The 71,343-nt window shown below is 44.7% G+C and overlaps 3 protein-coding genes across 3 annotated transcripts in view; all 3 read left to right on the forward strand.

Moving 5' to 3' along the window:
* The first annotated feature begins 22,682 nt into the window (after positions 1 to 22,682).
* On the forward strand, positions 22,683 to 34,366 carry TMEM108 (transmembrane protein 108). Its single transcript, XM_009958259.2, has 3 exons — positions 22,683 to 23,892; positions 32,724 to 32,878; positions 34,244 to 34,366. The coding sequence occupies exons 1-3, from the start codon at positions 22,683 to 22,685 to the stop codon at positions 34,364 to 34,366; spliced, it is 1,488 nt and encodes a 495-aa protein (XP_009956561.2).
* Positions 34,367 to 38,150: 3,784 nt separating this feature from the next.
* BFSP2 (beaded filament structural protein 2) lies at positions 38,151 to 57,640 on the forward strand. The gene is made up of 7 exons (XM_086468535.1): positions 38,151 to 38,606; positions 46,873 to 46,955; positions 48,881 to 49,037; positions 51,433 to 51,594; positions 55,930 to 56,061; positions 56,529 to 56,769; positions 57,555 to 57,640. Exons 1-7 carry the CDS (start codon positions 38,151 to 38,153, stop codon positions 57,638 to 57,640), a joined length of 1,317 nt encoding a protein of 438 aa, XP_086324661.1.
* A 7,238-nt stretch (positions 57,641 to 64,878) lies between these two features.
* CDV3 (CDV3 homolog) overlaps positions 64,879 to 71,343 on the forward strand; it is a 7,401-nt gene continuing 936 nt past the window's right edge. The window contains exons 1-4 of the mRNA XM_086467840.1: positions 64,879 to 65,100; positions 67,186 to 67,265; positions 69,448 to 69,584; positions 70,646 to 70,808. Of these exons, the coding sequence (XP_086323966.1) occupies positions 64,879 to 65,100; positions 67,186 to 67,265; positions 69,448 to 69,584; positions 70,646 to 70,808 (602 nt within the window). The remainder of the gene's footprint in view (positions 65,101 to 67,185; positions 67,266 to 69,447; positions 69,585 to 70,645; positions 70,809 to 71,343) is intronic.

The following is a 71,343-nucleotide window of genomic DNA, read 5'->3' on the forward strand; positions in this document are numbered from 1 at the left end:
GTTGTACCTGTATTTGAGGGCAGATGCAGAAAGATGCTGGCTGTGTACTTCTTTCTTCACCAAATATTTTAATCAAAATATATTTAATCAACTGGAGGATGACTGTGCAAAGCAACACTGAAATCTGGCACCAAATGTTTTGAACTATTGTAACAAGGTAATATCTTATTCTGGTGTATATATACTATACTGTTCATGTTTGTTTCTATATCTAGATAGATGTAAAACAGTATACATAGTAGGTAGGTAGCTATCTAGACAGTCAGATATGTTACTATATCCTTAAAAAGCCATCTCGTTGAAGCATTCCATAGTAAGTCCCTTTAATTAAGCCCCTGCCCCATTCATTGCAGGGTCAGAGTGGGGCATAAGCGGGCTGAATCAGCTGTGTTCTTCCCCACTTCGGGTGGGAGGAGGTCAGGACACCGTGGGGACACAATGGGCTCCACCCCTGTGCTCCCAGGAGCTGCAGGCAGCCCTTATGCAGCTTCACAAGAGGGTTCCTTTGGCAGCTCCTGGAAAGGCAGGGGCGGGCAGGACATGTCAAGGCTTGGGTGGCTTTCCTTGTGTTTCCTGATGTTCCTTTGCATGCAGCCTCTGAGATTGCTTTTGAAGAAAAACAGAAACGTCCACATGATGTCCAAGCCTAGCTCTTCACAGTCACTTGTCTATTAATGCAACAGCGCGTGCTTGAGGCTTGGTGTTTGTAGTTTCTGGACTTACTAACTACATGTGCAGGAAGTGGATCCATGAAACAAATTAACCCTGAGTGATCCATCAGTACTCCCTATGGTGAGGACATCATTCCTGTACTCTTATTTTTGTAGGATGGACAGCAAGAGCAAACTCCAGGATTGTTGAGTCCTGGCCAGGACATAGAGGTAATCCATATGCATGTCCCAGGCAGTTGAGCCTATACAAAATCACCTGCCCATTGGAAAGGCAGGGAGAAACACAGGGTCACCTGCCCACTAAACATAATTTGTTTTGTATGCAGTACAATAAAATCCTGTGTATTCTCTGCTGGGATATATCCCACACCCCTGCAGGCTGCATGTTTCTTCTGCTCCTCCCTAAAATCTATTTGATCTTCTTTTTCCACTTTAAAAATGTCCTTTTTTTAATTTTTTAAAAAAAAAAAAAAAAAAAAAAAGAGAGCTTCTTCATCCCCTGTACCTTAAGTCTCTGGGCAAGATTGTATCTGCTTTTTTTTTTTTTTAATTGTTGCTACTATTGCATTATATCAATTATTTTTAGGGTTTAAAATTTTTTATAGTCAAATTCCTCTGTTTTCCTGAATGCTGAGTTGCAGATGCTTTGTAAACACCATTATTCTATTATTTTTAAATAAGAATGCTGTGTGTTCACTGAAAGTCTGAGTGGTAAACCTCCTATTAATTTGTCTCTCCACCTCTCAGCGTTCCCGTGTCAGCCACATTAGCTAAATGGGAATTGCATGCATGCACCTTGGGGAGCAAAGCCCCATAAATATGCATACCCTGTAACTCATTTCTAAAGAGGAACAGCTTCACTATTACACTTGATTTGTCAAAACAGCCAGAAGATAATGGGTCCAAATCTGCCCTCAACTCTGCTTCTGTAACCCCTGTGACTTCAGTGCATCGCAGGTGCCTCATGGAAAGGCAGATCCTGCTCCCTCCCCCTTGTGTCTTGTTATGTCCTGATCATCGTCAGAGCATCAGGGTGAGACCGAGAATCCTGGTGGCACAGGAGGGCTGTGCAAGCTTTTTGACTTAGAAGCATGAAGCAAAAATGGCAGAGCAGGCACCTAGGGCCTTGAGAAACTGCTGTCTTCTGCCCACAGCACTTGCCTTTGGTCACCATAAAAAACATGTTTCACCATCTCAGCATCCCCTCTTTCTGGTGTTCTAGATATGGGCATTTCTGTCTCAATATTTCTATATTTGCCAGGAGAGCTTATCAGGAGCAAAACAAGTAATTCATGGCTCACTAGAGCAGTGAGTGGTTGCAGCTTTTGACAGTGTGACAACTGAGTAATAACATGTTTTCACATGGTGGCCCCACGTGATGTCCTCAGTGTCTGCATGCTATACTAGAGATTCCCTGTCCCAGGGAATGACATGTGAAATGGGGTAGTTACATGGTGTTTCATAACTACTGCCTTTGGCTAAGGATGTGCATGCAGTTAGGCTGGTCAGGTTTTCAAGCGCAAATAATTTTTAGCGAAAAAGCCACAACTAGAACTAAAACAGCTTTTCTTGTCAGTCTATGTATCTTACATGCAACAAAGCAAGCTGGTTTTTAAGCACCAAACTCAAATTGCTCCTTGAGCCCTCTATTATGAGTATTTGGAGTTGGGGCTTTTGATTCCAGTGGTCCAAACTTTTAAAAATCTACTTTGCTGTTATCAAAGCTGCAGAAGAAAATCATGGGTGCAAATGTTTGCTGGAGAATGGATGGGTGACTACAACGTCCCTGCAATGCCTAATGCAGTGAAGGCCCCTCCTCCGATCGACAAGTCTCATTGTGAAAGCCATAAATATATCAGATGATGATAAAACCCCTGGACGGGCTTTGTGAGCAGCAGCATGGAGTCCTGCTCGTGCAGTTCTGGCTGCAGTCTGGGCTGTGAGGCTGAACTTGAAAGATGGGTCTGCCAAAGCAGGCGGAGAGCAAGGATCTGGGTGAAGTCTTGCAGACATTCCCAGTAGTCATTGTGGCATGATTCCTGTCTGCCAGACACAAGAAACAGATTAAAATTACGCTAAACAGCCTATGATTAGCTGATGCTAAGAGCAAAAATGTCTGTTCTAGGAAAGAAGAAAGCCACAGTCCCACTCAGGAGCATGTGGTCTCTTACAAAGCTGATTTATGATGGAGGCGTGGGAATTGCTAAATACTCCTGTGGAAACAAGCCACTGTTATGGCTTCAGATCAATTTCTGTTTCCAGGCTTACTCCCATTTTCCGCTTGTTCTTAATTTTCTCAAGGAAGTTCCTCAGGGGGTGGCAATGTACTTTTCAGGCTTGGCCTCAACCTAAAGGTGAATATTTCAAGAGCTCTCAGCAAAATCAGCCTGGCTGTTTTTATGATATGTGGGCGTGAAGAGAAACCAGCTATTCCTATTTGTTCCGGTTGCAGCTTCTCTGCCCTCATAACTCAAGAACAGCTGACGCTAGGAAATTTGAACTCGGTTTGTTTTATAGACCTCAGTGATGAAGGAGAAAACAGTTCATGTCTGAAGAAAATCAATTCAATATTTCTAGAGTTGGGAGCAATTAAAGTCGAAGGCCAAATTTTGCTTTGAAATACAGCAGCGCAGCCCCACTGAAATGCCAGTCCGAGGGCAGAACTCATCTTGGCACATTTTGTACATATTCATGAAGAAATTTGTTTTTCCTAGAATGTTAAACAGAGGTCGAAAGGAGGAATGTCAGATTTATTCTGCACGAAAGGCCCAGTTCTGATGCCAATCCATGGGCTGAAGTATAAATAAATAGTGTGCGTTCAGCGTGGAGTAAATATCTCAGGCATGTCAATGGGAGGTTTATGCAATGATCAGAAATAGGATTTGGCCGTGTGTAGCAATTAACCTTTGCAGATAACATTGTTTATTCTGGACATATTTCTTGTAACCAGTGTCACTCGGTAAGAAAATATGCCTACCCTGCAATTTTCCACTTGTATTTTTCTCTGTTCCCCTTTTTCCTTCCTCTGTCTTTCTCCCTACTCCCTGTTTTAGGGCATCTTCTTTGTCCTTCCTTCTTCCTTTCCTTCCTTACAGCAATGCTCTAAGCCAGCTGTCTGCAGAGATCTCCAATATATTCCCCATTCCATGGAGTGGTAGTTAAAGAGTTAATGCTGACATTTAAATGTCAGTTTGGGGCTTCGACTTGACATGTTGGTGACAGTAGAGAGAGAAAAACTTTCATTTTTTAGAAACTCAGAACACAAATATAGATCACATCTCATCAAAATATTGTGGGATCGGTCACATAAATCCATTGAGTGGGTTTGAACCAGCCTTTGACTTGGGTTTTTCATTGGGTGAATTTTGTTGTTTCTGTCAAGCTGAGCCCTTGTGTGAAGTTCCACATAAATTCCATATAACGTTCCACCAAATCTGCACCTTCATCTTCAAATAAGCTGCTTGACTCAAGAAAAATCACTGTAAGCTGTAAATGGTTAAAGGGAACAGACATGTTAAAACCCTTAAACCCATAGTGTATTTACAGAAAGTGGATTTTTTCAGCCCCTGCCCATTATCGGATTGTCAGGTGCTGTATCAGGCAAGCTGCAGATGAACAGCAGTTATGAAATTGAATCTTCCTACTCCTAAACCGTCACAAGAAGCCTCACAAATGGCCCAGCCATCCCCTAACCTCTTGATGGAATTCTCTGCTTGGTCCAACAGTTATGTGCCTCAGCAAGGCCCTCCAGGTCTAGCTGAGGTTGATGTGTCGACCAGGGCTCTCATCCACTCTGTTCAAGATGGTTTTACCACTTGTGAATTGGAGTCAGAGCAGTCAGTCCTTACACCTGAGCTGAGCTTCAGTCATCATGACACATATTTGGAGTTAAACAAATGCAATTGTGGCTTCACTTGGCATGAGAAGGCATCCTTTTAAATAGATTTTATCTTCATAAGCTGTATGCCGTGCATACATGGTAGAAGATTTTGCCATATGTCAAGATGATGCCTCCATATGAGGTGATTTTGCCTGGGGTCTGTAACAGAGACTAACAAGGAGCCTCACAAGTCTGGATGGAGATCACGCTTTGTGGACACTTGAGACCACCTCAGCATGGGCAGCCTGTGTCAGTATTTTCTTCTAACTTCCAGCAAATGAAAGACCTTGATGTATTTACTGGAGGAGGAGCCTAGACTTAAGCTATAGAAGATTGCGTTTTTTCCTAATCTGTTTATCGCTAAAAAGATGAACAAAAAAACCCCACATTAAATAGATATGTATATGTTAATGAGAAATAATACTGATATGCCCAGACTTATTTCCCTGCAACTGCTGCTATAGCCTGCCTGTGCCTGTGGGTACACAGAAGGGACGGCTTGTCAGTTCAGAGATTTCATCTTTGGACAAGAAGACTTTTCAGCACATCATACACACATCACAGAAAGACATGTAAATGCACACCATCAGGCGTCTGCTAGGAATGGATTTGCATAACTGCCATCAGCAACTCTTATTCTGTGGAGGGTAAGTTTGATCATATTCATGCCTGTGAATGAATGAATGGGTGATTCATTTTTTTAAAACAGAGATTACAATTGGTTATTTTGTCCTACCATCTAAAAATACTATTTCATTTCTCCCTTCCCTTTCTGCCCTCCCTTTCCTCCTCCCCCTTGCAATCAGTGTGTTTGTTTAAGGCTAGTAGCTCAACAGTGCTGTCTCAGGAGGGAGGTGTAGGGAGAAGCACACATTGACATGATCCTGTTAGTGAACTGTGCCACCGTGACGAGGCTGGAGGTTTGGAGGGGTTGCTCTGCACTGCTGGCTTTAAGTGTGTTGTAAAAACATCATGAAATGACGGTGTATGCTTGGCCTTGCAGCTTTCCAGGTACAGAGCCAGACCCAGAATGGCTTCAAGTTGGCAGTACTTTTTGGGGTTTCAGTAAGGCCAAACAACTCACATGAGCTGAGGGTCTGGTCCATTGCTCTGAAGTGCCTACAAGATGGTCAAGCATGTGTGTCCCTGTGCCAGGAATTGAAAACGAAGGGCTAGGTGGGGCCCGCTCACCCCTCAAGTCCTGCTTCAAGAAAAGCCAAATGAACCTCATCCATCCATCCATCCATCCATCCATCCATCCATCCATCCATCCATCCATCCATCATGTGGCTGCAGAGCTGTGATCCACTGGCTCTTTACCTCCACCTTTCGTGGAAAAGTTAACGCCCTCTAGAGTTAAAAAGCAAGTAGGAAAATTCTGGTGCTATGTGCATCTGATGCCTGGCCCCAGAGCCCTCTTTTTCTCACTAGACTGTTGTTCTGGAGACACAAAGGGAGCCAGATTTAAAATGTTTCCCTTTCAAGCAGTAATGAAGTACAGCAGCCCTCTGCAAAGTGACTCAGCCTGCCCTTGGGCACATCTCTTTTGCTGCCAGTCAAGAAACCAAGGGGTGCAGCTGGAAAGCTCTGAGCTTTCCAGCTGCACCCTTTCCCTTTCATTCCCATCCTTGTCCCACACTCACATCAAGGTCTATGACAGGCAGTGAGATAGAGCTGTTAAGATAACTCAGTGCTACGCAGACAGTCCTCTTATATCAGAGGGCTCTTGTTGAGGGAGGTCATGCTCTCCCTGTACCTCCAAAGCCATTCTATAGGTGACTGGGCAGTAAAGAATCAGTGAAAATCTCTTGCTCAGATTAAAGCTTAGTGTCAGTTATTTTGCTTTCCAATAATTCCACATAAAGTTTCATAACATTTAATTTTTAAAAATAATTATTTATTTTGTTCTCAGGGATGATTTTTAAAATAACTCTTTAAGAATTGTCGTCATCGTATTCACTTTTTGATCATGCTCTGCCAAGAGTGGCTGCTCCAGTGGTGTTTGTGTCCAGCTGCTCCCGAGACCCTGGTGAGCGAGCAGAGATGAGCACTTCCTCTGCCTTGGTTCAGGGCTGAGCCTTACATTGCTCCTTCTCCTGTCTTCTGGAAATACCACATCTGGACTGACTCCAAACCTGAAAAGTTTTAGCCCAGTTAAATAATCATTGTGACAGTTATGTGTCTCTTAAAACCACAGGCTTATTAGGAACCATGATTTAGGTTGCTGTCTTCCCTTTTGCCATCTTTTCAGTCCTTTCTAAGCTATTCCACATAGGTTTTTAACAAGTGCCAAAGATTTTACATATAAAAAGAGAGAAAGTTTGGAAACAGCACTGGATAAGTTAGGTAATATGATGTAATTTCAAGGAATAAGTCTGGATATTTTTTCCACCTACATGGTGTGTGCCACGTAGCTTGGAAGATCAGTTACTGCCTAGGACATATGCATGGTAGCTAGATGATTTTTCAAGAGACATGCTGAAAAAATGAAGTAGCCAAGCCTGAGCCCAGTGCAAAGAGTTATACAGCCTTTGACATCAGTTAGTTACTAAACCCAAAGATTAATCTGACTGTAGAAATTAAAAATGTGTCAGAAAAAAAAAAAAAAAAAAAAAACAAACAAAAACCACTGTAAAGCACCCAAGGCACTGCTGATAAATATGAAACATTTGTGCCTTGCTAAATGTATTTTTTCATAATTACTAGTATATGGATTTGTATTGTTCAAAGCCCTAACAGTGAATCTCCTGTGATGGATGTGCAATAAAACAGGACTAATTGGAAGCATTAATTTAGACAGAGGCAGAAGTTGACACGGAGCTCTGAGTAAGGGATGCTTCATATTGCCGTAGCAAGTACAAAGTGTTTGCCTGTAATTTGCATGCTCGCATCACACCGCCTTTACAAACAAATTGTTACAAACTGTTGCTGTGTCATTTTTTCCTCTTTTTTGTTTTATTTCTCTCCTGATAAATATCTCAGACCCAAGGTCATCTTAAGGAAATATTTGTAATGCAATAGAAACGTCGCTGTAGGTGCTGCTCTGTTTCTGGCAATATAATTGACAGTGAATGAGCATGCAGGAGCAGCTCCCATCAGGGACACTTTTGAATAAATATACACTAAATAAGCATGGCGGAATGGGAGAATAATGTGTCTGCATAAAGAGCTGCATGCTGTACATCCCCTCAAAAATCTTCTCTGTTTTAGGCCTGTAACAGCAGAGGTACATGTTGATTTTGCTGCTCCCTCTGCTTTATCTCCCTGCTCCCGCCCTGGTCCTGGTTCAGTAAAGGGTTGATCATGTGTGGCGGTTCTGGCACATGGATGGTGCCACTGACATCAGGTGGAAGTGGATTTTGCTCCAGGGCCTTGCTGAGGCAGTGCCCAAAACAGGAAGTCAGATTCTGACTGCATCAAAATACAACTTTAAGTGGGTTTCTTAGGCATTTCAGCCACTGTCCTTGGTGCATAGCAAATAACTTTGTTTTAGCTAATCTGTACAAGTTACTGTTTGTGAATAATCTTGGGCCAAGCAGCTGTTTTCCACATCTTTGGTATGCAAGTGCTTGAGTTTTATTTAAATCTCCTTTTTTGACTGAAACACTAATTTCCAACAAATCAGGTAAAGGGGGGAATTAAGCACCCAAGCAGCGGTTGTGCTGAGCTGTCATGATAGCATCAGGTGGCCCACCCAGCATCCAGATTTGAGGAGAACAAAAGATAAGCCTCTCTGCTCCTTTGACTACTCCTTCCAGTTCTTAATTGCCATAAATCTTCAGATTATTTCTGACTTCTCATTTGGTCATCGGTCTTCAGCTCCCAACCATGTTTTATTTCTGCTTGTTCCTTTAGTGTTTCCTGAGTTCTCCTCTCAGAGTCATTTGTGTGCTGAATAATCTTACTAATTGCAGAGGAGTTGTCCTGGATTTACACCAGTGCAGCAGAAGCTACCATATGTCCCAGTGGACTTTTCCTGACACTGCTATCAATGGTTCTGGAATTGGTCCCTCAAGCAAGCCTTCCGTTATTTATTTCCATCCACTCCTTTCAACTCATATTAAATGGGGCTGAAACTCAGCACTTTATCTTAAAATTACGTCCTTCATATAATGCTTCTTGATATTCCTTCCTCTCAGTGTCCTGACCTTTACTAAGGCTGTTGCCAATATATTCTCTTAGCCATGGTAGTTAATGTTAATGCAAAGACTAATGTTCTCCTGCAGCTTTAATGCTGATATGCCACACCTAGTGCTGTCTCCAAACAGAATTGCTTTCCAATATTGCACTTTACTGTGGGAATAATTTTACTGCTTGGGTACAATGACAGCTGAGAATGCTTAAAAAGAGAGAGAGAGGAAAGGGAAAATGTAATAAGGCAAAAGTGTGACAAGACACTTATGTCAGCATTACCATTGCATTTCACGGGAATGTAACATCTGACTGCCACACAGCTCTTCCAGCATCTGTCTGTTGAGGACCCAGAGTGATGTTTAATTGTAGATCATTCAAAGTGCTTGAACAGAAAGTTCTTCGTTTGTCATTAGCTCTGCCACGCCCTAGTTTCAAGGTTATGTTTTGTATATTAATAAATTAAGTCCAGACCAAGGAAAGCCTGTATCAGAGCAGTGTAAGCAGTAAAAGCATGTTATTAGCTATTTCAGAGATGAATTTATCTTTCCAAATGCACCACTGGGTACATTTGCACTTGCATTGTTTCCGAGGAAACAACCCACAGCTGTGTGTGAAGTTTGTTGCGGATACGTCAGGAAATCTCAAGCCCTCCCTGGGACCCAGGCAGTCACACATATTAAGGGCAGTGCAGTGAAGCCAGGTGCTACCACTGAGGTAGGCACTGAAGCTACCAAAAATCGAATGTTCCCATTACATGGCTGGCATTTCTGCACTTCCACCAGAAAAAAATCAATAGCCTTCAAGAGCAGAGCAGTCGGATCACAGGGCTAGAGATACATCACACAGCAAAGCATTAGGACAAGCACCTCTGGCCATTGCTTCTGCGATGCTTTTGCCGTGCAGGACACCCAGGCTGCATGTTTGCTGTAGAGGCAGAGGTGTCTGAGTGCTTGGTGCTCTTAGTAGCCATCCAGGGTTGCTGTGCAGCGTTGCACAGCTGCTGTGCTCCTGGAGGGGAGGTGGTGCAGGGGAGAGGTAGAACAACCGCTCTCTGGTTTGCCTGCTGACTCCAGCCCCCATCAGCAGTAGCTGAAGAGTCAGTACCATGCTTTGGGAACTGTATAATAGCCTGACTGAAATAAAATGAGGTTCCCAGTGTAGTTGCTGGAGGGGAAAGGAGAGAGATAAGATGTCCACGTCATATCACCAACAACATAACTGGTATTAAGGAAACAGAAGTCAAGGATGAATGAGCATTGAGGCTGAGCTAACTTTCACATCAAGAGAAGATCCCTGAAGGGCTGTGTGCTGACAGGGCAACATGGAAAAGCTGGTACATTTAATCTCTTCACAAGGGCTGTTCTGCGAATAATCAGAAGTTGTTAGGGTTGTCAGTCCAATTTCCTTCCAAAAGAAAACTAAGTGTGGAGGTGATGACATTTCAGGAATGGGTGAAGTAGATTCTCTCCTGAATATAAATAGAGGCAGGTTTAACCAGAAAGGAGAGACAAATAAAATATCTTACTTGTAAAGTACTGTGCAAATAATGCTGCGATAGGGGTTATGCTCATTATTATTACTATTATTCGATGTGATTCTATGTTGATGGTGCAGAGAAGCACATATGACAGTGCCAGCCTGTCATGTTTAAGGCGGGATGAAACTCTAATGAACCGAGTCCACTATGAACACTTAAACCATTGAATGTAAATGATGTTTCGGATATGCAATGTGTTCCTATGAAAAGACAAGACCAACACATGTTCAAACTACCATTCCAAAGTAGCATACACATATTGATAGTATATATCATAGTATATATGTATATATTGATAGTATTTTTTTTTAAATGCAAATGTGCATGTGAAAAGAGACGATCCACACAGAAAGGTGAAACATTTTACTTTGTTGTGTAACTGTATTCATGCTGAATGGGAAATATGAATTGCAGAAGTGAATGAACTGCAGAGTTGATAGAGCATATTTTTTATACAGTGAGATCCTCTTCCTAACTTCATACATATTTCCACTTGAATTACTGATCCCCTGACTAATCAAGTACGCTGTATCACCATGTCATCTCCCACTTATGTTCTTTGTATATGATATTGCATATCTCCACCTCTTGAATCTAATTCAGGAGCAATAACACTGAGTGAAATACAAGCAGCAGAGTCCTGCTCTCATTAGCAGAAATAATATCCAGCTACTGCTGTGACCTTTCTTAGAAGAATATATGATTTACTACACCAAGTTGGACCATCGTTCCTTCCAGACCAATACCCAGCTTCAAAGGATGGCAAAAAATCCATATCTCAATACCTGTGCAATCTTGCAATTCATCTAATGGAGCAAAAAACCCTTTCTTCATCTCCGCAGTGAGGATCTGGTATTTTCAAGAAAGGAATTTGATCTTTCCCTTTTAATCTTTGTATGTCCTAATGCAACATACACCCCTGACACTTAAGTTTCAGGCATGCACCTCCATTTTTTGCAGGCTGCAGAGGGGCTTTGCTGACCCCCTCAGGCCATCACCAGACCTCCTTGAAGAGCAGCTCACAGAGCACCCATGTGGCTCAGTGCAGCTGGGCCATGATGAACATCCAGGTTATTCTGAAATGAGCCTTAGCTGAAGCCAGGTTCAACTCAAGACAGCTAAGAGGCAATAGAAACTTTTGTTCCAGAAACCAAAAGGAAGCTATTGCTAGTCTGTAGGAAGGATGAACAGAAATGAAAAGTAACAGCTCAATTCTATTTCCGTAGCAACCTTACATCCACTCCAGAGGCTTTGCCAGCCCTGTATAACCCAGCAGGTAATAAGAGCAGCACGTTACAGCCTTTCTGGCTGGTTTATATGTAACCTTACATCCTTGGGCTGTGCTCACAGGAGAAAATCTGGGTGTGGAAACTCTTACTACCTTTCATAGGCCAAGTCTACCTTGGGAATTATTCCCATTCAAATCTGACCCTTTGTACCCCCAAACCAGTAGCAGGTCCCCCATACAGGAAATGCTGACTCCCTTGATCGTGGCCTAGTTTGGTTCTCACTTGCTCAGATGATAAACTGAGACAGTAGCTGCACAAGCCCCTCTCCACATTTACTTACTCTGAGGCACAGTGTCTCTTTTTCTTCAACTGAGCAATGGTGAAAAAAATCAGAGTAAAGCTTTCCTACAGGTAAATGTAATAATTGCTTTCTAATTGTGTGTTACCTGCTCACATAACAAATCAGTGCAAGTTCCTCATTACAAGCTCTTATTGGAGATCAAGCACAAGGGTAGCCAGGCACTTGGAGGTAATAATGTGTTTGAAGGGGGCATAGGTAATAAATAATCCAAATTACTTTCAGTGAACAGATGAAATGACTGAGATACCCTCAGGGTTTGTAGAAGTTAGTCAGCCTATGCATAACTGTAACATCCCTTCTGGCTGGGGTATCAACATTTCTGTACCTGCAGCTGCAGCATTTAAGCACAGCTTTTGCAAGTAGAGAAAAAAAGGTCTGCATCATCACAGCAGAAGGATCCACGAGTAGGGTGCTCTGCTCTATCTCCTCACCAGTTGTCATACAGTGTGTTAACAATATTTGAAATCGGCCATGGACCACAAGTTACTGGGAAAGGCAGACAGAGAGATAGACAATGTATTCCTATAACTGTTTCCTTAGAAAAAGCAAGCTAAAAATGACTGTGCTGTAATGAAAGAGTATCTTGAGTCTAGAATAAGTGTCCTTGATTGATAGATAAGTTGGTGTAAATTGCTTAGAGCTGGAGGCTTAGTCCTGAAGAAATTAGGTTTGGAAAAGACATATCATCTGGTGCTGGAATCAAAAGCCTCTAACTTGGTTACCTCCAACTGCAAGCGGGAGGGTTTTAAAAGGAGTGCAGCAGGTCGAGGAGCTGTGATTTTTTTGGGAAAAGGCTTATGTATGAAGAACTGGCTCCTGCTTCTTCATGCTACCTGCCGCTTTCCAGTTCAGCAGGCACCAGACGTCTTGCCTTGCAGGGGTCAGGTGCAGCTGATCAGTAGCGTGCTGTTTCTTTGAGAGGCAGCAGCTCCTAGCTTCAGCTGAATTAGTGCTTGCCCACTTACCCTCTAATATGGGAAAGAAAAATGCTTCCCAATGCACTACGATGGAAAGGCTGCCAAGGCCCTGCTCTAGCCCACTCTTCATGCCAGTGAAATGTTGCTCTCTAAGGCTTGTTGTTTGGTGTTCAGTAGAAACTGGGTCTGAATGTCCAAAGCAGTGGGATTTCCTCTCCAGGAAATTATCGAAATACAGAGACTACATTCCACCTTTTCAAACATCACTTTTATTTATCTCTTTATTGTACTAAACAAATCCTCATTTTGCTTTATGATGATGCCATCCAAATAGATAGAGGGATACGGGTGGGATTCATCTTACCTAATTTTCATCACCTGAAAGCTGAACATCTAGTTAAAGCTCATCATCCTCTATGTGTGTGACCTTTTTTGTAGTGGCAAGAGGAGCCTCTCTGGGGTTTTAGTCAGCTTGTGGATGGGGTGAATTGCCTGCCAGAGCCACAGCTACCTGAGACTAAGCATAACTTTTACATATCTGAAGTTACTCCCTGTTTTGGGGGAGTTGTGAGAAACCTTTTTAAGATGGCTTTGAATCCTCCTTTCCCCCTTCTTATTGCTGCTTGTGAAATGGATACCCTTGCTTGAGTCAGCATCTGTGACACCAACTACATCCTCTTTTTGGCAAGATCCTATTTTAAGCTTTCCATCAGAGGCCACAGCTATTTGTGTCATTGTCAAAACTCTTCAAAAGGTCCGGTGACATTGATGGTAGGTCTTTTAGAAGCCAAAGGTTCTGCAGTAACATAAATAGGATCAGCAGCACTAAGTGCAGGTGAAAGAAAAGCCAGCTGCACATCCTTTCTGTCTCCCTTGGCAACAACATCCTGCCAACAAAAACTGCTGCCAAGTAAAGGCTGGAAAGGAAGGGATGTGCATTTGCAAAGCTGGGGCTGGACAAGCTTTGTGTGAGGGGGGAGCTGTCAGATCAAGGAACACTCGTGTGCTTTTAAAATTATTTTTGATTTGTTCCATGTGGTTTTGGACAAGGGAATGTGCAGAGCCTCTGTCCTTATGAAGAGTTTTCATCTGAAATTCCAGATGATGGTCTCTGCAGTTTTGACCCATATGTTTCCATCCATGACAGCACCCAGGGAAGAAATCTGTGGTGAGTTACTACTTACAGATGTGGCAAATCCTCCAGCAAAGGTTAAAATACATGCATGGTTCTCTTGTTACGCCAGCTGCAGCTTCATGCTAAATCATTGTTTCAGCAGCAAGCTCTTAATCAGTCCTAAGTTGTAGGAACTGCTAAACAAGATGATATTTTTAAGGACTGATTTTTTTTATAATGCACTAAATGTCTTTATTTAGAAAAACTTTCAGACTGGAAACAGGGTGAAAACTGAACTGCAAATGACAGGGAGAAAAGGAGCATCATCACGAGAGCACAAAACTGCAAAGCCGATCTAAGATTATTATTTGTACTCTGTCTTTCCATGTCCTCCATGAAATCATCATGGCTGTGAAAACAGAGTTTGTGTAAATAAAGGTAAAATATACTTGTGATATAATGTATGTCTCTGCCTAGCCTTCCTGATGAGGACATCAGTCTCCAAAAATCAGCACTGGGGTCACTGTCAGAGGCCCTGTAGCTGCTAGTGTTGCCAAATCCCAAACCTATCATTGCAGCATCATTCCTTTCTGATCTGGCCACAGCATCAAAAAAGAAGTCTGGCTGCAACATGCTTGTATCCAAGGCCTGAAAAAAGGAGGATCTTCTCATCTGGTATGATACAAGAGAAGAAGGAATTGGCTTTTCTCTCTAGCAAAATATTAGGTATTAATTTTGTGAGGAGCCCATATAACAAACTGCTCAGGCTGTTGCAGCACCCCTGGATACAACAGGGACTCTGAATCAGAGACTGAGTAGTGGTGATTGCCCTCTGACTCCTGGCGGATTCCCATACTGCTGTCAAGAAGTGCACAAGTTGTTGCTCTGTTACCATTTCCCCATCCTTTTTGAGGGGTTGATAGTTGGCTGCACAGGGCACATTTTTGTGCTCTTTGGGCAATGTGTTCTTCCACACACCCAGCTGTGCCAGAGAGAAAGATAGGAGCAGAAAGAAGAATAAATAGAAGAAGGGAGGCAGGATTATGGCTTTAGGAATCACAGGATCTGTGGAGTTCTTAATGGTTACAAAGTAGAAATGGCCCATTCGCCCTTGAGGAGTGAAGAAATAAAATACAAAACATGCATTTTGATGCCAGGGAAGGAGAAGGAGAGAAGAAGGTCACTATTTCTTTCCCCATATTTTCCTCTGACAGGAATAATAAGATCATTAGAGATAATTGAATGAAGTAGAAAGTCTGGTGGAGGTACAGAAGCGGGAGGTAGATCTGTAAAATCCATCCACACACAAAAACCTAAACACTGCACTGGAGGGAGGGCACTCTGCTTTGAAATAGGGACTGAACAGCCTCACAAGGGCGTGCAGCTGGGGTGCTTGTTGCTGTTTTGTTCCCAGAAAACGAGAACTGCCAGCAATCCGCTGGCATCTGAATAGACCCGTGTCAGACAAACCGTATCTGGACTTGATGGGAAACCAAGCTGGAATACCAAGCAGCCCTTCGATCTGCTGGCAGAGAGGGGGACTGGCTCAGTAAGTAATCTTGCCTTGCAGTTGCAAAGGTACTCCATAAAGGAGTGAGCCCTCTCGCTGCACAGCCCTGCAAGACACGCCTGCCTGGGCTGTCTCTGTCCTCGTTCCTCCAAACCAGTTCCAACAATAACAGCAACTCCTGCGTGCAGCTGCCTCGTTAGGGAGATGTATTTTTCCTTTTTCTGCTGAGGGATGAAGCTTCCAAATCTGTGTGATGTGAGCAGGTGAGGATGTCTGCTGACAAGTCCAAATGATATTTTCAGGTAAGTGATTACCTTGAACAAGCAGCTAGAGTCAGACTCTTCCTTTTTATTACTCTCCTCTTAGTAATTACTGTTGTCCTAGATTGTCAGGAAGCCTTTTCACAAGGTTCAACAGCTCGGTTGTCTGTATATATTTAGCTGAATAGGGGATCTGAAGCATTTCTAAAGCACCTATTCCCATAGTATTTGTGACTCTCTAGTGCAGTGTGAGAATGAATTGAGCTGCCTGCTCTGTGACTACATGACACTGTCCTGTTTGTATCACCCATTGTTTCACTCCCTAGAGGACCAGAAATGAATTTTGATTTACAGGCTTACTCTCTTGAAGTCTGTGATGAAAGTGCATCTTAGAGGCAATAATAGTGTTCTGCTATGTTTTTATATTGTTGAAGGACTGGGACATCCTGCCACATGAAAACTGTAGCTACCATTACTGTTGTTGCACAAGGAGTGTCAGCAAGTACCACTTAATTTGTGTTCGTACATGTGATTGCCAGAGCTTCTGCTGATGCTGTTTTATGTTATTGCAAATAGAGCTGTTATTCTATGTGTCTCATTCCCTGCATTTTACCAAATACCTTGTGTATTGAAGTTGGGGTTGATCGCCCTGTCTAATACTTACAAGGGAAAACAGACAATAACTTGTAAGTTAGTGTCTGGGAGTTCTGACGTGACAGCCACTGATAGATAGGCAGGGAAGAGAAATTTCCTGTGCAGAGTAACCTACTTTTTCTTCCCTTAGTTCTGCCACCAATCATGGAAATGAAATTTGCTTAACTCTTTGTTTGTACAAAGGCTGCTTTATTGTGAGTGAAAATCATATTGCTTTGACAGATTACAAAGAAATGACCACAACAAAAATGACCATAACCAAAGTAACAATATATGCTTTCTTCACAGTTCCCATCTATTAAAGATTCATTTTGCTCCCTGTGACATTTTAGATTTGCTGAGAGACACATAAGATGTTAATAGCGTTGTGAAGAAAGCTTTCTTTACAACAATAAAATTGCTGTTACTTTGAACAGGTTTTGCACAACCTTCTCTCACTATTAGTGAGTCCAGTCTGCTGGAAGTACGGAGAGGCTTCAGCATCCCGTACACTGCCCATGTGCATACAAGCCCTGGATCTGTAGATAATGGGTCCTTTGTAGGATGACTCCCTTTCCTTCCCTTGCCCACGGCAGTCTGAAATAATGAGTCTGGCAGTACATCTCTGCACAAAAATCTCTTCCTGACTTCCTAGAGCAAAAATGTTTGCCAAGTACTGCTCAGGGTGGCTCTGTTTGCCTTGCTGTAAGGTCTGAGGTAGCAGAGGCCAGAAGAGGTCAAACACCAGACTGAGCTCATTGTGCATATTCATTTGCTGTAGAAAATGGGAATGTGCAGCTCAAAAGTTTCCACTGTATCTCTGGCAATTAGGACTTGGTCCAAAGCCCACTAAAGTCATTGGGAACCTTTCCACAGGCTTTAAATCAGAAGTTACGTAAGTTTGTGTTGTTTAAAGGGGGTGCCCCAGGGAGGTTGAACGCGTCAGCTGACTCGATAGCAGCATGCCTGCTCTGCCATGTCATGCAAAAAGGCTGTTCTCGAAGTGCCGATGAAGTGTCCCATGCAGCATCAGGCGGTACTAACTCCTAAGTGCAGCCTTTTAATGTCCTGTGCCAGGACACTGGCTCCTAGTGAGGGCTCCTGAGGTCCTCAGATAAAACAGTCAAAGAACATCAGCTGCTTGAGCCCAAATCGCTTTGTTTTTCTTGTTTGGAGGGAGGCAGTTCTGGCTCCTGCGTGCAAAGAAAAGGGTTGTGAGGAAATTCACAAATGGTAGGACCCTGCAGATTTCATAGTCTGGGAAAGCAAAATATTCCTAACCCCTGACTTTTTCGAGACTCACTGAAGACATCAACCGCAGTCTTTTAAAACACTGCTGTAAAGGAACTCCTTCATTTTCTTCACGTACACAACTATACACACCATCTCTGGACTCCTCATGTGAGTATACAATGGGAAGAAACACTGCAGGGAGATCCTGTTGAGATTTGAACCATTGCACCACGTTGTCGGGAAGGAGTTCTTATGGCTAAATGCACATCAGCACCCTCTGTGTTCACTCTGCTGTGCTTCATCCTTGAGTTAATTCATTTTGTACTTAATATTCCCTTCTTGGTGCTCTATGCAAGACCACAGGATGACACAGTTCACACCACAGAGATATCAGGTCAATCAGCCTTCTCATTAGGGTTGAATGGTTTTAATGTAGTCATAAAATTAGACTCCAAAATTGAGAATTTGACACAGAGCATTTAAAAGCCAAACCAGTTTGACCCCTTCTGAGCATTAGCTCCTATACCTTAGAAATGGCCCCTTATGAAAAAACTTAATAGTGTGAACTGACCTTTGAAAATATAATGAATCATTATTATTTGCTATAATGTGCTTACATCAATCTGTATTACCATTATGCCAGCAGATAGTAAGGACTGCCAGTCCTTACCCCAGAGGGCTCAAGCTCTAAGTCAGATCAGTCCTAGGAGTCCTAGGCAGCTGAAACTGAAGGATTTTGGCAAAGAGCAGCACGACTGCACTTTGAACTGACCGAGACCTTTTGCTATGTACGGTTGGACTTGATGATCTTAGAGGTCTATTCTAACCTAATGATTCTATGATTCTATAATGATTCTGTGATCTCACCTGGGATATCAAAGCTTGGCCATGGCAACTTGATAGCAACCAGAAGGTTTCCTTTCAGTGGCAGTCTGATTGAGGGTAAGCTGAGGCACCGGGGGACAATTGGCATCTACCCAACATGGCCCTTTTCTCAGTGTGCATGCATTTGTGAAGTAGAAACAGAGGTTGGGAAGGTGTTGTGGTTTTGGCCCACTCAGCTGGCAACAAAGCTGCTCACTCACCCCTACCCACCCCAGCCCTCAAATACAACCAAAAGGCTCCAGGGCTGAGACAAAGGACAGGAAGGGCTCGCCCACCAGTTATGGTCACCAGCGAAAACACTTGGGGAAACAGCATCAATTTTGTTTAAACACTCCCACAAATTTACCAATCAAATCAGAGTAGCATAGTGAGAAATACAACAAGTTCTTAAAACCACCTTCCCCCTACCCCTCCCTTCTTCCCAGGCTCAACTTCACTCCCAGTTTCTCTACTTCCTCCACCCCTGACACAGGGGGGCAGGGAATGGGGTTTTCAGTCAGTTTTTCATGCATTGTCTCTGCTGCTCCTTCCTTCTTAGGGAGAGGGGCCCTTGCAGTCCTCCCCTGCTCCAGCGTGGGTCCCTCTCATGGCAGACAGTCCTCCACCAACTTCTCCAATGCAATTCCTTCCCACGGGGCCACAGCTCCTCACGAACCACCCCAGCGTGGGTCCCTCCCGGGGCTGCCACCCCTCCCAGTGAAGACGTGCTCCAGTGCAGGCTGCCTCAGAGCCACAGCCTGCTCTGGTGTGGGGTCCTTCCTGAGCTGCAGGTGGGCATCTGCTCCACTGTTGATAACCATGAGCTGCAGGGGGTCAGCTCATCATCTCACCACTGGCTGCAGGGGAATCTCTGCCCTGGCGCACCTCCCCACCTACTTCTTCATTGATCTGCGTGTCTGCGGGGTTGTTTCTCTCACATTCCCCTCCTCTCCACTCTCCCAAAACAAAGAGTCTTGCCTCACATGTTTTGCCTTCTTCAATATGTTTATTTGCAGAGCTGCTGATTGGCCTGGCCTTGGCCAGAGGTAGGTCCAAATTGGACTTCTCAAAGCCTCTTACAGGAGCCACCTCTGTAGCCCCCTCCCCACTACCAAAACCCCACCAGACACAAACCCAACACAGAAAGGAAGAAATTTGAAGGGGTTGGTTAAGTCCATTTCTGTGACAAATGCCTCCTGCGCCTTAGTAGAGAAATTCTGAATATCATTTTCCTAGGCTTAAGCCAGTATTGCCAAACAAGGCAGTCTAATATCGAGGACCTCCATAAAAGTCCCACTTTGTAAGACATTGCATATCCTCAAGTGATAGAAAAGTAAGTGGGAGCTCTGGGCAACCAGGTCACTGCAAATCCAGCCAGAGCATGCTTAGGTGATGATGCAGAGCATCTGAAATTACCGATTCCAGATTTACTTTTGCTTTCTAGTTTGCTGTTGATCAATTATAAAGCAAATTAATTCTACTTAAAAGGGCCAGCAAATCCCACTGTGCAGTCGTTGTTATCAGTTTATTCTTCCTAAAAATACAGCACTGGCTATTTTTTCAATGATTCACTAAGCTGAATATTTTTTCAGGAGGTAGGGACACAGATTAGCTCTTATTGTCACTGAAGGAGTTGCTGTGGTCCATTCAAACAGTAAAAAAAAGTCCTGAGAAGCTGTAGCTTATGGGCCTACAGTGGCTCTGCAGAGGCTGTTAAAGGGAGCCTAGCAGATGAGCAAAACCTGACTGCCACAGCCTGAGACAGCAAAATGTCATGGGTATTATTCTTTATTGTCAGGTAAATTGCTTCTGATGTAGTATTTCCTTTGAATAATTATTCGTAGTTTACAAGCCACCCAAAGGTACTAGCTAAATGCATCCGGCTTCCCGTGCTTCATGTGTGGTGAACTGCTACCACAGCAGACTACCCCAGAGAGATTACAAATCTTTATAGCAGCAAGCTTCTGATTTATCAGTATTTCAAGAAGTGGAGATGGATATTGGGTAGGTTTTTAGCCAAAGATCAGGGTTTCTAATCGCAGGGCACAATATGCAGAAAAGCCAACAATTTCCTTATTCCTTAAGGAATATCCTGAAGAAAAACCTTAACCCAATAGAGATGTTTTTCTGTGCATGTGTAAAGAAAGTAGTTACACAAAGAACATCCAAAAATTTTAGCAGGTATTACAGTCATTATAATCTAGTATCTCATAAGATCTGCCAATGCACTTTATCTTGTGTGCTCAGAACAGCAGGCCTAAAGTTTCCTGAAACATTATCTTCACACACCAAATCCAAAATAAATGGTCATCCGTTCCTCTTTGAATTTGTTCTGTGGCAGCAACTTGCCTTGGCATGAAATATTAGCCATATGGACCCTAGAATATCTGCTTTGACCTTGACCTCAGAACAAGTGCTGCCAAAAATGTGAAGAAAACTCCTGCCTTTCATTTCCAAGAGTGATGCTCCACAAGTATAGCATGATCCGCTCTCTTGGTTGCATCTTAGTGTACAGAATATTTTTTTTTCCTTTCACTAAGTAAGTGTTCTGCTAAGAGCATATTGTCTGCGGCTGACTAGGAACTGGAAAGCAGAATGCCAGACGATGGCTTATTTGGCAAAGATATTTATTTCAGAAATAAATAAAAAAAGAGCTAGTTTTAGCATCAGGCAGTGGAAAGTGCATTGCTTGTAATTGTCTCTTACTACATTATCCAGTCAGTGTTTTCATCTTCTGGTTACTCTGCGAAGTAACAGGAGACTGCTGGGGACAAGATGAGGTCATCTTTTTAGTTGCAGAGCTCTGCACTGTTGTGGTTCAGAAATGATGGTTAGTGATCAAAGTAGAGCATTTAGCTGGGTGAGGGGAATAGGTACTGCTCCTTTGGTGGGTTTTTGCTATGTGTATTGAACTGCTTGTGAATGGGTGTGAATGGTGCACAGGATTCAGAATAAACACGTTTCATGGCATTTGCATCTGCCCAATGTGCAGCAGAACCCTAGGGCTCAGTGGACATCTAATTAGAGATCTTTTTTCACTTTCCCAAGTCCCTGTCTTCCTTTTCTGCTGGTACCCTTAGCAGATATTCCGAAGCAGGGTAGAACTAAATGGCATAACAACGCTCACGGAGAAAGCTGGCAAGCCTGGGAAGGGTGGAGAAGGGGGCAGGAAGGTACTCCACTGTCTTGGCTGGAAGGCGATCCCAGTTTGAAGTCCTGCAGCTTTGACGAACTCATCTCCCTGATTTGTTAAGACTGTGACAACATTTTTCACCTTGACACCGCTGGTTGAAATTCACACTCACACAGTGCTAATGGTGCCATCTGATGATGCTCAGTGGACTGTGCAAAATGGATTTATTCTGTGTACTTCCTAGTGGGCAGAGATCCACATTAGACTCGACAGCTTCAACATATGGAAACGGTGACGTGTGATTGATGTGGTCCCTGCAGGTCACACCAACTCATGGTGTATTAGCCCTACATCCCGGGGAGGCTTATGCTACTGCAGCTGCCCACGTCCATTATCTGGCCTAGGAATAAAGGAAGAATTGATGTTCCCACTGATGTGAATCTGGCACCTCATGAAATGATGTGCACTACAGAGGGTGGCAGGAGGCAAATTTCACACAATCCAAGCCCATGGTACATGTGAGCACAGAATAGGTTACACCCAAACATTTGTATATGGGTGCGAAGGGCAAGTTGTGTTAGTCAGACCCCTAATAGTCACGTGGCTTTAAAATGGCTGTGATAGCTATGTTTTCTTGTTCATTTTTAACATCTGAGATTTTCCATATCTCATACTCTAAAATAAGTGACTAGATTTTCCGAAGTTGCTAAGGACAGCATACATAACCCAGGAAGCCCTCTCATCAGACACCCCTTCTTGACCTAATTTTCAGCAAGGGCTAAGCAGCTGCTCTCTCAAAAAACAGATTGCTTAATGGCATCCAAGACTGGAGGCAGCCAAATTTAGGATTTTGCAGCCAAAAGAATAAGTGGAATAAGGTTACCCATAATGATGTGGACATTCACCTAGAGGCCTTCCGGCCAAAACAAAAATAAAAACTTTTGTTTCTACCCCTAAAAAGTAGAATGCTTTGTAGCTTTTACAGGGAAATCACCTGCCTATGGCACTTTAAAGCACTCTCCTGAGTCCATACTGCAAGCTCCTCTCTCCCTTTGCTGCAGAGATTCCCTGCAACCTTCCCGTTCCCACCTCGCTGCTCCCACGGCCACGGGGCCACTGCAGCCCTTGCAGATTTTCCTTTCTCTTCCTACTTTCCCAGAGGAGCTGAAAAAGTTGGATGCTAACTCTTCTGTCCTTCTGCAGAACATGGAAGGTATACCTTCCTGCCAGATGCGCAAGCTGCGCCCTTCCCTGTCCGCTGGTCCCTCCCTGATGTCTCACCCTCTCTCTGTGTTTTTTCCTCCAGGTGTTCTACTGATCTTGGCACTGACAGAAGAGCTGGTGTTTTCTGTTCAGGTACTGTCTCCCACTGTCTCCTCCTCTCAGGGCTTCCCAATGGACACTACCACTATTACAGCCATGGGAACAACACGTCACCACAAAGACCGCCATGCGGCAGAGCCCCTTCCTACATCTGCTCGTGCCATCCCCCATCCCATCAGCCTGGCGGAGAAAGCCCTTTCCACCGGGCAAAAGCAAGCGAGCAGCCCTCGCGTCGGCAAAAAGGAAACATATCATTTATACAACCAGAGTGCTTTGTACTCAGGACAGACTCGCCCCAAGGGGAAAATATTCCAGGTTTTCAAAGGCAACTTCACAGAGTCCTCAGAGCCTTACCTAAAGACGACCCTGCACTCTCCCTTTCCTACCCTGAAGAGCCCTTTCACAGACCACCCTTTTCAGTCCCAGACCACAGCATCCAGCGATCCAAATGGCACGGGGCTGGCAAGAACTACACACTCAGACCCTTCCCACCATAACGCCTCGGGAAGCCTTAGGGAAGCAGAGCGAGGGGATGGGGCCGAGCTAGTGGTGCAGGAGGCAGATTTTGCCACCACAACTGCTGGACCATCGACTGATCCTGAAGCAGTGTCGGTGCCTTTTAAACCCACTCACTACGGCGTATGGGATATGCTGAGCAAAAACAACTCTTGGGTGACCTTGAATCTCAGTACAAATGTCCCTCTATTTGCTGGCCCTGGATCTGCAACAGCAGCAGCGGGTCACTCGGTTCAGACCAGTTTTGATGTCAGCGTCTCCTCCCCAGCAGTGGGAGACCCCAAGGGACCCGCTCCAACGCAGCATGGTGCGGTGACTAATGCAACCTTGCTGGGCAGTGCTCTCTCCGCAGCGCCTGCCACGAGGCTGTCCAGCTCCATTTCCACGGCTGGCTCCACCGCTACTGGGAACTTCCTAAACAGACTGGTTCCTGCCGGGACCTGGAAACCCGGGGTGCAAGGAAACATCTCCCATGTCACTGAGGGCGACAAACCTCCACACAGAGCCACCATCTGTCTCAGCAAGATGGACATTGCCTGGATCATTCTGGCTATCAGCGTACCTATATCCTCATGTTGTAAGTTAATTGCCACTTTATTTTGCTTTCTCTTCCCTTAAAATTCCGATTTTGGCCCATGATTCAAGGACCAGGTGGAGAGCTAACAGAGGCAGGGCAGCTTGAGATGGATGAGAAGCAATCACTAGACAGAGTTAACATTCACTGACCAAACTGCTTAGCTTCAAAATGTAGGGCTAAAATGTTTACACTTAAAGCATACTTGCTCTGTTGCTATTAGAAATCACTTACTCTTTTGGGGCCCTTCACTTGAGGGTGTAACACAAGGCTGAACAACTCTAGAAGGCAAAGCAGCTTTACTTCAAGGTGTTTAAGCTGGTGACCAAAAATTGTACAAGTCTCAAATCTAGGAACCGCTGTATGCTGCCCTGGAATTGGATTTGAAAAGCCCACTGCTAACCCAAAGGATTAATGACAGTTGTAGTACTGATACCTTAGGAAACACCAGTTTTCCAGTGCAATAAAATATTTCATTGCAGGCAGTTCATGAACTATCAGATTTTGAAGTTTGATATCCAGGGTGCTGGTTTCCTCCATGTTAATTCTGAGTTTACAGCTGCTGAGGGAGCAGGAAGAGCTTGAAATCCTGGCCTTCAGACACCGGGAGTCAGCCACCTGCAGGATCAGGGCAGGCCAGGTTCCCAGAGCTGGCTTAGGGTCTCATCATTTGACTCAGTTACAAAAAAATACATGAGAAATTATGAAAAAGCTTGCGAGTGGATGCCAGGGTGTTTACTGCTTGGCTGGGTTCTGTCAGCGAGGTGGGACAAAGTGGGGTTTCACTGTTGCGGGGTGTGATTATAGTGATCTGTCTGGAGTGAAACCTTTGCTGTCTGAGGAAACATAAAAGGGTAGCAGCCAACAATATTGAGTATTAATTCTGTTATTTACAGCTATGAGCTGTACTGAGGACAAGGCTAGATGAGCTGACCTATCCAGTCTTGCACTTAGCTTACTTTTGCCAGAAAGGACAGCGCTGCTCTCTCCTGCCCTCTGAGGCACAGCCACCTACCTGATCCTGCCCCTCTCCTCCTGCCTGGGCCTGACACCTCCCTGGGACACTTTAGGAGTGCTGAAGTGGCCAAAAAATATTCACTTTGCTCTTTGGTACTTTCTGTCCACCCAGTGAGCTGAATCAGCTCCCCGCAGGATTTCATCTCAGAGCATGAGACCTGGAGTGGATGAGGCTGCAGGAATACACACCTGGAGAGGGAGCTGCAGTAATCCTTTCAGCAGCTGCAAATTACTGGATTGGCTCAGCATATCTATTAGACTTGTACCTCTGGGACTATCGGTTCTGCTATTGCCAACGTGGTTAAAACCACAAGTGAGAACAAAGCTTAAACCGAAAAGATGGACAATGAAAATAAAGAGAAACCAAAGCAGAGGTGTGCATACATACATCTGCAAAAGATGGAGAGGAGAAATGGGATGTAGCAAGCACAAGATGAGCAGCAATGATATTTGATGATCTGAAAAACAGTGCCTTGTCTACCAATCAGTAGAAATAGAGGATCAAATAAGTTCTTCCAAGCATTATGTTTTGGGCCAATATTCAGAAAGCAAGCTGATCTGGATAGAAAGCACCCAAATACAAAACACAAAATACAATACTGTACAACACAACCATAGGAAGCATGACCAGTGTGTGAATTGGTGTATGTCTCTGCCTGCAGTGTGCCATATATAAGCTAATAACTAATGATATTTATTATTATTATTAATAATAATAATATGAAGAGTCTTTTGGCAGGACTTCTAACCCACTATTCATTAAATAGTGGTGTTTAAACGTTCCTTATCATATGTGCCATAACAGTATGTGTTCATGTGACTGTCCCTATTCACTTGTATTTGTAAGCTGCATTTTTTTAAACGGCAGATGTTATTTTGAAAATTATGTATACCAGCTCTAAAAATTGAATATTTAAATGATTCAAATACTTAAGTCCTGCTTTCAGGGCCAGATTTCTGAGGATGGTCTTCAGTGGAACTCTCCTTTTAGAATCTGCGGATCCTCAGACACGTTTCAGAGTTGAAATAAATGGGATTTTTTTTTTGGATCTGGCCAAAGTGCCTAGGGAATTGCTTTCAGCCAAAAGTTATGCTGTTTAAACTATGCCATGGTAAGTGCTGTTCTACAGGCATAGGTTATTCCTGTAGGAGATGAAAAATATGTTAGAACCACCTAAAGCAGTTTTACCCAGAAGCGGACGTATTGGTCGTGGCTCCGCTGTGTGCGGCACCGCAGAGGGGCACGTTGTTCCCTGCCCCGCGGGCACCTGCGCACCTTCAGGCAGGGGGGTGCGGTGCGGGATGCGCGGCGTTCGGTGCGGGGCGTGCGAAGGGGACTGTCGCCACCTCCTGGGCGCAGGCGCCTGCAGCTGAGGACAGAAGGCCCCGCGCTGGCATTTTCTCATCACTGCTGGTCTAGAGGAGGCTGATGCCAAGAGACGGATGAAGCCATTTGGATTTCATGTCATCTTCAGGGGGTGAAAATGTTTTCGGTGAGAAGCTTCACACTGTTGTGGGCATGGGCTGAGAAAACACTGGCCTGCTCCTGCCTCGGGATGCTTAGAGGTGGAGGTATCGCGGATATCGAGACTCAGCCCCATGCTCTTAAATATCTGAGCTGCCTTAGGAGGGAACAAGCCATGGAGAAAGTCACTGAGGACTCCTGTCATAGCAGGTTATTGCTGCCCTGGAGCTGCAGGCTGGCGGCTCGGTGCTCAGGCTGGCACCTTCAAGGCTGCTGTCCAGACCCATGGAGTGGGACAGCAAGCCCTGAGCCACTACTGAGACACCTGTGAGCAAGGGTAAGTCCCTGCACCAGGGGGAAGGCAGCCCCGAGGCAGGGACATTAGCAACGCACCCTGGAAAAGAAGTGGAAGGAGGTGAGGAGAGGCAACTGGATCCTGTGCTTGGCTGCAGAGCTGCAGGAATCTAACTCTGCTCCCTTCTCTTGCTAATGAGGAGTGCCCCTGAGCCAGCTCACTGACCTCCAGGCTGTTTCCAGAGCCCTTGCAGAGCTGCACAGTGCCCAGCGCATCTCTCCTCTGCTGAGAGCCCTTCTGCCTTTCCTCATAATCCCTGCCCTGCATGAGAGGTGGCAAAGAGGCTGGAAAAGCCTTCCTTCTCAGGGGGCTTCTGGGCACAGATTGTGCTGCCCGAAATCCTCGGAAGGGAAAATGCATCATGACACTGCAGAGAGAGACACATCTGCCCCTCTCTGACGTGTGGCGCAGCAGGTTCCCATGCTCTGCTTGCTGTCACACCTTCTATTGACAGGCACCTGTTAAATGAAAACCTGTTGGCACTTTAACTTCGATAGCAGGGGAAGTGACCTGCTAGAGAGTGACCACAGGAGCCCTTGGCTCCTTGTCCTCACTGGAAGAAGTGCCCGGGCTGCTGCACTTCTCACGGATGAAAGACCCTACCAGGGCTCCTCCCTGCCCATCCCTGACATGGAGATTTGCACCTAAGAGCAGAAAGCAGCAGAAGGTTTGTTCAGCATCGCTGTGTCCTGGCATCTGAGCCCCACTGAGGACTGGCAGGTCCTGACAGCTGTGCTGGTGGCACAGCTCAGTGGCTAGAGCACTAGCCTGAAGACCTGGGCCTCAGGAGCTCGCCTCATGAAATAAGAGATGGGATTTAGCCTCCCTGTCCTTACAGTACATATTTCTTTAAAAATGCATAGTTTTCTTAGTCCCACTGAAATCCCTCAAAATGCTAGCCAGAAAAGTAATGCTTTGAATAGGAATGCATGAGCCACATCTGCTGCGTGAACCTGGGGAACTCATTTCGCCTTTCGGTACCTCAGTTTCATGGTATATATAACGGGTAATGTTGCTAAATGCCATTTGAGGGCTGCAAAAATGAAGGATTCTGTATCATTGCATTCCCAGGAAAGCAGTCATATATAACACGGATATCAGTATTTTCCACATGGCACAGTTTGAGTTGTTGTGGTGGTGTCCTTCAGGCAGCCTTGAACATTTTTTGTGCACGTGCATTTGTACGTGTGTGGGTGCCTGTCTCTGCAATGCAGAACAAGACACAATATGAACTCATTTGAAACCCCACTGTCCTGGTCCTTGGGCTCCCAGTACTTACATTTCTGTAATTACAGAATGACACAATAAAACGTGGAAGAACAGAAACTTGCAAATCAGATGCGCAAAAGTCAATTCATTCAGTCAGTTCTGCTGACATGAGAAAATGCAAGAGGAAGGCTGAGCCTCCAAATGTAGGCATCAGCAGAACTCAAAGAATATATGAAGAATTGCCTTGGACGTAACCCCACTTAGCTCACATTTCATGCACTGGGACGCTTTCCAAAATTATCTCACTCACTTTCTTCGTCACAAAACCTACGAACGTTTGTTTCCTGGTTTGAGGTGAAAGAGATCCCAGGCCCTGAGTCTAATCCCCGAGTGTGAGCTCAGGCTGAGCTGGAGAAGAGCCTCTTGTCTGCAGATGTAAGCAGCCGTGGTCAATAACCACACCCATCGTGATACCCGTGTCACAGCTAAGGCCGTACTGCTATAGACAGCCATAGTAAATGAGGGAAATCGAAAGAAATACAGAAAAACCACTATTTTAGTCACTGAGGCAAGGGTTCTGTAGAAATTTAGTTTATCTTATGATCTGCAGGCACAGAGAGAAGTAAATTAACATCCTTCGGTCCGAGTATTTCCTGACTTTTAAGTGCTTGCAACGTTCAGGTCTGTTAACATCATGTTTTCTGTGGGAGATGGAGAGTGGGGGAGGGGGGTATGCAGCTGTATGAGATGATTGGTAAAATATTTAAGTGAGTTGAAAGAAAAGACAGAAGACTATCAGGAAACCGTAAGGCGTTTGTATGATCTCATTACACTGCATTTATGAGACCAGTATTGAATATGGTGTATAATCCTGGTGGTTTATGTGTTTAAAAAAAAAGATTGGAAGATTAGGAGAGAGCCATGAAAATGATTTAAGAGCTGAGAAATGCCACATAACTCCACTTGTGTCATTATGTAGTCCAAGCAGAGGCTGAAGCCCGCATGTATAGGGGACATTCCCGACAGCGTAGTGGAAGATTTTAATAAAGAAGGCAGAAGGAGATTGAGGAAGTGGCGGATAAAGCTGGAGGTATTTAGACAACAAGGGGAATGTAAACATGTCCCCACAATGGCAATTAAGTATTGAAACAAACTTTGAGGTAATGGGGTGGATATCCTGTCACTCCATGCCCCTAAATGAAGCTGGGTATTTCCTGAGATGTGCTGTACCTTAAATACAGCTTATGGTTAAGTTAACAGGTGAAAGTCTCCTGTTGTGCAGGTGTTGTGCAGGTGAGAGTAGGTGATGAACATGTTCCCACCAACCTAGAAAACTGTAAATCTGTGAGAATCTCATTTCTCCAATTTGTGAGATGTATTATGTCCTGTTTCATGGGTGGGAGGACAGATAATGCAGGTGTAATTTGCCTTAGGGCTGGAAAGAGGCCAGCATCAGAGCTGGAGCTTATCAGCAGCTCTTAGCCGCTGAATGTATGAGTTGACTTTGCTCCCTCTGGACTAGCAGCAGGTCCAAGGATACAGGTTAGAAATGCTTCTGAACCCCCCAGACCTCCAGTGTCCACAAAATTGCAGAGACCCCTGATATTTGCTAACATGTGTCGTAACCTCTGTACGGGGAGCTTCAGGCTGACACAGGGACAACGCTGAAGTGTCCTTTTCGTGGCAGTTGCTGTTGACTTTAACATGGAGCAGACAAAGGGAAAAGTTGGCTTAGCTTTTCTGATTCCCAGAAAGCGTCCAGGTGAGTATTTGAAAACCGGAGAAGAATTAGCCCTTTTTCTGCCCAAAGGGTTGGCCATCTCTGGAAGAGAGGTGATACATGGCAGCACTGAACAAGAGCACTTTCTCGTCCTTACAAGGACATCACATACCAGGAAAGATAAGCAGGATATTGCATTGGCTACTGTTTGTCTCTTCAGCTCTGTTGTTATTATTGGCATTTCTCCCTTCCAAACCATCTCTGCCCTCTATTTCATCTACTTAATGTTCTCACTGGCCATCACAACTGTCTGTCTGGAAAGAGGTTTTTCTGCAATACACATAATTCTAATCATGGGAGCAAATAGATATCTAAGAATATTGGTAAAGCTGTACCCTGTTCCTAGTATTGTTCTGGAAGTGTAATGTCCTAGGTTAGCTACATTAATGTCACTAAAATATGCCCCAAAAGGGTAGTTAATATGAAATGAAGAGGGAATAGCCCCATGCGAGCTCTCATGTCCTTTCTCAGCCTCTTAAATCAGATCTCCTTTGCTTTGAATTGTGGCAGCTTAGGTAGACAGCCTTCTGCTAAAATATGTTATATTCAAGGAAGCTCAGGAACCCGTTTTCCAAGGCCTTCCATCTGTTTGCTCCTGTGTGCACTAAGGTCAGAGGCCAAGAGCATAATTAAGGGAGAGAGCATTATTGCTATATAGCAGCCATATCTGCACGTGGCAAGGCCATTTCCTGCTGGAAGAAGCAGAGATCCCTCTCAACTCAGTGTCACCGGCTTTCCAGCCCCTAAACCCCAAATCTGATAATTCTCTGTCAGCAGCCACAACATTTTATAAGCTGTAAAACCTCAGGCTTTCAAAATACTTGCACAGCGATAAGAGTTGGCTTTACTGGGACTCTGGTAGGCTCAGGCACCTTCAGAAACACTCTGTGCCTTAGGGAGCACTTGTTGCTTGAGTACCGAAAAGCTCCAAGGTCTGTTGACTCTACCCACATAGTGGGGTGGACTAAACATAGGTCCTGCTTCACCTTCTAATCTTAACAAGCCTGCAGGCTGGGCTGGGACATGGAGAGCATATCAGCAAAGCAGGGAGCAAAGATGCAGCCCTTCATCAGGATGGGCATTTCCCCAGGCAGACAGAGCAGTTCTGGTGGCCCCATGGGGTGCCTGCCTATGGGCACGGCAGCAGGAGTCGCGCTGTCAGCAGATGAAGTTATTGGTGACAGAAAGACTGAAGCAATAGGAGTCAATGATAATAGTAAGTGTGATGATGACCTGCTTTTTTGAAACATGCGGGAACGGTGCGGGAGATTTTTCCATTAGTTTCGGAAGAAGATTTATAACATCAGCTCACCTTTCCCTTTGAATGAGACATAAACTGCCTGAACTCAAACCCATTAATTTTTTTTTTCTTAGTAGCTTATTCCTTTGTTTTAAATAGAGCTCTAGCCTTGCACTTTTCTATTGCCATTTTATGTGAGTAGATGGGATAAGAAATTAGACCCACGGCCTATGGGTAGCTGCAATGTTTGTCAAAACATACAAAGCAGCTTTGACCTCCCTGCAGTCTTTTCTTTCCTCTGGGCTATAATTCTAATAAATAATTTTGGCTGTAGCTGAGAAAATAATGTATTTTTCTGCTTCATGAATATTTTCTCTCTTCTTTTCTGCCATGAGGGGTTTAGAAATAACAGAGTGAATTTACAGCAGGGCATTCTCTATTTCACAAGTACAAATCAAAGCAAGTACATGTCCAGTTACCTGTCTGTATGCGTAAATCAGGTAGATTACAAGCACAACTGGCCAATTAATTCCGCAGGTGTAAGATAAGTTCACAGAGCTTACGCATTACTCCTCTGAACAAACCCTTGTACACGGCTCAGCTTCTGCCGGAGCAAGGACCAGTGGGAGCAGTAAGTTTGCTACAGTGGGTTGTGTGGCTTTTGTAAAATTGCCCAGATTGCCCATCTGAATTGCAACAGAGATGACTAAACCGAAAGCAATTCCAGAAAATAATGCTTAGCCAGCTTTGTGTTCGCCAGCCCGCTGTGGGAGTGTTACCCTGGCATCTCTGCAGTCAGGGGGGTGCCTGTGGCCTTGAGGCCAGACAGACAATTGTATCAAGTTTCACTTGCTGGTCACTTTGTCTTGCCTAACTGCTTTGCTTTAAGCTCAAATATTTCAGGTTGCAGAAGCTTAAAGTGTGCTCCACAGATAAGAAAAAAAAATCTTGGACACCACTAATGCCCAGGCAAGTGTAGGGAATGGATTATGCTTATCAGTAGATCCCACATCCTGATACAGCTGATGGAGACAGCAGGAAAGCCCCAGCTCTGGGGTTAATGATATCCTGGAAGCATAAGCAATGTGAGACCGGTGCCAGAGGGGATCTCCACCCCACCTCATCACTGTCTCATCCTGCTCAGGAGCCCATCTGTTCCCCTCGCTGGTCGATGGTGTTTTGGAGCATGGTCACAAAGTACCCAAAATCCAAGTTACAAATGGCAGGTGACAGAGGCAGGGATCAGTGGCACTTCAGGGCAGAAGCTTTTGGTACCGGAGACGTGCAACTACATGCGTTTATGAATTTGGTATTTGAGCCTAGGACAGGCGTCTCTCGTTTGCTAATGTGCTCATCGCTGCAGTGTCTGAACTTGCTAGAAGCAGAAAAGATCTGTGCAGAGGCATCCTTCACAGTCCCTGGGGAGTGCCTTCTGTCCTCCAGGGTCTATAAATCTCTGCTTAGGTATTAAAATACCATCAGTTACAACACCAAAGCTTTTCATTAGCCAGGCAGCCACATCTTGAAGATGATAAGCTTACATCAAAAAGTAAAAGCTGCATATTCTGCCAAGCCCAAAGCCTCATTTGCTTGGCCAGATTCTGACTTAATTGTGTGGGGTTAGGAGAGAGCTAGATCTGACTGAGAGTGGATCATATGAATGAAGGTCAACATCCCTCTCCTTAAGTAATGTAAAAAAAAATCCATGGTACTGATCAGTCCTTATTGAAAAGAAATAACCAAATTTTTGACATGTTTCTATTGACAGCAGTTCTGCTGACAGTCTGCTGCATGAGGAGGAAGAAAAAGACATCTAACCCAGAAAACAACCTGAGCTATTGGAATAATGCTATTACCATGGACTACTTCAACAGGCATGCTGTAGAGTTACCAAGAGAGATCCAGTCCCTGGAGACATCAGAGGTACCTCACTTGCAGAACTAGTGCCTGAGAACTGTAACTGAAGCCATGCTGGGAGAAAGGGAGAGGAAGTCATATAAATAAAGCCTTGAAATCCCTATGCATATTCAGGGAAACAGCTTTTTGAGAAGGACTCAGCCCTACACGTGGTATAAAATGGCATAAATATGTCACCAAAACTGGATTGCCATCCTATTCCCAGCCATTGCAGATATGTTCCTTATTGCTGTGTTGTCAGCAATAACCACCTCTAGGTGTATTTGTTCCCAGGTTCCTTTTGAGGCTACAACCAATGTCTAGCCATACCACGACTGGCTTGTTACTGACAGTCGGTCTTCTAATCTGTCTATGGTGTGCGTGCCACACAGTGTCAGATAAGGGGAGGTTGTGGGAGTTAATGCAAAGAAATTTTGTGCATTTATGTCTCAGGAGCTGCCTATAGCTTTTCAAATAGCAGTTCAGGGGGTGAGTGCTTCCAGTATATAAGCAATCAAAACATTGATATATGGCAGCCTGTAGTGGTGGTGTATACTCATCAGCCTTTACTTAAGGGATCTGACTGGTTCAGTGGGATTATTCATATATAGGCAGGTGATCCTACTGATAGAAATGTTATTTCCTATCCTCATAGATAGAGAAGAATAATTTAGCTTAGTTCAAAGGTGTTTACAGCCTAGAAACAGTGGAGAGTTTGGGTTTATGCTAAAGTGATTTTCAGATGAGCCAGCTGACTAACAGCTCATTAAATAAATTTTAAAAAGTGTTTAGAAAGGAACCTCTGAGATGTGATTAGACAAGCACTCACAGTCCCTTCATTAACCCCACTTTGGGCAATCATTTTGCTCAAACTAAGGCAGGACCTGATCTAGAGTTAACCAAGAATCAAATTATAGACCTATTCACATATAGGATGGTCTCCAAAAGCTGACAGCTGCGTCATTTAAACCTGATCAGAACATGACTGAACTGGGGCATGCTCGGGTGCCCTGGAGCCATATATGTGGTTTTCTGACCTTAAAAAGGAGCTGAAAATGCATCTTTGAGGAGTCAAGCCCAGCTCAAATTCTGCTAAGGGACCTGAAGTTTGGTGCATCTGACTTCTGGGTCCCCAGATTGAGAAAGAATCAGCCTGACTCTCAGCGGAGCTCTTCACTCACAGCTCCTACTGCCTGAAGAAGGGTAAACCCAGCTCACCAAACTTAGGTCTCTGGGAGCCGGAGGGGGCTCTTTTGGAGGACTGGGAGAAGTGATAAAAATAGCAGTCCATTCCTCCTCACATGCATTCGCTTGGGGCAGCGGAGTGCCCTGTGTGCTCATGAAGTGTGAGGGGTGTGAAGTGCTCACCCTGCTTCTCTGTCTTTCTCCTAGGACCACCTCTCTGAGCCGCGCTCCCCTGCCAACGGCGACTACCGTGACAGCGGGATGGTCCTCGTCAACCCCTTCTGTCAAGAAACACTATTTGTAGGACATGAGCAAGTCTCTGAAATATGACCCCACAGCTGCCTGTGTATTGCAGCTTCATCTCTACTGTCTCCAGATTATAAATAAATATATATATATTATAAATATAACCTTTGTGTAACCCTGAATTACAAGAAATGTTTTCAGCTTTTCTTTTCTCCCTCAGAATTGTCAGCCCCTTTTTTATAAGTGTGGTAAAACTTTACAGAACAAACTGTGGCTTTATAAAATAAAGGTATTTCTAAGCAAAACACCTGTCAGGGGGACTGTTTTCTTCACTGTCGTTTACAATCCACTGCTAAATATTCCTGGTCTGGAAGAATACTGGGTAAGGCTGGTTTTGGTGTAGGCAGCATGTGTTGCTTACAGCATCCTGCATCCTACATGACATCACTCTGCCTGACCATGAGCTTTCTGCTCAGTGACCATCCCTTCTCCTACTGTAAAATGACTTTGGTCACTCCTTTTCTTCAGACTGCCAAGCTAGAATACAAACCAGACAGGACCAGCTCCGTTGCCAGAAGCAGTCCGTACAGCTCGTGTGCCAGTCTTGTGTCCTTTGCATGACTCCAGCACTGCCTGAGCACCAACTGGGATGAGACCTTCAGAGTCTGCCTTTCAGTAAAAACCAGCCAGGGTCTGCCAGCTTGGCATGGGGAGAGCAGGGGAGGCGGGCTACAGTGGTTTCATAAACAAACCTGATGCACCCGTGGGATCCAGCGTGACGCAAGACATGGGCAAGCCTGTTGGGGTGGTAATGTTGCCCCATGGCATTTCTATGTTGCCTTCTTCAGACATAAACAGGAGAGACAAGTTCCAGTTTGAGCTCCAAAACTGTTTTACGTGAGCAAGGACAAGAATTACTTTTTTCCCTGCATAAATGTCCCAGCCCCACTACATGCTGGACTCACAGCTGCTCCACTCCAGCCCAGTGTGTCCTGAATTATTTCCTAAAGAGCAAACAGCCTCAAAAGAAGGCATGTAAAGTGTCGCCTTCAAAGGAACAGAAACCTCCTTTGAATTTATCAGATATCTGGAAATCTGGTGACCAGGGACTCCCACCAATTGAATGCTGTGGCTTTGACCACATTTCCATTTCCCCACTGTTTTATTTATCTTGCGTGCTTAGACTGTTAGTACCATTGAATCAAGTTTCCCCCCCCTCTCCTCTCTGAGACCTTCCTTCCACCCTTAGGAATGAAAACTCAGTGTTTCAGAGCAAAATGGCATTTCAGTCCTACAGAGTGAAGCACTGGATTGCAGCCAGTAATGGTGTTAGGGGAACAGTAGGGGTGAACGAAGCTTAAATGGTGGATTAAAAATAGGTTGTTACAAGAAGAGGCTAACATGGAACATGGAATGGCTTTGCCTGAATCGATGCTCTCTCTTTGAGTAACCCAGAACTTTTACCATGGGACCAATTTTCAGTTTTGCTTCTCAACTTGCCCTTTTTTGTATCATTCAGCAAGTGAAATGGGCTCTGTCTTTTGAGGTCTCAAGCTGTCCTCTCCCCACCTGTGGCCATCAGTCCTTGTAGATTATTTTCTACCTTCACTTCTCACTTATCAGGAGCAGTCTGTGAGGCAACAAGGCATTGCCCCCTGCTTCAGCTGGCTGCTCACTGCCATGGGCTGCTCAGGTTTATCACTTGGTTGCATAAAAAAGGAAGCTTGGGCAGGACAGGGTTAGCGTGGCATCACTAACCATATGCCTCATTCAAGGTGAGCCATGACTGCTACCAGAAAAAGGAATTATAGCAGCGACACATCTGGTCCAGCTGTTCCCACCTGCTGGCAGCGTCCCAGTGGCTGCGGTTAGTCAGAGCAACCTGACAACTTTACTAAATGATGGCTGGAATCAGATCAAGACTGGCTCCCCCTGGGACCGGGGCAGGCACAGAGGCATTGTGGCCTCTCCTTTCTCCCTGTCCCACTTCTACTGTGCTGAGGCACAAATCTGAATGTGGGCCACAGGCTTCCTAAAATTAGAATATTGTAATGTTATAGGGGCTCTTCTAAATACTTGATTTTCTGATCAGAATCAGAGAGTAATGCACTGCTTGCCTGCAAGGTGACCAGGGCAGGCAGGAAGACATGGCTGTGTATGGACATGGATGGGCACTGTGGGAATATATCTTTTCACTGTGGGATAAATGCTGTGCAATATGATATCTGCAGTCCTCAAATACTAAACGGCCTCCTGGAAATCACTGGTTGATTAGAGAGTAAAATCTTCCTGAGGGTCTTGCCAAGAGCGGAAGCAATTCTGTGAGGGCCTTCATCTTCTATTTCAACACGGAGGTGGAAAGAGAGAACGAGGTGACAGAGAACTAAATTCACTTCTTTGCAAAAAGTCCGTATTTTTTATATTTGTTTTCTGTATGCTGTATTGCTTTTGCAAGGCAGATTTTTTTTTTTTTTTTATTTGACACAGAGCAAATACACTGAAAATGTTGTGTAAGAAATACTGGAGGATTCCTCTCATTTAGCCAGCACAGTTTGCTTTGTAATCTAAATGCAGAATGCCTAGAAACTAGCGAAAAATGTTTGCAAAGGTGTGAGATGCTGCACTACCTCAGGCTTCACACAACCAGGAAATGGTGACCTGACTGTAGGCAGTCTCGCGGTTCTCAAACTTAAAAAACAAATGAAACAAACTCCAGCTGCAAACCCTGTGAGCCAGGATTAGGCCCCCGTGGAAGACAGGGATTTCTGATTGTATTCCATCTTGCCAAAGACTCAGTGCTGCCCCTGTACAAACCTACATGGCATTAGGGCAATGCCCAACATCAGCACATTACAGGCATGCCTACAAAGATGCACACACGGTAATCCCACACTGGAACCAGTCTGGCACCCTGGCTGTGAAGCATCTCTGTGTGTAGGTAGAAAAAGCTATAGCTGACATTGTATAGTGGAGGACCCCAATGTACTCCTGCTTATGTACGTATAAACTACCCACCTGATCACTAGTCGCTAAAGAGCAGTGACATAAAAAGAAGAAAACTCCCCCCTCCCCTGCAATAAGTCTTAAGGATTGTTTTGCCCTTTTCTTTCGGTTCACGGTTGCCTCACTTTGTCCACGTTACGCAGTCAAAGTGAAAGGGGCCTTTGTTGAACAGACCAAGTGCTGTTGATAATGAGGATAAACCAGCTGAGCAGGGGTAGGTGTGAGGGTGCTTGTCTCTAGTTAAAATCTGCTGGGTTTGGGGCAACGTGCCTTCATCGGGTGGTGAAGCCAAAGCACAGAGAAATCCAGAAGCTGCAGCAGGGCCGAGGGAGCATTCGAGGCTCTGCAGCAGTGAAAGGCTGGCTTGGCTCAGCTGTGGCCCTGCTGGCTCCTCAAAAGTTTGGGCTTTGCTAATGTTAGGTAACGTCTTGCTTCAAGAGACTGTCTGGAGCAAGCATGGGCGCGAGCAGCTGATGCGTTTGTAATATATGTCTAGATACCTGTGGGTATAAGGGTAGGAAATAGTCTGGTGTCAGTGTAGAAAACACCGCTGGTATTTTAACACGTACGTTGTACTGAATCCCTGTCCCACTGTCCCTGTAAACACCATTGTGCTTTTCATCTGCCACATTTGCAGCAGCAGCAGCAGGGAGATTTCCCCTGAAATGGGATTGCTGACCCAGCGGCCGCCCGGACAATGTGACGGGCGCTCCCGGGCAGCACAAAGCCCCCCTTCCAGAAAGCCATCGCACAAAGCCGAAACCCCGCGCGAGCCCCAACCTGCTGGGCTCGGCACATCCCTCCCGCCAGTGCGGGACGAGGCGGCCGGGCTGAGCGGCGGCGCTCGGCGGGCTGGAGTGGCAGCATGCCCTTGCCGAGGCGCCGGTCGTCCTTCTTGGGGCAGCAGCCCTCTTCCTCCGCGGCCGAGAGCTCGGGGCCGCCCGGCCGCCGGGTGAGCGTCGGGGGTGGAGGGAGCCTGTCAAGACCCCCCGGCGTCTACGTGGGCACCGTCCCCACCGGCGGCGTGAGCAGCTTGGGCACCCGAGTGTCCCGCAGGGCCCTGGGCATCAGCAGCGTCTTCCTCCAGGGTCTGCGCAGCTCTGCTGCTGCCGTGCCCCTGGCCCCGGGGCTGGAGAAGGGCAGAGGTCTCTCCTACGAGAGCCTGAATGGCTGCTTGGTGGAGTACATTGAGAAGGTGCGAGCTCTTGAGCAGGTCAACCAGGAGCTGGAGGAGCACATCAGAGTCTACCTGGACAAGAAAGCGGCCAGTGTGGGCAGCTGGGGAGCACTGCGGGAGAACTGGGAGGCGATTTACCATCAGGTGAGCACCAGTGCACTGTTGGCAGCGGGGGGGGACGAGGGGAGCTTCACGAGTCATTAGCAATCCTGAGCAGTGAGGGCTGACGCTGATGATGAACGCCGTCTGATTTCAAGGCACGGTGCCCTAGACCGAGGGTTTTAAATTTATCTTCATGATAATTAGCATTATCATTTCCCAGTGTGCTGTGGAAAAATGCCTATTAAGCAGGAGAATTGCCTCAGGCATCCTGCGCATGGGGGCGATTGAAATGCACCCCAAGGCGCAATAGTCTGGGCTGATTAAAATGGGTGGGTTTTTTCCTTATTTTTTTTTTTCTTAGCTGTGGTTATTAACACTGAGAATCAAAATTATTAAAAGAAAACTGTTAGGACTGAATTAGTTTATCCCTCAACATGATATCATTACAAGCATGTTGGTTTTTTTCTTTAATTAGCAATTCAGATTTTTACTTTATTCCCTTGTTTGCTTAATCACATTTTCAAAAACTCTGTTTATTTAAAAATAATAATTACATTGCTACAAATGAATGACTCCTTTCCTTCCCCTCGTTGCCACCCCACCATTATTTACTCCCACCTTCTCTGTACGGCACAGGTTGCGGGTTCTTTGGGAAAGTGTTTATTGTGGGGATGCGAAATGGTGTTTGCATTGACCTCATGGACAAGAAACAGTTCCTTTTGCTGACTAGCAAGACTTTGAGGGTGATGTCCTGCTTGCAGCAAACACAGGGTTCTGTCCCCTGAGGTCTCGATGCACCTCGCAAGTCCTGGCTTCTTGGTTCCCAGCCAGCAGGAGTGGACTGGAGCCCACGGAGCTGGACCCTGGCATCTTGCGCATCTCTTCCTGCCAGCACTTGGGCAGGCACAGAAAATGGCGTCGGCAGGTCTTCAGAAAGCCCGAAAGACAACTTCAAGTTACCTGGTACAACTGTGTGTTTTACCTTGGGCTGGCCAGAGTTTTACTGTGGCGTAGGAAAGACAGTGCATTTTTAGAGTGCGCTGCAGGTCTTCACCCAGAATGCTACAAAGCTCGTCTGAACCCTGAATGTGGCGGCATAAGCTGCTGTACAAAGATCACGTCAGCAGAAACACCCAGTTAAGCATCGACTTTTAAAGTTGTTCTCTTTCTGTATCGGTAAATGACATTGCTGCTGCTAATCCTATAAAGCTTCTTGAAGAGACTCGCTGCGGAAGGCAATGGGTGCTGTGAAGCTGGGGTGCTAACGAAAAGCCATACCCTCAAACCTATTGACTCACTGAGGTAGACAGGCACTTTGACATGAGATGGGGGTTAACACTTTGCAGCTGCCATCCCGTGTTTTCCAGATGAGCATCCCACTTTGCAGTTCTGACCTTACCTCTAAAACCTACCAGAGCTTACGGTTAAGGTCAAGAAAGTAGGACTGTAGGTACTTTAGAAAGGACTGTTTGATTTTTCTTTATATGAAACCCTAACATTGAAGTGCGGATGAACCTACTCATGTAATAATTTTTTATCCAAATTGCTTTCCTTTTAACCTTTCTTTATATTGTCATCCTGCCACCTTGCCTCTACCTCCCTTTCTTTTGAGTAAATAAGACCAGCTCAGAACGAAATCTTGCTTGAATATTGGGCTCTTCTTATGAAGTAATAGCATTTGCAAGTATCATAGAAAATAAGAGAAAAAGATTAACATCATCCATATCTATTTAACCATTAAAACACATCAGAGAATTCCTAAAGTTTTCCAAATCACTTCAACTAAATCAATAAAAGAGGCATCACTTAGTGGGTTTTGACTTTCTCAGATATAACCTGAGCTGCTCTACACAATTCTGACTAATAATACTTCACTTTTTTTTTACATTAAGCATCTATCCAAAAGTGAAAGTAGGACCTCATCCAGCCCAAACACCAATCACCTCATTCATCCTGGAGCTCATTGGCAAAAGTATGCCAGCATCAGCACCAAACCTGTCACATTTATTAAAACAACATCAAGATCACTCGCTGCAGAAGCGGCTGCAATCACACGAAGTCAGGTCGCTCCTGCCACAACATGTCTCAGGGGGAAAAGTAAAAGGTGTTCAGGAGCGAGGTGTCACAGAAATGAGAGACAATTGACAGATACATTTCTAGATATAATTTTTGTAAATATATTTAGATTTTCTGTAGATGTCCACATCTGCCTTAATGTGACATATCCTTTATTCAGCCTCCTGCAAAATTTGAGGATTCACTTTGATTCCCAGCCAGCCCTGTGTGTTCAGCCGGCAGGGATGCCCAGAAGCCATAAAACCCCTTGGTGCCATTCACATGAAGCAACTGTGAAAGTTTTGGGGCAGAAAGCTACTTGAGCAGCCACCTGGTTTAACCCAAATGCCCACGATAGGAAGAGTTTTTGAACAAGCAGCAGCAAAGAAAGATGCACAATTGGGGTTGTGTGTCTAGACAGGAGCCCCTTCCTCTTGCCCTGCCAGTGAGAAGACAAGGATATGGCCACGTAGGACTCTCCCGTTCCCGAAATCAGAAATGTGATGGGCCCATCTCCACAGTGGGCTAGGAGGGACCTCAGCGAACCCGAGGTCCCATTTCCCTCCTTCCCTTCCTGGGATGTGCTCCAGCATCCCAAATTTCAGGTAGTTGTCCTCCCAGCAATAACAACTGGGTGCCAGCATTCCTCCCAATGCTAGGGGGAAAAAAACCCACTCGTGTTTCATTGCAATTGTCAGAGCTGTTACTGCAGCAGGGGATCACTGACAGGAGCTGAATGATGGGAAGCCACTATCCAGCTCACAGCATTAATTATCTGCCTGGGCAGCTGGTTTTTAGCAGAGCAGGTGGACACACGCTAATTGGGACAGGCACAAAAATGGGAGGATTTTTGCATGAAACGAGGGAAATGAGAAATCCTTGCGGAGAGGAAATCATGCGACAGAAATACAAATTAATCTCATTTTACCCAGAGCATACTCCTTTTCTCCAGGCTTCTTCCCAGTCTTCTTGTGGAAAAGTCTACCTCTAATCAAATGTGTCTCTTCTGCAGAAGAGGAGGTTGTTTGTAATGGTAATTCCTTCCCGGGGAGTGGGGCAGCACCTGGAAAAAGTGGACGCTTGAAATAATCTTGGCAAGCTTACTGAGAGGAGAGAGTGGCTCAGCCTCTGTGACCGTTCAGCTACGGCTGCGTGGGAGACACGGATTTGTCTATGAGATGGCATGTAGCGCGGTTCAGATCACAGCAGCAAACACAAAAGCAGAAGAAGGAATCAACATCCTGGACCAATTTTATCACTGCTGTCACTCCTGTGCATGGTTGGGAGCGTTTGAAAGGTCACCAGAGTTTTTCTGTAGAGATACTTTTATTTGCACCTGGCCTTACTGTCAGCGTTTCCTCAGTGTTAATATTAAGCCTGGAGAATATACAGGACTGACAGCCCGAGGAATTGCTGCATTTGGACTCACCTCCAGTAATTTATTTGCTACGGGGCCAAGAGAGCTGCTGAGTGTTATCTGTAACACACTCTAACACAACACGGTGCGTGATTAGTGTCTGTAAATGGGTGAAACAGCATTCTGCCACTGATCTAAGGGCACAACAAACCCCCACAAAACAGCACAGAGCTTGGTCAACTGCCATACAGATGATGGCAATAAATTAGTTTTAATTATGTCCTCTCAGCCACGTCCAACAGCGCAACCTTGGACTACCTTCACATACAGCTGTGAGGGGTGGGGGTGAGGTTCTCCCCTTGTGCTCAGCCAACATAACATTTTTTTACAGATTGCTTCTTTAGGCAGTATGTGCTGCTTTGAGAACCAGACATTTTTTGATGCAGTCCTGTTTACTAATAAAATATACAATGTACAAGTCATGTTTTCCTGGATGCAGCAGGAATCAGCAAAGGACCCATCAATCTTCCCAGCCTCTCTCCAGGTATTACCTTTCCCAAGGCAATGCAACAAATGCTGCTCTTGCTGCCTTTGGGTTCTCCTCCTTCAGGCTCTGAGAAGGGGTTCAACACAGAAAGCACGACCAAAAGCGTTACGAGTTTAGTGCTTGGCATCTGAGCAGCAGGCACTGGTTGCATGCTTTTAGCCTGCTTCAGCTGAGAATTACAGTCTGTTGGATTGGAGGTAATGGGGCAATATCAACCGTTTCTTTCTGTGTGCAGAAGGAAAGACTGGGCTGACATCTTCTGATCTTTCTCCACAGAGGCATTGTTTGCTTTAACTGAAGTGAACTCAAAAGCCAGATAATTTTCCATTACATGAGTAATTAAACCATGAGATTCATTATCACAGGCCACACCTGAGGCCACAAATTCAGCAGCATTCAGAAAGGGATTAGGCATTTGTAAGAATAGCAATAGTACACAAAGCTATCAATAAAGTATAGCTAAGAATTTAAAAGGTGTAGAAAATCTTGTGATTCCAAACTTGGTCAGATCTCTGTTAAAAATCAAAAGTTGCCAGTTACCAGCATAAAGTTCTCTCCGTAAATGCCTATACCACATCACCCTTTATCAAGGCCGGAGTCTGCAAACTGCCTTGAAGCAGCTGGTTTTGCTTGTTGCCAGTCATAACCCAGTAAATGGGCCAGTACATTGATGCAGATTTTGATAAGATTTCTTTTTGCTAAAAATTAAAATTGTGTTCTCATGTTCGTAAAATCACAGAGAAATCAAATTGTTGCTGCTTTCTAGTTGTTTTATACCACCAATATTCAGTGCTAATTCAAGAGCTGAAAAAAAAATCATGATCAAAATATGAGAGAGTTGAAAGACAATACGTGGCTTAAAGGAGCTATTATTAGCAATGATATTTGCATTTTGATATCACTTCCCATCTCGGCCATTTAAATGCCACAGGAGCATCAGTGAATTAAGACTCCCAGAAGCCCTGCGGGGCAGGACTGTATTGCCTTCTGATTTACAAGCGGAGGAGACAACGTCCAAGTGCTTGCAGCATTGCAAGCCCTCTCATTTCCAATGGCCACAAAGAAGAGTGTTTCCTAAACTGCTGCATCATGTGTTTTAGTACGTGTGTCAGCATAGTGGCTACGAATCTGTCTCACTAATGCTGCATGTTTGCATCCAGCTGTTGATTATTAGGATTCAAACAAAAGAGTCACTAGATGGAAGTCTTACATCTCTTCTTCTGAAGCCTAGGAAAGGGCTTTCACAGCTCATGCAAACCAGAGACAATTTTTCAGGAAACCTGGTTTCTACATAGAAACTACCATGTCATTATTTATCCTTCAGGTTCACTGTCAGATTTAAAGTGTACACAGCTGATTTCCAGGAGAGCTGAAAGGCTAATGCCTGCTGGCTCCCACTACAGCACTCATCCCTGAAGCCTTCCAAACATTAGCCTTTTTATACCATTTTTACTTACCAGCACAGTTCAGGTTTGTGTGCAGTTTTGGATAGCCCTGGACTTTCTCACTGAACATTTGGCATTAGCCACCAGTCTGTGAGGAGGGGACTCGGGTATTGACTGAGTGCTCAGGAAAATGGTACCAGGTTCTAGCAAAGATGTCCACTGTGGGGCAGGTAAGAAGTCACCTCAAATGTCTCAATAAAACCACAAGATTACTACTGAAAAGCACTTTTAAAAAGCAGTTTGTCTCCATATAGTGGCAGAAATCCAGGCAGCGGCAAATTATGAGCTATTCCCTGCTTCTGCTTTCGTGGCAGCCCAAAAGCCATTTTACACTGCATTCAGCCTCTAAACTTAGCAATTAACATACCTCTGAGTGGCACTGTGCAGCTTGCAGGATTTAATGTTATTTTTGCTCATGGGATGTTCCCAATTCCCTCAAAGACATTCATTTTCATCAGACTTTAGGTCAGATACTGTGACCACATGGGCTTGCTGCAGGAGGCAAATTGATTTGTTTTGACAGGGCAGAGCAAATCACAGGGCAGCGTTTCTGCTCCCTGATTTGAGTCAGGAAAAAAAAAAGAAAAGCTTCTGTGAAGATCCACACATGCATGAGTTGGCAAGAAGACAAACTAACTTCTGTAGCAAAATAGAAAAGAAAAAGAAAAAAACAAGAAAAAAACGAACCAACCAAAACTTGAGAGCTTGGGTCAAAGAACTGCCTCTACCTCCATGCTGCTGCCATGCAAAAACTAAATGTTTTTTCTTCATCTTTCAGGAGAAATTCAGGTCTCCTGGTGCAAGGGGACCCAAGGACAGCAGAGCAGCACATCCCGAAAGTCCCGGCTCTGCCTGACCACTCTGAAATGCCGCAGAAGGGATGACCTGGGGGTTGGGGCATTAGGCCAGTGCTGGTCAAGCAGGGCTGCAAAAAAGCAGGGAGAAGGAAATAAGGGCTTGAGCAATGAAGAAGAGACAGTTCTGTGTGCAAGAGGAAAGTCTTCTGTACTTGTGTGCTGCACAGTGGCGCTGGCTGGTGTGCCGTGAGATACCATCTCTTTGCCCACACCTGTGGCTTTCATACCATCTCTGACTCCTGCATGCTCACTGCGCTTTCTAACTTTCTCATGTCAAAACTGGGGCTTTTTTGCCCAGCGGCAGTATTCACAGGACCTCTCTCCTCTGTCTAGGTGCTCTTTTCATGAAACATGTTAGAACTGCGTATCTCTGAGATGGCCTATGCCTCTACCATATCGACTGGAATTGGCCAAGAACTCCCACAGTTATTAAAGAAAAACTGGCCACCTGTGCAATGGTGTGAGCTCTGTTTCCTTTGGAAGCCAAGTCCCGAGCTGGAGCTGGCAGGAATGGAGCTCCAGCCCCAGGCTTCCAGCCACAGCCACCTTCCCTTTTTTTGCTCCTAACAGTAGGTGAGAAGTAAGCAAACCACTTTTTTATTAACTCTCATGCCTCCTCAGATTTAGAATATGCAGAGTGCTTTTAACTTCATGATCCATTACAGACTTCTCAATGTGGGGAACAGGTTATTCCTCCAGATCTCGCCTTATCAGATGCCTTCACATATTTCCTATTTGTTTGTCCAAGCATCTGTAAGACATTTGAAGCAGTAAGCCAATTTTCGTGAGGATGAATGTTAATTACCACATAGAAATGCTTCAGCCTTGAATGTCCACCCCCACCCAGTCATCAAGCAGGAGGCCAAAGAGCTGGTAGAACCACACTAAGGCAATGATCCCACTTGTGGTACTTGAGAGAACTTGTCTTGACAAAGCCTTGGTGTCTCCACATTGCACGGCCTGTTTCAGCTCAGGGGAGCAGAATGCTTCTGGGGATTTGCAATCTCACTTAGCTGCAGACTTAATTACCTAAAGAAAGATTTCTGCTTCGAGAAGTCTCCTGGCCTGCTTAAAAAGCTGCACTTATTCATGTGGTGGTTTAGTTTCAACTGTGAATCTCCATAGGTATCTCCTGAAAAAGACCAAAGAGATGTTCAGTTTAGTTCCTCCAGAGCAATGGACCACAGGATGGCTGGAGCCCCCAGGGAGTTATTTGCAGAGATGATCGCTCTAATCCCAGTACTGAACTCAGCATGTCTTCAGTCACCTCCATAGCTCAGTGCATGTGCGACTCCAGGGCAGGCAGTGGGTCTTTTTTTAACTTTTTATCATTTTATATAACCCTCTTGAATCACAAGTCTTTCAGGTTTGCTCACCTCTCAAGTGCCTCTTGAGCAGTAAAGACACCCCCCCAGAGCCATAGCAATGATAACCACAGTCTTATTTGCACAATCTTGCCAAAGCATTTTGCATTTGGTGTAATAATCTTTGAAGGCTGCCTGCTTCTCAGGTCTCATCTCTATCACAAGAGCTTACAGGATCCCATCAGAGAAGAAAAACGATGCTCTGGGAGCTGAGGATGGCTTGCAGGTGGCATGAGCAACACATATTCCTTGGCTCACCAAAGAGGATGACCCTGAAGAGGACTGCTGATATGGGAAGTAGAATAGGAACTGCATAAGTGCTACTTAAACTGTATCTAGAAAATATAAGTGGGACTCAAACAATGAACATATGAATTTTGCCCCTTACGACCAGATGACTATCAGATGACTATCAGAATAAATGTGTTTCCACAAGAAGAGGAACGCTTAGGAGCAATGAGCAGTTTGATGACAAATTACAGCCTATTTGCAGAGAACCTGTGAATTCGTATGTACAAAATTAACTGATTAAATTATCTGGAATGAGTCACTTGGACAGCCCTAGGCTAAAGGATTATTTTCAGAATCAAAGCTATACATCTGCTTAAGATAACACATGCAGTGCACATAGCTAATGTGCTGAAGCTCTTCATTGCTTGAGCTCTGTTGTCTCTTTCTTCTAGGTGGGCGAAGCAGTCCTTGAAAACGCTCGTCTTATGCTACACACCGAGAACATTCAAGCCTGTGCTGAAGACTTTAAAGACAGGTAGCCATGTGGTGGCACCTAGCTGGCCACTTCCTTTGACACTTTGCCTTGGCAAATGCTTAGTGTACAGGGGAGTAATGCTTAGTGAGTAGAATGGGCTTGTTTTTTAAGTTGAATATTCAACCACCTGACTTGGTACGGGTTCTGTAACAGCAAAATAATTATGATGCTAACATTATTTTGGAAGATTTTGAAGATTTATAGTAACAAAAATGTGCACTAGAACAATTACTTACGCTATTCTTTGATATCCAAACATTGATCTCCTACTGAGAGGTCAGTATTTCTTTCAAAATTGGGTTGACATTTTATAAAGGCAAACTTCCATGTGATTTTTAGTTCTAATTTTCAGTACCACACAAGTGGTTTTGGAAGTAACAATCATTCTGCTGCAGCAGCTGAAAAGCAAAATCTGCACCTCTATAAACGTTAGCATGGAAACGTTAGATAAGAAAACAGAAACGAGCTGCACTGATTTTCCCTGTATTTACTGAAAAAAATGAATAGTAAAAGAAGATCTTAAATACTGGCAAACAACTTTTTGAACATCTTTCTGTTTGCAAAGCCAAATATTCACGTACATGAGTGCATGAAGCTCTTTAAATTTTACTCCAGAGATGTGATCCTTCTAGCTTTTACTCATAATGGACTTGTTTATTTACAAATAGCCTTTTGCAAGATGCAAAAACAGTATTGCAAACTAATTGATATTTATTTCCTATGATTTTTATCATCCCTTAAACTTCTGTCTCTCTGGTATTATTTTATTTAATCATATCAAAAAGTGTGTTAATTATGCTCTTGGGATTGCATTTTATTTCAGAAAGGTACAACTCCAAGATACTCATTTTATGGCTTAACATTCAGCAAGCTACACTTGTATTTTAAGTAGTTTTAATTTTTTTTTTTTAAATGTCAGCTGACTTGGACAAGCAGTCTACATAACAAAAACAATGTCAAACCAACCCACTGCATAGTAAAACCTTCTAATTCTCACTGGGAGTAGCTGCTACTTTCCCAAGCTGTTGAACTCCCAGCAACGAAGGTGACTGACAAGGGGCAGAGTGCAGGGCTTGTTTACGAAGCTGGCTCCTGTCTAACCTGCCCACCCCCCTGTCTAACCTCCCTGGCCACCAGGTCCCCAGGCTGGATGGGTTTGACACAAAAGCCTCCCACCCAAGGAGATTCACCACGCAACCCAGCCACATTTTCAGTGGAAAGCCTAAAAGGAAAAGGTACAAATGAGGACAACGCAGCAAGCAGCACTGTAGAATAGCAACTGCCTGCCACAATTTTCCCTACTATTGCAGCCACGGTTTAGAAACAAGCCATTTGCTTTAACAGCAATTCTAGTTGATAAACAAACCACTCAAATTTCCTCTTTATTTTGATATAACTGGGGTTTGCTCTTCAGGATGGGCTGGGACCCTGGAACATACAGCAGATTTTCATCAGCATGTCTGCTAGTAAAAGCAATGCTTGCTGTGCAAGTGTTTTCTTTAACTATAGGTCTGAAAAGTTTTTATATAGACAAACAGGCAGTTATTCTCACTTCATAGCCAAGCAAACAGAGAAAAAGCCACTCATAGGCTTACTGTATATAAATACAGATCTAGGAAGAGACTGTGTGCCTCTCCGTGCTTATTCAGGAATCCTATCGGGCTGATAACCACATAGCACAGACTGCTATCCCGGCCTGTTTCATTACACTCTGAGTTAATGACAGGGTACTTTAGGCAGTTAAATTCAAGTATAGTGAGACAAGGTGAGAGCAAAGTATGTCTTCTGTGTTTGTGTGCCTCTGGCTAGGACACATAAGCTAATTAGCACAAATGGCGTCATTTTTTAAAAAAAAAAAAAAGCAGGTTTTTCTTGCTGAGCTGTGCTGTATTAAGGTTTGGGTCTGTTGGTTTTTTTCACTGCAGGTATGAAAATGAGCAGCCATTCAGAAAGGCAGTAGAAGATGAAATTAATTCCCTATATAAAGTGATTGATGATGCTAATTTAACTAAAATGGATCTGGAGAGTCAGATAGAGAGCATGAAAGAAGAACTAACTTTGCTGTCAAAGAATCATGAAGAAGTAAGTCCAGACTCGAGACACTGCAAAGCCAATGTGTGCCTGTTTCACCTGGTTGGTATCATACTCCTAGTGCAAAGTAAGCACTAAAAAGCTCTGCCTGCCATGTCTGGGTGGGGGGATTCTCCTGAGACCTGCTCCTATTTCCCTTTTCTCTGTTAACTTAAAGTACTAACCTCTGAGGCATGATCAAACGAACTCTTTCTTGTCTGACAAATATGACATGGAAGAGATACCACCACTTTATTTCTTGCTAGACAACACATGATGGTCATGGGGTTGAACAGTCGGGTATGTGGACATCTTAACAGTGAGGTCTGATTCTCAGCCAAAGATGTGAAGAGAAAATGCGTGTGCAGGGAACAGGCTCTGGCCCTGCTGCGCTAACGCTGAGCATTAGCCAGGTTCTTCTGAAAAACTCCTGCTTGGCTTAGCAATCTGCTTGCTTCCTGAAACCGAGTCTCTCCTGAGCAATGCACCACTGAAGCAAGTCACAGGGTGAGGCAGCAAGAAAGGAAGCCCATTATTACCCAGTTTTGCAATACTTTCCCACTTATTCATTACATTCACCAGCACTATTTGCATGAGGTGGCTTACTCCCTTCAGCAGGGGTTTCAGGGTCGGACCCAAATCAGCATCTTTACTGGTGGGGGCTCGAATACGGAGCTACTACTAATCCCACATAAGGGACAGCAAGCAATTGTGCTGATGCCTCAAAAGTAAAAGAGAGCTTGAATTGAGATGGCTCATGGAAGCAAGGCACTACACTACCTTACATTTCTTGCAGGTTATTTCTCCAATCATAAGATTTCAGCAACAGTGGCAGGCACATGCAGACTAGGGTTGCCAAGATGAGGTTGCTTCATTCCCTCCCCACTTTCATGAGTCTAATCCCAAGGCTGGCATTTTGCAGAAAATAATCAGTGGCTTCAGCACCACTGCACAGCATGAGAAAGATGGAAGCTGTTTTAGATAAGAGCGAAAACAGAAAATTGACAGAAATACACAAGATCCCCTTTAAACCTCCGTGTACTGCAGTGATTGCTGCGAAACCAGAAAAGCTGGCACTGATGCTGTTCTCTGCCCATACTTACGGCATAATGAGACCAACACCTTTCCAACAGCTCCTCTTGCTCTACATTTAACCAGTGAGGAACCCTTGCAGGGTAGAAGGATGCTCCTTTCTTTACCCGTTGGGAGTACCTGTGCATTCACAGAACCACCTCAGCACAGATCTGGTCTTCCCATGGCAGCGGCACCAGGGGAAGCTGCTCAAGAGAAGACACAGAATAAAGGCTGGAAGCAACTATTGCAATTACTCCAGTTGAGCTCTGGCAAAATAAAGTCCCAAGGACCTGCCTCAACTAATTCAAACCTTTCTTTCCTCCAGTGCCCCCACTAGGAAATCCATGCCAACTGCTTTAGAAGCTTTTGAGAACTTGGGCTGGGCACACTTTGAGGCTTTCATTGTTGCAGGTTCATAATTCACGTAATTCCCATCCATTTTTTCCAGTATTGTCACTGTCAGGGGCCATAGCTTACAAATACAATTCCCAGATGCTTTTACACTCTTTTTTTTTTTGCTTATGTGCCAATAGCACATATAAACAGATTGATGTAAAAGGATTGTGGTGCCAGACAGTTCAGCTACATGTAGAAATCTCATTTATTCTTGTGTTCCTGAACACAACGTACAACTGATGTGCTACCTGTTAAGTGTGCAATTCTAGACACGCTAATTCTCTACTGCTTAAATGTTTTTGGAGCACTTAAGTGTAAAGAAGGAACAGAATGCTGTCACAGAGAAGGAGAGTGCTCTTCATCTAACATACACACACATAAAAGCACACGTGGCTCACACAAGCTGCGAGGCTGTAGAGCTCCTGATGTTTTGCACAACTTGCTGTATCTCCCAGTAGAGGCATGTCTACGTTCTTGTGTGGTGCAGCAGAGAGGGACCAGCAGGGTTTGATTTGCTGTAAGCTGTTAGTTCCTTGACCCAAAGTCTACATTCCAGCTTTACTGGCAATATAGTTGTGGTGGATTTGGGTCCCAGGTGTGCAGCATGCGTGTGTCAAGCTCTGACTGATGGAGAAACTTGTGAGAGGGCTGCTCCAGGCAGTGCCTTGGTGCAGCGCTTGTCTCCTTCCACCAAGGGGGAAACCTCTTCCATTACCCCAGATCTGCAGCAAGACTGCCTATGCAGAAACAAGGCAGATCCACATCTGAAAAAGCAGCCCTCCAGTGCACTAAATCATTAATGTAGAGAAACCTTTTGGGACCAAATTTAATTACTGTCTCTGTTTGTGGTACCAAAAGAGCTCTTCCTCGAGCCGCTCAGAAGCTACCATTCAATTGGCCAGTTCATCTTCTTTAATGTCTGTTATTTTTGTTCAAGGATGTGAAGGTATTATACAAGCAACTTGCTGGATCTCAGCTGGAAGAACTTGATGTTCCCCTGGGAAGTGGCCTGGATGACATACTGGAAAAAATCAGAATCCACTGGGAGAGAGACATTGAAAAGAATCGCGCTGAGACAGGTGCCCTGCTGCGTACCAAGGTAAGCACTCTGTAACCCACTCCAACATCACAGGATTTGAAGCAAATACAAAATCTAATACTCTGCAGTAACTTTGAGGGCTGGGTGTTTGGGTTTTTTTCTTGAAACAAAAAAGATGGTAAAAACCTAAAGGATTTTTCCCCTGAAGACCATGGGAAAATACACTTATAAATATCGGTGGGTTTCTTGGGATGCACTGAGTTAAGCAGTGGTGAAAATGGCCCTGCTGATATCACAGGTATCTGTGGGAGCCTTCTAAGGGCTCTGAAATGCTGGCTAAGAAAAACAAACTTAATCAGTTGATACCTTTTGTGTAGGATAAGCCACAGTTATCCTTCTTACTAGGGCCCTTCCTCCACTGAACAATTTACAGGGGTCTGTAAATCAAAAGGGCAGAACACATTGCTCAAACTAATTATAGGGCTACAGACTCCTTGTGGGTTTCTCCCTGAAATTGTTACCTTTGGCAGCAGTGGGAAACCTCGATATTAACTTAGAAATGAAAAGTGATGATAATAGCCATTCCATTTAAAAGTCCTCTTCTCTCCTGACGCTGAGTCTGAAACAGCCTTTTAACGCACCTTTTTCTCTGTCATGAAGGATCATTCATTTCCCAAAGTGGCTGGCTGAAGAAGTTGCAGAGCTGAAGCATTAAGTTCAGTGGACGATCCTATATGTTAGCAGCCATCTCATTCTGAGTTGGCTATTACAGCAGAGCATGGCACAGCAAATCATACCTACAGCTGTGCTATAGAAATATTTAGCAAAACCATAGCCCTCCTGATCCATGGTGCAGAGATGCCATAAGAAGAGTAGGGCATAGTAAAGGCAAACAGCAAGAATAAGCAAACTCTGAGTAGGTAGGGTTTTTTTCAAAATAAAGAAAAATCCTGTGACAACAGTGATACCAAAGGTGCTAGGGAATGTACAAGAAGCCAACCAGAGAGTTTAGTCCAGAAGTCCCATCAAGTTTGTGAATGTGCCAGACTGTTAGTAAGCAAAGTTTTCATAAGGTTAGGCTGTGGGGGCATGATTTTCTGCTTGTACAGCCCAAAGGAAGTTGGTGACACCATAAAAAACTACATGAGCCCAGAGAGTGCCTCCATGCAAAGCAAATGCAGCCCTGAAGAGCCAGAGCATCCTCAGTAGCCTTCTAAGCTTTTCCCAGAAAAACTGCCTCTGGCCTACTGCTAGGTTTAAGCAAAATAAGCATTACTCTGACAGCACGAAATTCTACCGTGTCCTCACTTTCCTGTCCTGCTTGTTCCACTGCCTTCTCCTCTTGTGCAAACACACCCTCACAACTTCTTTCTTCCTATTTCTTTCATACCTTCAATACCTGGTCTCTCAGCTGCTCAGAGACCTACACTGATCATTGGATCCCACTATTGTGTCTTTGACACTTAACCCATCCTTACTTGGCCATCTTAGTCTAAGCTTTCACTAGTTTAACTTCCTATTTTGTTTTGTTTTTTAATGAGAGGAAGAATCAGAATATCACAGATTTCTGGAAAGATCAGTTCTGGTTTTGAGCAGGTTCTGGTATGGCATTCTAGGGGTTTTTGTCCCCAAATACTCATTAAACCCAGATGATGTGGCTTTGTATCACATACAGCTTTGTATCTCATACAGATCTATTCAGATCATTACTATTTATACAGGTAACAAGAGTTCAGTTTTTTTCAGCTAAGCTTGTGGACTTATGTCATCTTACATGGCTAAGTTGCACCATTTGGTTATTCACACTGAAAAAATTGCCCTTACCCTTTTGCAGCAACAGAGGAGGGAGAGCTGTTCCCTCCTCTCCTTTGCTCTTCACTACTAGTTTCTTCAGTCTCTCTCTGTGAGGTTTTCCTTGCTCAAAGCCTTTCCCTGAATTGACACAAGTGATTTAAACCCTTGTAAGGCGTGTAAACCGTTTAATATTTTCCCCTGAAAAATGCTTTGCTTTATGATGTGGTGCTGTTCACTCATGTAGTTTGATTACACACACCCACTCCTGCTTATTGCTAATCTGTATTGTTTTCTGTCATCCATAAATCCTTCTAGTTTATGGCTGTAAACCTTAAGGCATCAAGCTGTTAAGCTTCTGTCATAATGGAACTAGACCTTAATGCTCCTCTTCATGTCCTGTCTCTTGACCAGCTGTTGATCCATGGCAATGCTCTGCCCTGAGCACATAATTTACACAGGTTCCTCTGTCGTCCCTGCGCTAGATCTCATAAAAGGTTTTGAAAACTCTTCTGAATTACGTCAATTGTTTCTCCCTTCTCTGCTACTTTGCTGCCATGTTCCCAGAATGCTTAAGAGCTTTATCAAAGCCACTTTGCTTCTGCAGATATCATGCTGATCAGACCCTGGACATTGGTGTTCTGTCACTGATCATCATTTAATTATCTTGATTCCATGGAAAAGAGACTAATGAGAGATTCTGTGCTCTTACACAATGCCTGGCTCAGAACTGCACAGACATACTTGAAATCCACATATTCCTAGGAAACTCAAGCACCAAAATGATAAAGATTTAGGAGGATGACTTCATCCTCTCCTTCCATTAATCCAGTTGTTTGTGGGCACCACAATTCAGTATAGCCTTTCCCTTGTGGAGCATCTCAGGAATAGGAAGAGCAGAGCCCCCAGAAAACATGAACTGCCTAGTGAAGAGGGCACAAAGACTACATCTGCCCTTCCCTACAGAAGGAATGCCAAAGCTGAGGCCAAGTGGGTCCAGCAGCACCCTCTACATGGACTCTTGGGGCAACTCAGCTGGTAATCCTGTAAGAAGGATGGAGAAACCTTGTCTGTACCAAGAGTTTTAGAGCTCAGTGTGTGCTTACTTGCTGTGGCATCCTCAGTATTTAGGGCCTGATGTGGCCACCTCCATCTACTCCATCTGCTTGTTCTATCATTCACATCACTAACAGCAGGTAGCCGTGACAGCTTCAGGTAACTCCTGGAGGAGTTTCAACATCACGTGTGGCGCGGACAAGTTGGATTTATATGTAGCATTTGGGCCCCCAGTAGGGTAAATGTGAATGAGAGATGCCAGGCTTCAGGTTATGGGTGTAGGCTATAAATGTAGAAGCAAAGGCACTCTCCCTGCCCTATGTTCTCTCTTTAAAAAGAGGCATTTATAGTCCCTGTACCATAATAACGTGCAGACTACAGTCTCAACACAACTTAGGAGACACAAATTACTCTAGAGTGACAGGTTCATGATCACTAGACTGGGTTCACCAGGACTAGTGAGGTGGGAATACGTCTCTCTGAAGCACAAGCCCCAGTAATTTCTGGAAAATACAGGCTCTGTGCAATTGGCTGGAAAGGACAGTTTTGGTGTTTGGATTGAAATTCAGCCCTCTGCAACGCAGGTACATAAATCCTAAACTCTGTTTAAGACTTAACCGGTACTTAAATGACCTTTTGCACCTGAGATTATTTCATTCCGAAAGACCAAGGTGCGGAGTTCACATGACGGTACCGAAAAAAAAAACCACTATAAAAATGATTTCTGGTGTTCAGTCACAGATTTTCTTTAAATATGATCTTACTTTTAAAATAAAAGAATGCATGATCAGAAAAGTAGGACAGGATCAAGATGTATTTTCAGAGTGGAATTGAAGTATTTTGCATAGCTTAACTTCAGCATCAACCAGAAGAAACGTAGGTTTTGACTGAAGAATTGTATTTGCTAGAGAGCCCAGAGCTCTGCATTGAAAAACTTGATCTCGGCCCTCATTAAAATGTATAGAAACCTTATTTTTACTAAGGTACCTTTTCCTTCACCTATTTTCAAGGTGTTATACATTATATAACACATACAAAAACCCCACAAGCAACAATGAAATTGCATAAGAATGTCTTAATTCAATTAACAGGAGTTATTTTTGCGACTTCTGTGATACGACTTGCTCTCTGACTCATAGAATCCTATGCGAAAAATCATGTGAATACTTCTGAAATCCAATAGACTAACTTAAACACTTAACTTAAAAAAATTATAGTATAGCTACAAAATGAAGAATCACAGCAACATTTTCTTTTTATAGGTAATTTTAAACATTCTAGTATGAATGCTGAACAGCTTTTGTTGACATAGATAAAATATATACACTTATACGTATAAGCCATTTTACAGTAAATGGATAGAAAATATGATAATTTTGACACTAAGAAGTATCCAGAATTGTTCAAATGAGGGATTTAATATACAAGAATCAAACTTAAAAGTCAGAATTGCCACAAACTGTGAAAATATTAACTGTCAGTTTGGTATATAAGGAAACCAAAACATAATTTGAGTAGGCTGTGACGACAGTCACAATCTTTCACCAGCAACAGGCTGAAACGACGGCTGCTGTGCGAACCCAAGAGGAAGAGCTGGTGGAGTGCCTCAGAACTGAGTTCCATGAAACTGCCTGCAAAATACAGAGCTTGCAAGCAGAAACCGAATCTTTGAGAACCTTGGTAAGTAATGGCTATATTCTGTGCAAATTCCACATGCCTCCTGAGGAAAACATTCTCATCTTAGGATGCAGACTTAAGAGTAAATCCCGTTTTCCAGCGGATACTGTTTCCAGAGATGCCAGACATTTCTGGGCTCTTCTTGATTGATGTGGTGCACTCAGTGTAACATAATTGACAACTGGGCCCCAAATTTCGATCTTCAGTGTCTTCATACTCAAATAATTTCAGTGACATCACTGGGTAGTTAGTACTTGACAATGTGAAGAATATCTGCACCTTGTAACCAAAGTAGTTTAACTTTTCTAAAGATAATACACATTTTTCAAAGTATCTAAAGAAAGGAATTCTCAAAATATTACATCTCCACTTAAGCATATTCAATAGAGATACTGGCCAAACCTGAATAAAAACCACTATGAAGCATATGAAAAATGACTGGTTTAATGTCTGTTGTCCTGCCCTGACAGAAAAGGGGTCTGGAGAACTCTTTATATGATGCCAAACACTGGCATGACATCGAACTGCAGAACCTAGGCTCTGTCATTTCCAAGCTGGAGGCAGAGATGGGAGAAATCAAAGTAGAAACAGAGCAGCAGCAGCGGGACCGTGAAAATCTGCTGACCAGCAAACAACAGCTGGAGAAAGACATCGCTGCATATCACTGCCTTCTGGATGGAGAACAAAGCAGGTACTCATCCTTAGAAGCAAGTGTGCCACAAGGAAGGAGAACATAGGCTCCCTAGGAAGGGGTTGTGAGGTCGCTGGAAGCAGGACTAGGGTGGTTCTCACAGCTGGGTAGTAGGTGGTGAGGTTTGGAGAAGCTGACGAAGGGGAAGAATGCCCCAAATCCAACCACACAGAGATTCCTGATGTATTGCAGATGAGCGGTTTCCAACACTGTCATGAAGGGACAGGGATTAGGAATGCACCAATAGGTCTATCAGCCTCACTTCCCTGAAGATTTGAGATGTGAGATTCAAAAGCTACTACAGCACCTGGGGCTACATTAGCAGCTGCAAAGCAGCTGTGCTGTTGTCTCTTGAGTACATTATGCCTTCCCTCCTCCTCCCACTATACAGTCCAAATATTAAAGCTGTGACCCTGGGGAAGCCCCTTTTCCAAGCACACACGTTCCCCCCCAAAGTCCGAGGACAGAATCTGGCCCACTGACTGTGCCTTTTGTGAAGAAACATCTTTCAGACTCTTAACGTTTGTTCTCTGGGAATAACCTGTAAACGCCTTTACAGCGGTTGGGGCTGCTTGGTGAGGCTTTTTAAAGATCCTTAATCAGCACTAGTCACGGAACCTCTGAGAATCTGCCCCACAGATTTTGACTTGCTCTTCTGCTCAGGTCAGGGAGAAATTTTGTTATAATCAGATCCCGCTGCAGTTAATGAGATTTCACCAGCTGAACCGAGGATAATAGTACTTGGTTCAGCAATTTTTGCATTTGTAGTACTGACCGATTTTATTTATTTGTTGTTTACTTTCAGCTGATTATGAAACTCCCAGCCCACAGAAGACTATTGCCATTAAAGCAAAAGAAGTTGTCACTGCCAATTACGTTCGTGGAAGCTAAAAACCCATCAAAGCAGCCTGCTTTATTCAGTTTGATTCAACAATCAAAGTAGGTTGTAGCTTGAACAACTTTACTAGACCCTTCTCATGTAATTGCTTTGCTTACAGATTTCAATTTACTCATGTTGTTAAAATTATAATAAAAATAAAGAATATCAGGTTTTTCGTTTGACTTTTATTTCCTTCCAGTATTTTTCGTGATAGCTGAAGGGGGTTGGATTAAGAAGATAGGCCCTCCATTTCCCAGTGAGTTAACTCTTTCTTTTTATAGCACAAATATATCAAGACTGAACTACACCTCCACTGCGCACACAGCATCCACGTGGAAAGGGCAAGCACTCTGTTGTGTCACCAGACCATCAGCTCACTAGTGTGAACCCCAATTCAAATCACGCTGAAACAGCTGAAGTGTGCTGTTAACTCGATGCGATTAATTCTGCAATACGTAAGCCAGCATAAGCACTAATGCGAGCAGCCCCGCAGCAGTCAGTGAACATGTTTTAATTCTAGATTAAACTTCCGGAAAAGCTGAAGGTGCGGGAGAGCAACGGCAGTTCTGTCTGCAGTCCAGGTCATGTTCTCTTACTGTGTACTGAGAGTCCCAGCCAGGGTGCCAGCTTGTGCAAATGTGATGCGTCTTGGTATATTGATATATTTTGATATTTGTTTTTTATACGCTTGGCTCTTTCTTGATATCAACACCCCTTAAGGCAGGTTGGCCAAACTTCTTTTGAACAGACACCCACATATCATCAACGTGTGGGTGACCCTAGGCAGTTTCTCTTATTTTGATGGTATCATGATGAAAAAGATCTGCCAACTTTCACTTCTGACTTCATGTTTTAAATATTGATATCCTCATTGTATTGCATTTGCAGTATGGTCATATAAAGTGCCAAGATGGATCCTGTATTGTCAGAGAAACAATGCACCTTGGTCCCTGTCACACAAAACCATAGGTAGACGGCTGGCTTTCCTTCACAAGTCCCTGCACAGGAGCAGCGCTAACCATGCACATTTGTGTTGGATCTCAACAGTCACACGGGGTGACAATGTGGCTCATCCAGCGGACTCAAAGACTACTGAGAAATGGCATATATTAGAGAACGTAACGGCATACAGCATGTAAGAGAGGCGGTTGAAGATACTTTGATCTTTAATTGAAACCCTTGCTAACAAAGCTACTTAGTTTTTAATGACTGATAAAATCAAATACACTCCAAATCCACTATGTTCGATCCACCAGTGAATAAAAGGAATCAGCACACACATGCCACGCCTTTCCTTGCACGTTCCCCCACACATGGAAAATCCTTCCTGATACAGTCACTTGACAATTCCTCATTTAATCTCTGCAGAAAGGCCATTTGGCATGTACCACCTGCAAGATTTTGATAAAAAAAATACTGGATTAAGAGATTACCAAGCAACAACCAAAAAAGAAAGGCAGATGATGGCAGATTCTCTTTTTTCCCCTCACATGTTGGCTCCTCAGAGCGGCAATAATACCTTCTTACTTGTCAGTGCAGAACTTACCAAGCTGAGACTTCATCAAGAATAGTGATGATGAGAGAAAATACACACAAAGGGTGGTACAAGAGGTGAGAACAGCACAGACCCCCGGGTTGTTGTTAACCAGATGCTGTCTGGGAATGGCCACTTTTTGACAGTAGTGAAACATAACCTCCCCCTCATTCTTGACACACGAGAGAGAGCAGTTTCTCTATGATTTGAGAAAGAAAAGGGAGTTTATGAATGATTTCTGTATTTCTTCATAGCAGCCCCGATAGGTTTTCAGGTTTTCTTTCCATCTGGTGTGTGCTGTAATTATAGACAGCAGCTTCTATAAATAATCAAATGAATCCCACAGCATAAAAATATACAATCTGGCATCAGATCTCTTTGCTATTTTCTAGTGATGCTTCAAGTACGAAAAGACACTGCTGGCTATCCAACTGTGACACTGTTCCTTATAAGTGTCACTGACAGAGATAAACCTGGTGAAATTATGAGTCTACAATCATACTGTGATGTGAAAGGAAGGATTTTTTTGAAGTTTCTTATATGCCATTTCAAGTTCTTGTTCCAACAAAACTTGGATTGTAGGTTCAAGTGATCCAGCATATTTCATAAAAATTAACTTAGATTCCTACTGAGATGTTTATTCGTTGGCATGGAAATAGTTTCTTGCAAAATCATCAAGGTACAGTATGGCAAAGCGGCCGGAAAAGACAGAAGGATCTAAGCATGAATAATGCATTTCCAGCAGCTTTTCTCTCTATCCCTATCAAGCACCAAAAGCCGCTGAAAAGATTTGTGAATAGTTCCTCAGAAGTCAAATGTGGCACTTCTGGCCCTTCTAAAAAAAAGCACTTTCATATTAAGTGCTAACAGTCTTGTGAAGAAATCTCTCTCTACTTTTCCACAGATCACTGCTAGCTACCTAGCTAGCTCCACACCCCTCCAGCACGCCTGGCCAGCCTGAACGCTATCTAAGCATTAACAGGGCTCACCACCCCGGCGAGACGGGAAACCGAGAACATGAGAGGCTAAAGGCTTTCACAACTGGTTGTCAGTGCGAAGGTTCATAAACTGATTTACTTTTATATTTATCCTCTAGTCTAGCAGTTACTACATTAAATACAAGTGAACGTTTCCAACTGGTTTTCCGAAGAAAACCAAAACCAGAAAACAGATTCTATTATCTCTTACTGCCGTACATACCACACCTATATTTCCATGTAAGGCTTTGTAACAGTTGGTGTCGTGAAGGCTCAGGATGCAGCCAGAGAGTACAGATAATACAATCTAACTGCCAGCTGCTGCATAAAAGGACATTTCTACTCCCCCTCACTTGCTAAGCACTCCCATCACCCTGTCTTGTGTTAGCACCAACACTTGCCTGATGTCTCAGGAGGCAGTTCAGGAAGCAAAAATCAGCAGATTAGCCCTGCAAAACGCAGGGAAACTTTCCTGCCACTCAGCTCCCTGAATCAGGCCACTGCAGGGTCAGACACGTACCAGTAGCAGCACAGGGATGGGAGGGGGAGAGAGACTAGTCAGGGCTGTAAAGCACAGCCACCTGCCTTGGCAACAGCTAGTCACTAGGTCGGATCAGCTGTACCGTCAAGCCACATGTGTGCTCCATCCTCCTCCTCAGCCAGGCACAGTTTCTTCTGCAGCACAGCTTGAACACCTGCTGCTGCACGCTCGGGGGAAGCAGAGAGTGCCAGCCCTATGCTAGCCCATGCTTCATGTCAGATTTCACACCAAGCAGCAGCATACCACACCAGCCAGGAACTGGTACTCTAGCCTGTCATCCTACTGTTTACATTTCAGCGTAAGCATTATTATACTGATTCTGTGGTTAAAAGATTATTTTTAAGGAGACTTCAAGCTGGCATTGCAATTTAATACTCCAACAAAACACCATGCACTGCTGCCACCATTGCCCGCTTTCAGATGGCAATTACTGGTGGAGAAATGGGCATGATAACACTTCTCCCTCCTGGCTGTAGGGCTCTGAATTACAGCAAACTCTTAGTGCCCCAAGGCTGACAGGAAGGCTATGTCCTAAAGAGAACAGGGGCCCATGCTGTGGGAAGGACTCCACCAGAACCCTTCTGCAAGCTGCTCTGCACCTAAGGGTACCTTCTCCAATTTCCTTAAGCAAGTATCTGCCTAAGAGTTAGCGAATGAAGTGTTCTTTTGCTTGTGCTCTGTCAAAGCAGTTTGCAGTGCCACCTCCTCCATGTCACAGAACGGAGATAATCAGGTTCAAAGAAGGGTAAGACAAAACACCAGGTGACTGGAAATGGAAGTCTGCTTCCAGTGTTGCATCACCCACAACTCACTTCAGCTTTCCTTTTTCCAGTTTCCCCACATAAAGAGCAGCTGCTGCATCGCCTCCCCTACATGCAATAGCATTTCATTCCTCAATCTTTATAAAACACACCAAGGGGCACAGCGAACAGCATCATGGCAAGACTCACCCTAGCTACAGGACGGAGACAAGAGGTGGACAGGCACCGCTGTACGCCACAACAGGCAGGCTGCAGCGTGCACAGCTAACGTGGGGGAGGAAAGAGACAAAGTCCTCAGAGCCCTCCAGGTAAATCTGTACCTGAGCAGAGGCATTCAGAGCCCTGTGTCTTGCCAAAGGTTGGTCACACAGGTCAGCGATACACAGTGAAGTAGAAAGCTGTCTGCTGAGCTCATGCTCCCGTCACAGCAATGTGGCATCCTGGAGATATTCCTTGCTTTACAAACATCACTTCTGCCAGTCCATGCCTGCAAGCCTTTCTTCAGCCAAACACCCTCTGCGTAAGCACTGAGGATCATTGGATTTGAGAGGAACAGAAAAAGAAAAAACAGAAACACTGACCTTCTGCTTCTGCACCTAACATTTTACACAGCAACAATCTCAACCATAAAAGCTAACATAATGCATTCACAGAGAACTACAAATGCTGTGCATCAGCACGTTTTCACATTTTTAGATAAAAATTAAACTAGAGGTGGGAGGCAAATCCAAGCATAACTGCGTAACTAATGCTTCCTTAAAGTGCCAACTGAGACATGACTTTAAATCTGGATCTAAGCCTTCTGAGGCCTAAAACACAGCTGCTATTTTCCATGGTTTCCACAGAGTCTCTTCCAGATTTAACAGCTGAAATGTGTCTTGGTACTCTGCTCCTGACAAGTACGAAGTTTCTAATCCAAAGTTGGTCATTCCAGCCTTACAGCACTGTGTTTGCAAGGGACAAGTGGCACAGACACTAAAAGCAGCAAAAAGGCATCAGGTTCACATTCTTCAGCTTGATACTAGGGGTTATCCGTAATAATACAACAAAACCACTTTACCAGCTGCTGAAATTAAAAAAAAAGTGTAGCTCAGAATCAGACACAGCACCGTACTTAGTGGCCATTATTAGCTCCTCTGCCACAAAAGCTGAGGGATACAAACTGTCTGCTTAGTTGCATATTATTATCAGTGCTGAGCCTGCAAGTCACAGCATGGCGCAGCACGGAGGTATGTCAGCTTCCTGGGCAGCAACGGAGTACAAATGCAAGGGAAGGCAGTGCTTCAACCACAGGAAAGTCAAACACGCTTCCACACCGAGCTGTCCTGTGTCACATCTTCCATGGGACCTTCTATCAACTGGAGGGGACACCAGGGGTGGGAGGGGAGCCCAGGCACCCCAAAGAGGCACAGCAAAGGAGGCTTTGCTGCCGAATTTGCCTTCTACTTCAGAAATTATTCCTGTCACAAAACGGAAAGAGTCGTCAATCACGAGGCATTCTCGGTGTTACCAGATGAGCGGTTACGCTCGCCATTTTTAGTTCTCAGGGCCTGCTCTGTGCAGGATCAAATCCTGTCAGTGCACAGAATGTCAAAGCTAGTAGAGAAATACAGGGAGAACGCAGCATGACAGACATAAAAAGAGGGTTGTAACCAAACTCCCAAACACAGAACACTCGACTACAGTGATTCAGTTGCTCACAGCTACAAAATGCTTCGCAAAGACATGGAGTATTTAACCTCTTTCTGCAGTATGACAATGGCATACTGTTTTTTAAACGAGCCCAGAATTACTGATGGGAAACACTAAATAACAGTTTTTTCATGGACACAAATTAAAGAGACCGTCAAACACCCTCCAAAGTTCAGAAACACTCTTCTTTTATGTTAATATATACACACAGATGCAATGATTTCAAGAGAAAATATCACAAAGCATAAAATGACACTAAATAAATCAAGAATGTGTGCTCTCCTATTGTTATAATACAAACTAATGCATAATTCCTGTTTGGGCTCACACTTTAACAGTAGGAAGATCTATCCCCTTCGGATGGCTGACCAACACAGTCATCAGAAACAACGTTTCATGTAATTATTTATGACTCATGACAGTCTGAGGCTGCTTTTCAAAATGTCCTGCCTCAAAACTTTTGACAATGCATCTTGAAGCCACAGGGAACTTTTTAAACACCCAAGTTTTTTTCCAGAGCTAAAGGTCACTACAATACCCAAGGCTAGTGGCAACCATCTGCAGGCACCCACTGCGAAGTTTGTTTCCAGCAGATAGTCCCTACGCCTCACTATGCATCAGGAAAGCAGCCAGGAAGCTCACACCAACACACTTGGACATCCTAGACAGAGTAGTATTTCAGGTCTTACTCCCCAAACCACACCATTTCCCAGATGAAAGCTAAATTACTTCTTTGACCTCTTTACAGTGACAACGTGAGCGCCTGGCCAGCACGGGGGTGCAGCGAGACCGAGCCCTGACAGCCGTCTCAGCCCGCGGAAGGAGTGATGGCCTCGCCACCCCAAGAGTAAGAAGCAGGGGACAGACCGACCCGCCCCTTGGCGGGCTGAGCAGCCCCCTGAGCCGGCAGGCCCGGCCGAGGGCAGCGGCCGCTGCAGCACCCTCTCAGCCTACCCGGGAGTGGCTCTCGCAGCCCCCCTGGGCTCCCGTTCCTGCCCCTCTTTCACTATGCGGCACAGCAAGGGCCTGCACCCGGCGCGGGAAGCAGCCAGCGGTCTCCCGGGGAGCCCCGGCCCCCCTGCAGGCCCTGCCCGCCCGGGCCCCTCAGGACCGCCGGCCCTCCCCAGCCAGCGGGAAGAGCGGAAGGCGCGCGCCGGCGCGCAGGCGGGGTAACGGCCTGCCTCCCCGCCTCAACGCGCACGCGCCGCGCCGCTCAACCGAACGCCATGCGCCTAGCTCGCCAATCCCCAGCCGCGCCACCTTCTCCTCACCCGTCACGCATTCTCACGTCGTGACGTTGGCGGCTTTCCCCTGGAGACTTCTGACTGGCCGGCAGGCTCTTCCTTCCCGGCCGCTCATTGGCAGAGGCGCTGCGGCGCATGCGCGGGAGTGGAGCACAGCCGGAAGGCCTCGCCCCGTTTCTCTCGGCCCAGCCCAGCCCAGCCCAGCCCCGCGGCGGGCCGCCTCCCCCGCTCCTCCCTTTCGGGCCGTGTCAAGCGGCGGCCACCAACGTGGAGCGCGGCGGCCTCCTCCCGCCGGGCGTCGGGCGGGCTCGCGCGGGCCGGGCCAGCCGCAGCCGTAGCCGTTAGGCGGCCGCGCTCGCTCCCCTCGGCGAGGAGCGGCAGGCAGCGGGAGGCCGCGCCGCCGCTGCGCGGGGCTCACCTGCTGGCCCGGGCCGCCGCTGCCCTCTCCTTCCCGCCCGGCCGTTGGGAGCGGCCGCTGCCTGCAGGGTCCGGCCGCCGCCATGGCGGAGACCGAGGAGAGGAGCCTCGACGACTTCTTCGCCAAACGGGACAAAAAGAAGCGGAAGGAGAAGAGTGGCCGAGGGGCCGCCGCCGCCGCCGCCTCCAACGCCGCCTCTAACGCCGCGGGGGTGGCCGCGGCGGCCGGGGGAACCCGCCCGGCTGACGGCAGCGGGTCCGGGGCCGCCGCCTCCAACGCCGGCTCCACTAAGACGGCGACCAAGGTGCGGCCGGCAGGGAGGGGGTGGGGGGAGCGGGGCGCGGGGCCGCTCCGCCGGGGCGGCGGTGGGGGAAGGGTCACGGCTTCCTCTGCCGGGCCGGGCGGCGCCTTCCTGCCGGCAGGGGGCGCTGCCGCCGCCGGCCCGGGGGAGCGACCATGCGTGAGGCCGGCCGGGCCATGCGGGCGGCCGGGGCGGCGCGGGGGCTGGCGGGGCGCGCTGGCGAGGCGCCCTGGCCGGCCCTGTCCCGTAGTGGGGCGGCCGTCGGGCAGGCGCTGCTGCTGCTGGGAGGGAACCCAGTGGGCTCCGGCCCGGGCGGGCTCCCGGCCTCGAAACGCGCCCTGTATCCGCGGTGCCGGGCCGGGCCGGGGCGGTTCCCGGTCTGCGGCTTCGGTGCTGCCCATCCCTCCCTGGTTTCTGGGTCTTGGCGTAAGGCAGCGGCCGGAACTGGGGATTTGCATCATGTGCCAGCCGTGAGCCGCCGGGGTTTGCGCCGTGTGGCCTGTGGACCTTGGCGATAAGATCCGCCTGGCTCTGCAGGCAAAGTACGCCGAGCTCTTTGCCTTTCTGCCAGGAAGGGTTTTACTGCCAGTACGGGTTTTTTGTACCATAAAACGAGAATGCAAGAGAAGCTGGGGTGCTCGCAGTTGAGTTAGCTCCTCACAACTGGCCATGCTGTAAATTTTAAAATGGTTTTTAAGAAATACTCTGCTATTTTCTAATGTTGCCTAACTTGGGGAGCTTGTCACCTGCAGTAGCTTTCTAAGTAGACCAAGGTCAGTGGTAGTCTTTCAGCTGATGTTCTGCTCACTTGCTTCTAAAATAGTATTTGGCTTAGACTGAAGCTTGTACTTGGATTAGAAATAAAGATCACTAAACGTGAAAGGTACATTATTTTGGAAACTGTAATGTTTCCATGGAGATAGGGATGTAAGAAATCGGAAAGATTTTAGAGCTGTAGACTCACGCTTTTCCAAAAGAAGAATTTTCAGCAGACGGCACAATAACACGAGGTCACTTTCTACTTTTGCCTTTATTTTACAGCAGGTCAAAGTTTTCCTGCTAGAGGTTGATAATGTAAAACATCCTAGGACAGGGCTCTTGCAAGAAGCTGTATTCCCAGCTGTTCAGCAGAAAGGGGGCTGTACCATTGGCAGACCTTGCTTGCAAGGTCTTCATATTGAAAGTAATGTAACTGCATTTCGTGTAGAGTGTAGTCATTGTGTAAACTACTGATTAGGCTATGTGTGTGTGTCTTAAAGCTGTGACTAGGAACATGGGAGGACTGCTTATCTCTTCTGGTCCATTTCTAGCCTATCTTAATAACCTCAGAATCTGCTGATTATGCACTAGGACAAAAATGGCTCAGCTTAGGTGGGTCCCTTTTTTCTCCAAACACGGAATCAGACTCCTGTTTTGAAACCTTGAAGTGGTGCTCTCCAAAGACTAGTATTGTACTGGTTTTGTGTATTAAGATTGCTGTGGTTTTGAAGCTGACCTTTTTAATATTATAAAAACATTATTAAGAAAACAAGAAAGGCTGTAAATGTGGTTGTGAATGTTAAATGTTAAAAAGTCATATGTACCAATATTAATCTCTGCATAAATCCACTGTAAGCTATTCCAAATGTTTGGCTCAGGAAATAGACGATGGAAAAGTAAATCTAAAGCTTCATGTGCATTCAGGCTGTCATAAAAGCTTACTGTTAGTAGAAGGGAGAGGTCTTGCCCTTGTACTTCCCTGGTCTTGACTGCACAGTCCCGTTCCCTACTTCGTGTTGTCCCTTGGCTTCTGACTGGATTTTTACTGAGATGATGTGGTTTTCTTTCACTTGAATGACTTTTTTGCCAGGGCATTTCTTAGCTGTTGTAGTGAGTTAAAGTCAGTGCACAAGTGCATTGTAGATGACACAGAGTGAGTTGGGGAGGGGGAGTGGGATCCCGTCCCTTGTTGGCAGTGGTGCACACAGATGGGTTTCCCATGGAACTGCACCTTCACCCTTAGTTTTCTTTTTGTGTTATCTTAGTTACATTCTTCTTTTCTACTTTCAGCGTAAAGAAGGTAACGACTTACATTTGTCTCTTCTGCAGGAAGAGGATGATTGGAAGGAGTTTGAGCAAAAGGAAGAAATTGATTATAGTGGTCTTAGAGTTCAGTCCATGCAAATAAGGTACTACTTTTTTTTTTGTTTTTCTTCAGTATAATTGTTACCTACGTCTAAAACGTATGTTCTTTCATCAGAGCTGCTTCCATGGAGTCCAATTAAACAGAGGTTTGATATGTTTCTGCTAATATAGAAGTTTGCTGTGGGGTGACTTATGTTTGACTGCTCTCTGCCGATTTTCTTTATTCTTCTCTTTCTAAATCTCTGTTGATAATCTAGATAGTCTAGGTCTATCTGTTTTGGTTAGGACATACATTTTCATTAGAAATGCTTAACACTCTCTCTATAAAGATAGTAACGCAGGAGTTTCTCTGAGAGGAGTGCAGGATAGTAATTCCCACTTAATCATTTGACTGCTGTAAGGGTATCTGACTCAATCTATTCGGCATGTCAGTTTGGGGAGTGAATTCCTGAACCGTTGCATTTTTATTTCAACAAAAATATAGTTGGTGAAACCAGTGTGCCATGACAAGATCTCACAGGACTGCATTTATGAGTCTCATTCAGGATTCTTTGTTTGCTTTTTTGTTAGATTGTTCCTGTACTCTGGTCCAAAGTAAGTCTACTTACATCTGTCCTGGTTAAGAAAAACATTTCCTCAGATTAGAAAAAGGATTCTTATGACCTCAGTCTTATACTGAGAACATTACATAATCCTCATTGTCCAGGTATTGATGATGTTCAGAATAATGCCATCACCTTACTTGTAACCAGTGCAGTAGATGCCGCCTTCACTGTTGGAGCAGGTCCTATGTATTCTTTATTCTTCCAACACACTCACTCCCCCCCTTTCAGTTAACTAGTCCTTTTAGACCGTTTGCACATATTTGGTCCACAAGCTCTCCATACAGTTGAAGTGTCACAGCAGATAATCACTCGTCTGAATGGACAAGTAACAAGTGAGCTGCTGCTTCACTGACTACTAGTACTGTTTGATTGAAATGCGAGTACTTTGGTTTTCCGGACAAAGGCCCTCATTCTGGATGCTTTTGATGCTGTGGCAGATTTTCAGGCACGTGGAAGCTTCTGCCACTGGATTTTGTAACTGCTCAGTTAGTGGATTCAAGGGGAGAGTGGAGAAGTAAATGGAAGAAAATACACACTGGAGGTTATAGGTTATCCAGCTCTGGAGATCTCTTTGCTGAAAACAAGACACAGAGTATCTGGCAGGGGTGGTGATGGGATGTTAGGTGCGCTTACTCTGTTCTAGCTAGGCTGTAGGCATCTGCTTTTGAATGTAGTTTAGAATAGGATAGTGGTGTGCTTAGGCCCTTGGTCTGGCTTACTGTGATTGTTGCTGTATTTGGATGAACAGTGAAAGGCTGTTTAATTTTCAGAAATGATAGGTATTTTTAACCATTCTCTGATTATTACTTAAACAGAGAGCATATCTGATCATGATTAGTAGGACTTGGTGTATTATAAACTTCTTCTATATTCACACTTTGCTGCAGCTGTTCAGATCAGTCTCTTAAGTGGAGAATGAGGCAGTTAAAACTTATGTCCCGTTATACCACACAGCTTTCTGTATAGCTTTGTCCAGCAAATTATTTTGAGTCTCTGACTATTTCTATGCAAAATAAAACAGTCTAAATAAAGTACAGTCAGGCTTTTGCATAGGATTTATCTTTAAGAAATGGCATATTTTCCTCTGTATTTTTTGACTGTCTGCTTTAAAAAAAAAAAAAAAAGTTGGTTTGTGGATTATATTTGCGTGGGTAATATAAGAGTGTCTCTCAGGTAGCTGTGGTTACAGGGAAAGGGAGCTCAGGACTTGCTTTCTGTCACTGCTTTTCCACAATTTCTTCCTCTTGACTAAAGCATTTTATGGAAGCTGGATTTTGTAGCCCTTTTCCTGCTTTATCTTCTCATCATTTCCAAAACCATGACTGTCTTAGAAAGAGGTCTTTAAGCTCAAAATAAGAAATCAATTTATTTTATCATTTAGTACAGTTTGAATTTGTCTTTTTTTTTTAAGAACTTTTTTCCTTCTCAGTTGCCAAGTTACGTAGTGGCGTGCCAAAAATTTTTCAAATGGAAGTACCAAGTGGTTACAGGACTAATGTAGTCTCATTAAATCTAGTATCTTTGTACAGTACCCATGAAGTCTTTTCTATGGCGATTGTGTAATCCTGGCAACTCTTAAACCTCTGTTTGTAAAATGCTACATATGGTTTCTCTTTTACAGTGAAAAAGAAGATGATGAAAGTGAAAAAAGAGAAGAACCCGGGGACAACTGGGAGGAGACTGGTGGTGGTGTAGACAGATCATCTGGTCCTTGGAACAAGTCAGCTCCTGCACCAGCACCTGTTGTTGAACCAATTGGTAAATTTAACTCAGAGTTGTTGCTTTTTCCAATCGGAAGCATGTCAGGTGGAATTAAGCTGCTCAGAGGGTAGAGCTCAAGGAGCAGTTCCTATTCAGGCACCTTCTGACATACTAATGGCTTGTTTGACCTACCAGCAAAGGAGCAAATTTTCCTGTGAAGGGATCCGAGGAACTGAATTGATAGTACGGTGAGATACTTTAAATGAACACAGATGGAGGGGTTTTTATTTCTGACTTTGAAGGCTGGGGGAGAAGCATTCCATCTTTGAAGGAGATCCGTCACTTTGCAATCTGCAAAATACCTGTTGGCAGCATTTCTGTTGATCTAAAAAATACTGCTTTGACAATTAAGTGGAAGTTCAGCCAATAGCTGATGTCTAATATGGCAAATCTAAAGTAGGGTTCTGTGGTTAGTAGTACGCTTTCAAAGCTGCTCTAGGGTACAGAGAACATGATGTTGCAAAATTGCTTCTTTAGCTGGGACAGGACTTCAGTTTTGAGTAGATAGAATTTATTAGCATCAGCGGAGATAAACTACTTAGCCATGATCTGAGTTCAGACTATTCTGTTTCACTGAGAAATTCATTGAAAAGTGGCCTGCTGTGTTTTTTCTTGTTTGTACAGGCAAGGAGGTAAAGTTAATTAAGCAGTGTTATTTCATTGTAGATTGTTACCTTTAAATATGAACTATTTGGATACTCTTTTCTGCATCTGGAGAGGTGCTTTAAATAAAATTTGGCAAATACATAACTACGTGTTTAAATCTCTAGTTTTAAATGTAAGCTGCTAATAAATTGCAAATAAGAAACATGAAGTCCTCAGCAGTGGTTTTGATTCCCTGAACTTTGTGAGGCAATACACAGGAGCCATGTTTTGACTGCTAAGTATAGGTTAAATTAAGTGACACCTGATTTCCTGCCTCATCTAAAGTATTTGCTTCCAGAGCTTTAAATGGTGCAAAACCATACTTGTAAGATTCTTTTTCTAATTTGTGGGTTGGTTTTTTTAGATACGAATGCAGATTGATTCTCTTGTCTAAATATTGTTCTCATACCTAGTTACAGAAACCCCCGAACCAGTTCAGACTGGTGGTGTATACAGGCCGCCTGGTGCCAGGGAGGGCGGCAGGCCACGGAGAGCACAGCAAGGACCACCAGAAATCTATAGCGATACACAGTTTCCATCACTGCAGTCCACCGCCAAGCTTGTAGACAGTCGAAAGTAAGTACGTTCCTTCAGTTCCCTAAGAGACGTATTTTAACTGCCTTCTCCAAGTTCTTACTTTGTTTTAGGGCTTAAGCTTGAATCTTGCCACAGAGGAAGGAAATTATTCTGTTTGGCAAAGAGACACAGGAGAGGTCTTAACTGTATTTTCCAACGCTAGGAAGGGCTTCCCATGAAATAACTTCCATAGGACATAGCCCAGTGGGATAGCCAGACAAGACTGCCAGCTACCGTATCTTTGACTTGCTGAAGGATTTCCCTGAAGCAGAATATTTCTGCTCTTGACAGCAGCTGCTTCTCAGGATACTAGCCATGGCGAGGCTCTGGTGATTACCATCAGTAGGCATGAGTAGGATGTCTTGAGCATGCTGCCTTGTCATTAGAGACGTGACGGTAACTTGAATGGAGGAATAGGGTTTAATAAAAATACAAATCAATAAACTTGCTGCCTCAGCTGTGGTTTACAATGATGAGCCCCCACCAGTTTTGCTGAAGTGTTTGTGGTGCTGAAGACTTGGAGTTTCACCCTGCT

The sequence above is a fragment of the Leptosomus discolor genome, chromosome 7 (assembly GCF_034619465.1).
Source record: "Leptosomus discolor isolate bLepDis1 chromosome 7, bLepDis1.hap2, whole genome shotgun sequence".
Lineage (NCBI taxonomy): Eukaryota > Metazoa > Chordata > Aves > Leptosomiformes > Leptosomidae > Leptosomus > Leptosomus discolor.

Bases quoted from the DNA above. Each gene is read 5' to 3' on its own strand.
- TMEM108 (XM_009958259.2), top strand. From the start codon at position 22,683: ATGGAAGGTATACCTTCCTGCCAGATGCGCAAGCTGCGCCCTTCCCTG. The intron at 23,893-32,723 runs GTAAGTTAATTG...TTCTATTGACAG, and splicing joins CGTACCTATATCCTCATGTT to CAGTTCTGCTGACAGTCTGC. The intron at 32,879-34,243 runs GTACCTCACTTG...TCTTTCTCCTAG, and splicing joins AGTCCCTGGAGACATCAGAG to GACCACCTCTCTGAGCCGCG.
- BFSP2 (XM_086468535.1), top strand. From the start codon at position 38,151: ATGCCCTTGCCGAGGCGCCGGTCGTCCTTCTTGGGGCAGCAGCCCTCT. The intron at 38,607-46,872 runs GTGAGCACCAGT...TCTTTCTTCTAG, and splicing joins GGGAGGCGATTTACCATCAG to GTGGGCGAAGCAGTCCTTGA. The intron at 56,770-57,554 runs GTGTGCCACAAG...GTTTACTTTCAG, and splicing joins GTACTCATCCTTAGAAGCAA to CTGATTATGAAACTCCCAGC.